The sequence below is a fragment of the Rutilus rutilus genome (genome assembly GCF_951802725.1).
Source record: "Rutilus rutilus genome assembly, chromosome: 7".
In the NCBI taxonomy this organism is placed as follows: domain Eukaryota; kingdom Metazoa; phylum Chordata; class Actinopteri; order Cypriniformes; family Leuciscidae; genus Rutilus; species Rutilus rutilus.
The window spans coordinates 43,574,928-43,647,016 of record NC_140221.1 but is presented as its reverse complement, the minus strand read 5'-3'; the positions used below and the strand labels follow the sequence as shown (position 1 = coordinate 43,647,016).

Genomic DNA, 72,089 nt, shown 5'->3' with positions numbered 1-72,089 from the left:
TTGACCAGTAAAAAAAATAAGATGTTTTTGCCTGCCGTGTCTCGCCTTAAAGCTAAAAAAGTTCAGTCAAGAGTAAGTTATTTTCTCTTTTGTTTGATTCACATTAATGACAGAGAGCAGCAGATTTATTAGGCTGCTGTCACTTTAAGACCAAAACGCACGGATCCATTATACTGATATACATCCAGTTTACACCCAACTGTTCACTTTCACTAGAGACATAACCGGCTGTGTTTACATGAATACTCCACACGATAGGCATTTTGACATAATTGCGTGTGTATTCGACCATTCAAGCGCAATAAGACATGAATTTGCATGGTGAGACTAGTCTTTACGCGCTTATAGTGTGTGTCAGTCAGCGAGAGCACCGCATTGAGCTCTTTTTTTACTGCTTATTGTGCTTAATAACAATTTTTTAACGTCAAGCATGTCCCAAATTCGTGAGCACCTTCTAAAAGAGGCAGCTTTCTGTGCGCGCACTTTGGCGGTGTGCCAGTCAGCACGAGCACCTTTTCAGGATATATTGCGCTTATAACTCTTTTTAACATCAAGCACATCTGGCTCTTTATATGCATTTCATCAGTCTCAGAAAATTCCCAGCTTACAAGTTACCCTTTTTACAAGTTAAGATCTCATAATTATGGTAATTATGATATGGTGTGAACACACCTCTAAAGACTAAAATTATCACAGACTTGAGGGTGGACTTGTAAGCAACCACATTCTGTACATGTAGCAGCACACTAAACATTCACAAAGGATGAATTGTGAAAATATGTACAGGTCACATTTAACTGCAAAAAATTATAGTTTGCAATGCATAAAGAAAAATGTGCATTTAGTTAGTTAGTTTTTATAATACTGTATATGCACGTGTGTATATATATATATTATAATATTTATATACATACACTGTAAAAAATTTGTAACACTCCCAAATCAAAAATTTCAATTGACCGATAACATCTAAATTTTTCAATTGGCCCAAGTGAAAATCTGTACATTTAATTTTAGAATTTACAGAATTTCACTTGGGCCAATTGAAAAATTTAGATGTTATCGGTCAATTGAAATTTTTGATTTGGGAGTGTTACAATTTTTTTACAGTGTATGTATATACAGGTGTAATCGAAATATTCAACCCCCATTGCAAATCAGGTTTATTGGCAAAATGTACAGACTTTCAACTGTTTGCAATGAACAAATGAAACAAAAGTGTTTCAAGTGGTTTCCCCAAATTCAACTGAAAATGCAACTTTTAATGACTTCTGCAGTCTTGAAATTCTTCAACCCCTTCATGGCAAACATCTTTAGTACTTAGTAGAGCACCCATTTGCTGTTATGACCTCCCAGTAAACAATTAAGAAATATGGTTGAAAATAAGTCGGTCCGCCTTGGACTGGTTTATGACGTGATTTCAACTAAGTAGTTTCGGCCGGACTGTTTGACTACGTGTTTTTAACTGATCATCTAAGATACCACATGTTTTCAACTGATAATCTAAGACAGGATAAGTCTGTTATACATGCTAAAATAATGGAGAAAAACAAACTACGAAAACATGTTCATTATTATCACAAATAAATGTAAAGAGTTTTACATATTCCATCAAGACGATTTTGAAAAGTCGTAAATTAGACGTTGAAGATTTACGTCTATTCAACGTCTAATAGACGACTTTTTGCTAGCTGGGCTGCTGCAAACAAGATGTATAACCAGACACCAGCTTCTGGCAGCGTTTCTGAGGAATCTTAGCCCATTCCTCATGAGCAATGGCCTCCAGTTCAGTATTATTCTTGGGTTTGCGTGAAGCAACCGCCTTCTTCAAATCCCACCAGAGATTTTCTGTGGGGTTCAAGTCAGGTGACTGTGATGGCCACTGTAGAATCTTCCATGACTTCTTCTATTCCCTCGAGACATACCGCTGATCCATAGGGCCGAAAAGTTCAAGTTTTGTTTCATCGCTACACAGAACAGAATCCCCAAACTTCTGTCGCTTATTTATATGATTTTGAGCCCTTTTCTTATACTTTTTGAGTCAGTAGTGGTGTACGTCTTGGAGTTCTGGCATGGAAACCGCATGCGTTTATAACACGCCTTACTGTGCAGCTGAACCCTCATTGGGGAAACCAATTGAAACATGAGCTATTTCAATTACTTTTGTTTGATTTGTTCACTGCAAACAGCTGAAAGTCTGTAAATTTTGCCAATAAACCTGTTTTGCAATTTCGATTCCAACTGTATATGCGTGTGTGCGTGTCTGTGTGTGTATATATACATATACGCATATATGTACACACATATATGATATAAACAAACTTTTATGTTAGATGCGATTAGGTTTTCATTACTGTAAAATAAAGCTTCTTCAGAAAATGCAAATATCTTGTTTTTCTAGTTCATTCCATCAGGTTTTTATACAGTAATAAAACTGCTCTCTTTCTCTCTAGTCTGATTTTAGTGACATTATACAGGATTTTAAATCACAGAGTATTTACATTTGGGCATTCGGCTTAGTAAATGTATGGCCGGGCAGCCATTGAACAGTCATTGTTTTGGCTTTTACAGATTTGGCTGACCCGACAAGCTTCGACGCACCACATGGGTGTGTGCATGTGTTATGTACTGAGCATTTGATCTAAATGGGCCTCTACTGTGTCATTGATGTTCAGCCTTGTGACTGTGCAAGTTAAAGCAAGAGAGAAACAAACAGCATACATCTGAAAAGCTCTTTAAAGCCAGATGCTATCATATCCATTGCAGTATATCAATATGAAATTAAAATAAGCTATTAATACACGTTTCAGGTCTTTCCAAAAGAAGTGAACATCAAAATGCTTTCCTTTTGAGATGAATATCTTATCCTTTTTAACCCCTCCGCTCCAGCCATCTGACTCCATTCTGGTATGTAACATCCACTTTTCTCAATCCAATCAATTTTCTATGGATAAAATCAAGTTCTGCCAAACATTTTCTATTTTAAATACCACATTTCACACTGAAATAGGTCCGATTAAGTATGTGAAATGGCACGTGAATGGCACGTGAATTAATTTTTAAATTAATTTAAAAAAATTATTAAAAAAAGTACTGTCTTTATTAGTTGTGTAAAGTTGTGTTAGTCCCATAGTCATTCTTTAATGCTGTCTAGAAACAGTTTGCGGCTTTATTTAGAAGGCAGCAAATGCTATTTATACACAGAGAAAGAGTGTGTGTGAGAGAGAGGTGACTGAATGAAGCTTTTGTTCGTTACTCTGCATGGTCACTTTGACCCTTGACTTCAAGTCTGTTTGGAAATAGACCATCAAAGCACTGACCTTACAAACGCTCTCACCTGCCCCCATGTTTCTTAACTGGCCGAACCCCTCAGAGAACAAATGTTAACCTTCCTTAGGTATCTACTTTATTTTTTAAACAAAACAAATCATTTTCTACTTTTGCCTCGTTTTCCAGTGCAAATTTTGAAACATTCTCAAATCAAAAAAAGCAAAACGACTAAGATACTAACCCCCGGTTTAAAAGACAAGGCGGTTTAGTAAAAATGCATGTTTTAACTGAAATAAACTTGCACAGAAATATCTTAAAATATATCAGTGCCATTGTTTCGTCTCAAGATGCACAGCAGTAATGTTGTTTTCTAAGACACGTTTATAAAAGCTACTTGTATGTCCTAATTGAACTAAGGCCTAATCCTGGCTTAATCTAAGCCCTGTCTGTGAAACCAGGCCTAAGTCTTCATTTAAATTTTTTTTTTTTCATAATTAAGTGAGTTTATCTTTATAAATGTATGTTGATTTAACCTCCACAAGGTTAACCTTTAAGAATTTTTTTTATATTTGTAATGGACAAAATAAGATCATTATTTTGAGCAGTTGGATCAGCCTTTTTGAAGATCTTCAAAACTAAACTGAATCCTTCTTAAACTATTATTTTCATAAGCATATACAGGTTTGCTGACTATAAAATCGATTTACAAATACATTTATAACTGCAGAAACAGATTGAATTGCTTCAGCTCCCCGAGTGACATAACAAAGGGTGAGACATAACAAATCAATCTGTCGCCCCTCTGAGCTTGACCAGACCACATTCGGCCCGTCCCCTTCCCCTGCATCATGTGCTTATCTCAGGCTCATGTTGTTCTGGGTTTAGCTGGCAGAGTTGCCCGTGTCTGGTCACTGTGCCTGGTCAGTGCCTGGTGGCGCCGCAGTGATTATTATTACAGTACCTGTAATTAAACTGGACACCAGCAGGGGGAGCACCAGCATCTGCAGCATTCTCATCAGCAGCTCTCCGGGAAAGGAGAAGTACTTCACCTCTCGATATGACATTTTATACGGCCGCAATCCAAATCCCAGAATTGTACCTGTGAGAGAAACAAACATGCAGCTTTAATGGGTCTGTAAAAAATAAATAAAAAAATTACATAAACGTTTAAGCTGGAGTGTTTAATATACTGAGAGAGAATAAAATAGTGTGTTGCACTATTCCACTGCTTTATATTCCAATCCTAATGGGATCCAACAAAAATAGATTTTCAGTTTATCCAGTTGGATCATATTGGTTCCAAATTATGATAGAAATTCCATTTAAGTGTTCCTTATTGGAATTCTTTAAAGTCACCATGAAACCAAAATGGACAATTCTTATTTTTTATGGAATAGTATCAATGCACATATATATATATATATTTTTAATTCACATGCCTCATAATCTTTAATCAAAATATCTTCCTCTCCCTCTTGCAGCGTCATCGCTTCTCTTCTCTGATGATGCGTTTACTGGCACGAGGGCGGGGCAACCTGTCACTCACATGAGATCCACCAATAGCAAACCACACCATCCAATCAAATTCCACATGGACAATACCAAGTCTTGCCCTACATTTGTTCTTGTTTGAGAAGCTATTTCACTCAGATATACAATATGTCACAATAGCGGTAGTTTAATAGTATTCTTTGAAATTATTATTTTAGTATCATGACATGGGTGAGGTTCAGTGTTCTGTTATGACATCAAATGTGTAAGAATACAAAAAAAATATAGGTTTACGAAAATCGAATATATAAGATGAAGATATAAGATATAACATACTGTATAAGATGTCGAATATATGATGAATTAACATAATACTTTTGCTAAATATTCCTGAATTACATTATATGTTCCCTGAAATATTAAACTATGTCTTTTAATTAATCAGCAAATATCACGCCATTTTGAGATTATTAATAGCAGTTCCTGATTGGCTGATTAACAGATTTGTTTATTCCACCTGGTGTAATTTTCAAAACCTACAGAGGCATATTTTCGGTAAAAAATTTTATATATACTCATTTATATACACATTTTTCCTTTCATATTTAATATTTAGTAATCCATATTTAGTATTTTAAAAATATTTTGAAAAAAATATAGGTTTACCAAAATCATTACATTATATGTTCCCTGAAATATTAAGCTATGTTTTTTAAGCCAATTAATCAGCAAATGTCACGCCATTTTGAGATTATTAATAGCAGTTCCTTTATTAATAGTTATTCCACCTAGTGTAATTTTCAAAACCTAAAGATATAAGATAAACATATTTTCTGTAAAAAAAATGATATACACTCATATATATATATATATACACACATTTTTACTTTCATATTTAATATTTAGTAATCCATATTTAGTATTTTTATTTAATTTGTGCTTTTACATTGTTTTATTTATTTTATTAAACTATAATATTGTGTGTTACCCCACATTATATTAAATATTTACTTTTAGATTTAAAGTTCCCCTGTGGTGAAAATCAAGTTTTTAATGTAGTTTATATGTCTATTTGGTGTTTTTAATATGCTTTAAGACAAACCATGTGCAAATTCATAAGTCAACACCATTGCTGAATATTTTCTCCTTAAAACTGCAGTGAACCAAAGACAGTCTCAAAAACACGGTTTGAAGTCACTGGTGGTGTTTCTGACATCACAAACTACCTTGCGACCAATCAGGTCAACGTCTGATCGTCAACCAGTGGATCTCTGAGCTGGTGTGAGTGAGTGGAGGCGGGGCTTATTTGCATATTCACCGCATATACTAAATGAGGCAAGGGTGTAGAGTTACATTCAAGCTATTTTAAGGCATAAAGATTTTTTTTCCCAAGGAAAAACGTTGTAATATGTAATTCTGGTGATCAAAAATTAGTTTTAAGGAATAAAATCATTGACTACAGGGGGACTTTAATTGCATTTTTATTTATTTATTTATTCAATTATGATATTGTATTTTAAGATCCCTTTCAGAGTAGGAGGCACAACTGATCACAAGACCAAACATCATCTCACCAACGATGACGGCCACGACTGTGAGGATGACGAAGGCATTCCGCATGAAGAAGCCTTTGACGTCATTGGTGGTGATGTTCTGCACGGAGTTGCGGGCCCGCAGCGAGCGCTCATTGATGCCGTCCCGCAGCTGCTGGACTCTGCTGCGCTGCAGACGCGTCTCCCCGTTACTCTGAGTCATGCCTGGAGGGGGCGCCACACCGGACACACCAGATACCGCTGAACGTTTGACAAGAAACACTCCGCTGTGGGCAGTAACTGCGGAGGACAACATATGGGTAACATCATTAATGCAATACCAATCATCGTAATACAGTAGTCAACTTTGGAGTGGATAAAAAAAAAGTTAATCAAAGACAAGAACGAGTATTGTTTAAAACTCATGTATAACTTTGATGAAAGGTTTTAATCCACTTTAAACGTTGACTACTGTAATAATGATAATAGAGGTAAGTTACTATTGTTTTACGAAGAAAACGTGAGTGGCACTTGCACGTATAAAAATCGCCACCGCAATGCTTTGATGTTGTGAGGGGTTCATTACATTGTTACAGATCAAACAAAATGAAAAGATTGTGAAAGATCTCTAAGAAACGTAATAGCACTCTTCTCCTAAACAGACCCCAGCAAGCAATAGCCGTCATTTCACCGTCTAGGTTAACTGTAGAGCCGATATAGTCCGGCTATGAGTAACCCATTTCTAGACAAAATAACCTTGAATTTGGTTACATGCCGTTTTTCCCAAAATAACAGGCGAGTTGTATGATATTCCATCATGTAAGCAAAGTCAACAGTGATAACAAGTGATTTCATTTCTTTGACATGTTATCTAATTGATAACTATAGTCTATTCTTGGGCTATGGTTTAACCGTCTATAACATTTTCACTGACAGCCCAAATTTTGCCTTGTTTCAGACCAGACGTCATGCAGGGCTGTGTTTGGATAGCTATTAGACGTCTTTTAAACGCAAAATTTCTTGCTGGGACCACAAGATTTAAGGAATCAACAGTGAAAAAAAGAGTTACAGGTACATGCCAAATTATAATAATTAGGGTTAGTGGTTTGTTCAAGTATGAGCAACTTGTCTAAAATTAAAACCCTAAATATAATCTTAATTTGTTGTAAGTTTTTAACTTTTGGATTAGGACTTTAGCTTGTTTTACCATTTGCATGCACACAGTCACACTACAAAAATGTCGGTTTAGTTTGTCTGTCAATAAATTATTCTGAATGATGTCTCTGAAACGCAGCCATGCATCTGCGCTCAAAATGAGCAACTGATCCTTGATACCGAGAACTGCATGCAATCTTTCCACGTGTGCTAGGAATACAGCCAGACCAAACACTGCTGCTGCTCCCCCTTTCACACACTTGGGCTCACATGGTCTGAGAAAACCCACACCCTCATTCAGAAGAATAACAGACTCGCATACTCACGTCAAAATAAAGGGATTCAGTCCAACCCTTCCTGTGACGAAGATCCTCTACGCTGAGAGACTGGAGAGAAGTGTGTACTTAGAAAGAAAAGTGCAAGAGTTTAGAAGAAAAGAACTGCAAGCATGGAGGGTGTGAGTGAGAAGGACAGGGGAGAACCAATAACAGAGTGGAGGGAAGATGAGAAGGGGCGGAGCCTGTTGAAGAGGAGGAACTGCCAGCTCAGTTGTGGGAGGGTCTTTGGAAAGGCCTCTAGATGAAGAGATGGAGGGAAAAGCATGTGTGTGTTTGTTTCCACATGCAGCTGGCATCAAAGACCACTCTGACTCAGAAGTCAAATTAAGTGGAAAATACTTGTTGGACTAATTTCAAAATGTGATATTTTCTCCACTAAAGGAGATTATTCGAAAAAAGCAAAAGCAAAAAGTCAGATTTTCTAGCTCAAGATGCTTTTTGGATTATTCTCATATCATGCTGATCAGGTTTAGTATGCTGATCTAAAAACATGATCATCAGGTTTTGTATGAACTTGTGGAGTTCATGTTGGGTCTAGTCAAAACTGTCGTTGAAGTCGATGTTAAAATGCTGGTCACATCCTATTTTACTCCATACTTCAAAAAAAAAAAAATGTAGGAGTGACTTAGGGGTACACAAAAAAAAAAAAAGGTTCTTTACACGTAGTATCCGTACCGTATCGTCCTGAAGAACCCTTTATATGCTGAAATGGTTCTTTGTGTTAGAATTTAGGGTTCTTTATTCCCACCTTTTTGTTTTTCAAATCTGTAACTGTCAAAGCCACTGTCAACATACTCTCAACAGGTAAATGATTTCTTTCTTAAAATGTCTATAAATTATAACTTTAAAAATTGTAACAATCATTTCCTAACAATCATGTATTTTTCTATGTGTGAGCAGATCTATACAGTTAAAGGATATTCATCTTCTCTTCTCCACAAAGTGAGTAACAGAGATATGGAATTTATTATTCATATTGTTTTTTAATTATGACTTCATGCCTAAACATACCCAGTCACAAAAAAAGCTACACCATGACTTTAAATCACTTTTTACATGGCAAAGGGCTCATACTGTCCATTTTTTGGCTAATTTTGGCCTTCATGAACATAGGCTAATTGTTTTTACATAATCAAGTGGAAGAGACACAATGTAACTCTAAACTCAATTGTGTATTTCAGATGCTGTCCCGTATCATAACCTCGTCATCTGCAGAGAGACACTGCCACTCAGAATACACACATAATGAAGGACGTAAAGACATCATATAGGGGATTGTGAAGATATGTCACTGGAACATCGTGTTCAATGTCAATTGTTATTTATTGATGTATTCAGATAACCTCTGTTGTAAGAACAGTGTAGTTGTTGCTACAATCTGCCATGTCAATAAAAAATAAAAGTACCTAACTGACACAACATGCTGTTTTTTTTTTTATGTAAAACCCAAATAGAGGCAACAAGATACACTCAACTAAAGGATTATTAGGAACACCATACTAATACTGTGTTTGACCCCCTTTCACCTTCAGAACTGCCTTAATTCTACGTGGCATTGATTCAACAAGGTGCTGAAAGCATTCTTTAGAAATGTTGGCCCATATTGATAGGATAGCATCTTGCAGTTGATGGAGATTTGTGGGATGCACATCCAGGGCACGAAGCTCCCGTTCCACCACATCCCAAAGATGCTCTATTGGGTTGAGATCTGGTGACTGTGGGGGCCATTTTAGTACAGTGAACTCATTGTCATGTTCAAGAAACCAATTTGAAATGATTCGAGCTTTGTGACATGGTGCATTATCCTGCTGGAAGTAGCCATCAGAGGATGGGTACATGGTGGTCATAAAGGGATGGACATGGTCAGAAACAATGCTCAGGTAGGCCGTGGCATTTAAACGATGCCCAATTGGCACTAAGGGGCCTAAAGTGTGCCAAGAAAACATCCCCCACACCATTACACCACCACCACCAGCCTGCACAGTGGTAACAAGGCATCATTCTGTTTACGCCAAATTATGACTCTACCATCTGAATGTCTCAACAGAAATCGAGACTCATCAGACCAGGCAACATTTTTCCAGTCTTCAACTGTCCAATTTTGGTGAGCTCGTGCAAAGAGATGAGTGGTACCCGGTGGGGTCTTCTGCTGTTGTAGCCCATCCGCCTCAAGGTTGAGCGTGTTGTGGCTTCACAAATGCTTTGCTGCATACCTCGGTTGTAACGAGTGGTTATTTCAGTCAAAGTTGCTCTTCTATCAGCTTGAATCAGTCGGCCCATTCTCCTCTGACCTCTAGCATCAACAAGGCATTTTCGCCCACAGGACTGCCGCATACTGGATGTTTTTCCCTTTTCACACCATTCTTTGTAAACCCTAGAAATGGTTGTGCGTGAAAATCCCAGTAACTGAGCAGATTGTGAAATACTCAGACCGGCCCGTCTGGCACCAACAACCATGCCACGCTCAAAATTGCTTAAATCACCTTTCTTTCCCATTCTGACATTCAGTTTGGAGTTCAGGAGATTGTCTTGACCAGGACCACACCCCTAAATGCATTGAAGCAACTGCCATGTGATTGGTTGATTAGATAATTGCATTAATGAGAAATTGAACAGGTGTTCCTAATAATCCTTTAGGTGAGTGTATAAGACCAGGCAGATAGAGGGCTAAAAAAAAACAATATTAATAAATAATTTATAAAAGATAATAGTAATAATAGTAATATTAACAATATGAAGATGCTAATATACTAATATTAATGAAAATAAATATAATTGAAAAGGTTATTTATAACACCATTAAGGTCCTATATAGAACTTTCAAAGCATGGTTCTTTATGGAACCTTATAAAAGGTGGTTCTATTTAGCACCTAAAAGGGTTCTGTTATTGTTACAAGCCGAAGAACCCTAATTTGGTACTGTTTAGAACCATTTTTCTAATATGTAGGCGATATGACCAAAATCTTATTTCACGGTATGAGAAATTTAATTTCACGATAACCATGTATTTCTCAATACAGCTATTTTAATTTTATTTTTATATTAAAAATAAGAACAATGAAGCAAATTACCAACTACAAATACAATAGAGCAGAGATACAAATTGAATTAAAGCTGCAAGCAGCATTTAGCGGGGTTCAAGCATTTAGGGTCTTTAAGCACATAAGGCAGTTTAGTGAGTTGTCTGAGTTTTTGTTTAGGATTTACAGGCTTTTGAGTGTTTTTTGCCATACCCATTTTCTAAATGATCCTGTTATGGCTACCCAATGGGTAAAGTTAAAGTTTTTATATAATTAATAATCTAGAGCTTCCAGAGAATTGTACTGCACTGGTATATTTCCGATCGGGCGAAAAACCTAGGACTAGTTCGCAAAAGTAGGTTTTTAACATAATCGCAAGTATTTAATGAACAAATTGATTGACAGCAGTAGTTCTTGAGGCAAAGTTGTTCAGTATGAGGAGATCTATCAAATGATATGCATCACGTGATTACATAGCCGTAAAACCTGTTAGCGTCAACTAGTGGCTGATTTTTCAAAATTCTTACAGACCTCTAGGGCCACGAGTCGAACATGCCCACCGAGTTTCGTTCTGATCGGCCTCCGTTAAGAGCAAACTAACAGCTTTGAATTAAAATGGTGAGGTATCCTGTTGTAAACATCAACCATGCCTGTTGACAGTTCTCTTTTGTGGGAAGGGAATGAAAAGTTCTCAAATCCGCAGCACAGCCTCAGACATAACATTTATATCCATGATCTGCCATTTTCACTATTGTCCTTGCTTGCTTCTTCACAATACCTGCAGATCTTCTGATGATTCGGCTGTGCAGGTCCACATTAACACTGCCTGGCCTAGAACATGGACTGGAAAATGCAAATTTGGGGGGTATAAATATTAATGATCCTGACTCCAACGTCACAGTCGGTGTTATGGTGGGATTCACTCATTTTTCAGCGGTCTTTTGCAAACAGGAGATTTACACAAGAAGGAGGAAACAATGGTGTTTGAGGCTCACGGTATGTCAGTTCCATGTCCAGAACTCTTATCATTCAACTATGCCAAGATAAATACAGTTTTCAATTGTATGGCACCTTTAAAATAGATGATTAGTAATATAATGCTTACTTGGAGTCTGAAATGGCTTTAACAAAAGAAGAAAAATATTCTTAGATTTCTGTTCATTCTAATCATGTACAAATAAAGTAGCACAGTAAGATTACATTTATTTGAATGCATTAGTGAGTGTGTGATTGTGCTGTGTGTGCAGCGTGTCAATACTAAAAGTGAAGGTGTAGTTGATATCTTTGGTGATAATATCTGTAGTAATCATAAAAAAACAATTAAGAAATAAAGAATTAAAATTACAAATAATATTCTATTAAGATATGAGTTACAATAACATGATTTGCAATAGTAATAATATCAATAATATATGCACAATACACACAGATTAGACTATCAGGTCTGTGTTTTACAAAAACATTAGTATTGCAGCCAATGTGAGTCTGTGGGATTTATAAACAGACAAAATATGATTTGAAATGTTATTTTAATGATTTTATTAAGTTTAAACAATATTTCAAATGGAAAAAAAAATTAAAAATAATATTTTAGTGAGCAGAATGAACCAATGAGTGTTCTTCTTCTGGTGGTTAAAATGTAAATGAAAACAATAATACTTAAACAATAATACTTAATACACTAACCATGCTTGAACACACACATGCACACACATTTTGTTGTAGATGGAGATATTTAAAATAAAAGATAGGTAACAAAATGATAATTGCAAATCTCCTCTGTATAACACCATTTTCAGATTTCAAATTAATCACTGAGAGGCAGAATTGTTCAAACTGAGAGCTCAGTAAAAATGAAGTGATAAACTTTGACAAAACATGACTGTGTTATAATAGGTGATTTTCATGCAAGTAATTTGATATAGTCCAAAAACTAATGCAAAATCACAGATGAAAATATTTTATTAAGTAGAATGTCCTGCAGAGGGCAGTAGAAGACCACTAATTGACTCACTTTCATTTGAAAGACTTTTTTATCCACCAGTAAAACAAAGCAGTTTCTTCATGTTCTTTCCATTAAGCATGCTTACACAGACAGACACACACACAAACACAAACACATCCACACACACACAAAGACAAATATGTTTTCAATGTTTTTAGGATGTGATATTGTGAAAATATCTTCATCTCCTCATCTTGAACAACTTTGCCTCAAGAATCACTAATGTCAATCAAACCGTTCATAATCATAATAAAAAAATAAAATATATACAAATATCATAATAAAAAAAAAACATCATAATAAAAAAGATTGCTTCTTAAAGCATTTGTTTATTTCCCAATACTGAAGCGAATTAAAAGATCATGCGTAATCCTGCTGCTCCCTCTAGTGGACAACAGTGGTATTATAGCTTACATTTTACAGTTGAAGTGTTTGAATGAATGGGAATTTGTTTTTTTACTTATATCTCAGGAACCAAATGGCGAACAATTCTGAAACTCAGAGCATAGATAGTGCTTGAGGAGCCCTGTTGAATGAGACCATCAAGGTGTTTTTGGGCGATTGGGGCTGGGAGTTATGACTGTTATAAGGCACATCTGTTCGGGCTATTATCTCTGGAATGCCCAGGGCAGATAACACCACATTTGAATCGAAGCTAGCCAAGGACGTGCCCTTTCCAACGAGCTCTTACACAATGTTCGGGGTGGTCTGGGTCGGGAGTAATGGGCGTTCAAAATCGGGGGTCCCGCGGGCTGGCGATGCGCGGGGGGCGCGCTCCCGAGGCCCGCGACGACCCGTTTCGATCAAGAGCCCGGCGAGGTCCTCACCATCAAAATTTGAGCGCGCAACGACTTTCCGTTTTCGAGTTATGAATGAATTTGTATTCGGGGGCGTGGCTTAAATGCCGTTATACTTTCGTTTCATTTCATTCACTTACTTTCGTCCATTTCCATATCTCAGTGTAACACAATTGTCAATAGTAATACTCAATAGATGAGTTTTGACAAAATGTGATTGTAAATGTTAAAATAATGATTTTATAAAGTCTAAATATGAATTGTATAACAATATTAGGGAGTAGTATGATGAAATGACAGCAGGGGGCAGTAAAATACCACTTATTGGCTTAATATGTCTTTATATTCATATAAAATCACCTTTTGAAGAAGTTAAACTTTTTTTCTGATAATTATTGATCTAGAGAGTTCAGAGAATTGTGCTGCACTGGTTTTGAACATTATGATATGAACATTATACGATAATAGATAGAAGACACCATTTACAGCAAATACAGGCAATTTACCATAGGAAATATATGGTTTTAAAGCGTTTTAACAGTTATAGCGCCAACTATGGTCCGATCTCCATAAAATTTTCCATGCTTCTTTAGCAGGTTATGACACATATGCTCATCAATTTTTGTGAAGTTCTGAGTTTTCGTTTAGGATTTATAGTTATAACTATATAGTTATAGTTTAGCAGTTTTCTGCACTAAAGCAAACCAGTTTTTCCATGTTAACTCAATCATGCATGCTTACACACACACACACACACACACACACACGAAGACAAATGTTGTTGTTGTTTTTTCAATGCTATTGGGATATGTCATTATGAAAATATATTTGAATGGTCTATAAACATTTCACGAAGTCTTTGTTAGCTATTAATCAGAAGATTCAGAATTTATTCAGAAACCTAAGACTACACAAACACATTATGTTTTAGATACAGACATTTGAAATATATGATGTGATAAAACTGTCAATACTAATACTTTAACGGACGGATTTTGACTAAATGTAATTGTAAATGTTAAAATAGTGATTTTATAAATTTTAAACAGCAGGGGGCAGTAAAATACAACTTATTGGCTTAATATGCCATTATATTCATATAATTTTCACCTTTTTAACTGTTATAGAGGCAAATTTTGTCCGATCGGTCTGAAAATTTTCATGCATGTTCAGAGTGATATTTCACTGGCTTTTTAAGAAGGTCTGAGTCATTCATTAAAGAGATATAGGCTTTCGGGGACACTTGGTAAAGGCTACATTTTGAAGTGAACCTATTATATCTATCCAAATGAAGTAGTTCAACTTTTTCTGACAATTATTGACCTAGTGAGTCCAGAGAATTGTATTGCACTAGTTTTGAACATTATGATATGAGAACTATATGATCAGAGATGGAAAAGACCATTTACCACCAATACAGACAGTTTACCATAGGAAATATATGGTTTTAAAGCTTTTTAACAGTTATAGTGCCACCTTTGGTCCAATCTCCATAAAATGTTGCATGCTTGTTAATGATGTCATGTCACATATGCTCACCAACTTTTGTGAAGTTTTGAGTTTTCATTTAGGATTTATAGGCTTTTTAGTGTATTTTGCCACGCCCATTTTATAAATGACCCTATTACAGCCATACAAATGCAAAAGTTCAACTTTTTTTTGATAATTATTGATCTAGAGAGTCCAGAGAATTGTCCTAGACTGGTCTGGTTCCGATCGGGCGAAAAACCAGGGACTAGTTCGCAAAAGTAGGTTTTTAACATATTCATGAATATTTAATGAACGGTTTGATTGACAGCAATGGTTCTAGAGGCAAAGTTGTTCAGGATGAGCAGATCTATCAAATGATATGCATTTTGTGACGATAAGTGTAACACCACGTGATTACAGAGCCATAAAACTCGTTAGCGCCAACTAGTGGCCGATTTCATTCAAAATTCTTACAGACCTTTAGGGCCATGAGTCGAACATGCCCATCGAGTTTCGTTCCGATCGGCCTCCGTTAACCTTGTCTAATAGGTGCTCAAACTTCATTGGCTGATGGCGGCCATGTTTTTTGAGATACACTAATGTCCTCATAGATATACATGGCACCTTGGACCAAGACACTGCATACCAATTTTCAAGTCAATCGGACTAACGGTCAGGTGGTTATAGCCCATTTTATGTTTTTTTCATGTTATAGCGCCACCATGTGGCCAATCGCCGCGATTTTTTTACTGTGACCTCAGATTGACCTCTTACACATGTGTACCGAGTTTGGTGAAGATACCTCATTTACTTCTGGAGTTATAGCCATTTTAGTAAAATAGGCTCCGCCTTCTTCAAACGTTTTGGCGCCCCTTAGCGACCGTGAATCGAAATTTCAACTTTTTTTCGATAATTATTGATATTCAGACTACTGTGAACATTTCTGCACTGGTTTGGTTCCGATCGGGCGAAAAACCAGGGACTAGTTCGCAAAAGTAGGTTTTGGACAAAATCCAAAATGGCGGAAAAATTTGCATACCGGAAATAAAATACCTCCTATATTTCTTGTTCGGCTTGAGCCAAGGATTCCAATGATGTATGACACTTGAAGCTGAGACAAATGGTTATTGAGATATGAGCAAAATAGTGATTTTTTTTTGTTTTTTGCGCTATAGCGCCACCTATTGGCCAATCGGGCTCATACTTTGATAACCTCTCCTCGATTTTTGTACTACCTTGTGGCCAAGTTTCAAGTCTCTAGCTCTTACGGTTTGGGCTGCACGATGCGTTTTAGCGGAGAAGAATAATAATAATAATTAAAGCTGCAAGCAGCATTTATCGGGGTTCAAGCATTTAAGGCCTTTAAGCACATAAGCATTTAAGACATTAAGATTTATTTAGAAAGCTTTTAACCACTGAAATAATAGATGGAAAAGTCCATTTACAGCCAATACAGGCAAGCTTTTTAACAGTTATAGCGCCACCTATAGTCCGATCTCCATGATATTTTGCATGCTTGTTAATGATGTTGTGGCACATATGCTCACCAATTTTCGTGAAGTTCTGAGTTTTCGTTTAGGATTTATAGGCTTTTGAGTGCATTTTGCCACGCCCATTTTCTTTATGACCCAATATACCCGTGCGAAAAATGCAAAAGTTCAACTTTTTTTTGATAATTATTGATCTAGAGAGTCCATAGAATTGTCCTAGACTCGTTTGGTTCTGATCGGGCGAAAAACCTAGGACTAGTTCGCAAAAGTAGGTTTTTAACATAATTACAAATATTTAATGAACGGTTTAATTGACAGCAATGGTTCTTGAGGCAAAGTTGTTCAACAAGAGGAGATCTATCAAATGGTATGCATTTTGTGACAATAAGTGTAACACCACGTGATTACAGAGCCATAAAACTCGTTAGCGCCAACTAGTGGCCGATTTCTTTTAAAATTCGTACAGACCTCTAGGGCCATGAGTCAAACATGCCCACCGAGTTTCGTTCCGATCGACCTCCGTTAACCTTGTCTAATAGGTGCTCAAACTTCATTGGCCGATGGCGGCCATGTTTTTTGAGATACGCCAATGTCCTCATAGACATACATGACACCTTGGACCAAGACACTGCATACCAATTTTCAAGTCAATCAGACTAACGGTCAGGTGGTTATAGCCTGTTTTATGTTTTTTTCATGTTATAGCGCCACCTAGTGTTCAATCGTCGCGACTTTGTTACCGTGACCCCAAATTGAACTCATACAGATATGTACCAAGTTTGGTGAAGATATCTAATTTACTTCTCGAGTTATAGCCGTTTTAGTAAAATAGGCTCTTTCCACAAAAATCAATTAGCGCCCCCTAGAAACCATGAATCGAAATTTCAATTTTTTTTCGATAATTATTGGTAACCAGACTCCAGAGAACATTTCTGCACTGGTTTGGTTCCAATCGGACAAAAAACCAGGGACTAGTTCGCAAAAGTAGGTTTTTGACAAAATTAAAAATTGCGGAAAAATTTGCATACCGGAAATGAAATCGGAGATATACATTTTGTTTGCCATGAGGTCTTGATTACATGGATATAAGACACTTGAGTCTACGACATACAGTCTAGGAGTTATGAGCAGTTTCGCGCTTTTGGTCGCTGTAGCGCCACCTATGGGCCGATTTGGCTAAGTCCGTGTATCTGAGTAGCGAGCAATACTACTACCATTTGACCAAGTATCACGTCTCTAGGCCTTACGGTTTTGGCTGCACGATGCGTTTTAGGGAAGAATAATAATAATAATTAAAGCTGCAAGCAGCATTTATCGGGGTTCAAGCAGTTAAGGCCTTTAAGCACAAAAGCATCAAAAGTGATTAAGTTTTATTTAGCAAGCATGTAACTACTGACATAATAGATGGAAAAGACCATTTACAGGAAATACCATAGGAAATATATGGTTTTAAAGCTTTTTAGCAGTTATAGCGCCACCTATCGTCCGATCTCCGTGAAAATTGGCATGCTTGTTAATGATGTTATGTCACATATGCTCACCAATTTTTGTGAAGTTCTGAGTTTTCATTTAGGATTTATAGGCTTTTTAATGTTTTTTTGCCACGCCCATTTTCTAAATGACCCTATTACAACCATCTACATGCAAAAGTTCAACTTTTTTTTTGATAATTATTGATCTAGAGTGTCCAGAGAATTGTCCTAGACTGGTCTGGTTTCGATCGGGCGAAAAACCTAGGACTAGTTTGCAAAAGTAGGTTTATAACATAATTACGAATATTTAATAACCGGTTTAATTGACAGCATTAGTTCTTGAGGCAAAGTTGTTCAGCATGAGCAGATCTATCAGATGATATGCATTTTGTGACGATAAGTGTAACACCACGTGATTACAGAGCCATAAAACTCGTTAGCGCCAACTAGTGGCCGATTTCTTTCAAAACTCTTACAGACCTCTAGGGCCATGAGTCGAACATGCCCATCGAGTTTCGTTCCGATCGGCCTCCGTTAACCTTGTCTAATAGGTGCTCAAATTTCATTGGTTGATGGCGGCCATGTTTTTCGAGATACGCCAATGTCCTCATAGACATACATGGCACCTTGGACCAAGACACTGCATACCAATTTTCAAGTCAATCGGACTAACGGTCACGTGGTCATAGCCGTTTTCATGTTTTTTTCATGTTATAGCGCCACCTAGTGATCAATCGTCGCGATTTTTTTACTGTGACCCCAGATTGAACTCATACACATGTGCACCAAGTTTGGTGAAGATATCTAATTTCATTCTCGAGTTATAGCCATTTTAGTAAAATAGGCTCCTCCCACAACATTAATTTATCACCCCCTGGCGATCAGGAATCGAAATTTCGACTTTTTTTCGATAATTATTGATATTCAGACTCCAGAGAACATTTCTGCACTGTTTTGGATCCAATTGGACAAAAAACCTAGGACTAGTTCGCAAAAGTAGGTTTTTAACTAAATTCAAAATGGCGGACAATTTGCATACAGGAAATGAAATCGGAGATATACGTTTTGACCTTCAGGTTTCCAGCTTTCCAGTGATATAAGACACTTGAGTCTACGTCATACGGTCTAGGAGTTATGAGCAGTTTCGCGCTTTTGGTTGCTATAGCGCCACCTATGGGCCAATTGGGGTCATATTCTCTGAACCTCTCCTCGATTTTTGTACTACCATCTGGCAAAGTTTCAAAGCTCCAGCTCTTACGGTTTGGGCTGCACGATGAGTTTTACGGCAGAAGAAAAATAATAATAATAATAATAATAATAATAATAATAATAATAATAAAAATCAGTACAATTACAATAGGGTTTCAGCACTTCGTGCTTGAACCCCTAATAATAAAAATCAGCACAATTACAATAGGGTTTCAGCATTTCATGCTTGAACCCCTAATTAAAGCTGCAAGCAGCATTTATCGGGGTTCAAGCATTTAAGGCCTTTAAGCACATAAGCATTTAAGACATTGAGTTTTATTTGGAAAGCTTTTAACCACTGAAATAATAGATGGAAAAGACCATTTACAGCCAAAACAGGCAATTTACCATAGGAAATATATGGTTTTCAAAGCTTTTTAACAGTTATAGCGCCACCTATCGTCCGATCTTCATGAAATTTTACGTGCTTGTTTAGAATGTTATGGCACATATGCTCACCAATTTTTGTGAAGTTCTGAGTTTTCGTTTAGGATTTATAGGCTTTTGAGTGCATTTTGCCACGCCCATTTTCTTTATGACCCAATGTACCAATGCGAAAAATGCTAAAGTTCAGCTTTTTTTTGATAATTATTTATCTAGAGAGTCCATAGAATTGTCCTAGACTTGTTTGGTTCCGATCGGGCGAAAAACCTAGGACTAGTTCGCAAAAGTAGGTTTTTAACATAATTACGAATATTTAATGAACAGTTTGATTGACAGCAATGGTTCTTGAGGCAAAGTTGTTCAGCATGAGCAGATCTATCAAATGATATGCATTTTGTGACAATAGGTGTAACACCACGTGATTACAGAGCCATTAAACTCGTTAGCGCCAACTAGTGGCCGATTTCTTTCAAAATTCTTACAGACCTCTAGGGGCTTGAGCCGAACATGCCCACTGAGTTTCGTTCTGATTGGCCTCCGTTAACCTTGTCTAATAGGTGCTCAAACTTCATTGGCCGATGGCGGCCATGTTTTTCGAGATACACCAATGTCCTCATAGACATACATGGCACCTTGGACCAAGACACTGCATACCAATTTTCAAGTCAATCGGACAAACGGTCAGGTGGTCATAGCCTGTTTTATGTTTTTTTAATGTTATAGCGCCACCATGTGGCTAATCACCGCGATTTCTTTGCTGTGACCTTAGATTGACCTCTTACACATGTGTACCAAGTTTGGTGAAGATAACTCATTTACTTCTGGAGTTATAGCCATTTTAGTAAAACTAGCTCCGCCTCCTTCGAACGTTTTGGCGCCCCTTAGCGACCGTGAATCAAAATTTAAACTTTTTTTTAATAATTATTTATATTCAGACTCCAGAGAACATTTCTGCACTTGTTTGGTTCCGATCGGACAAAAAACCTAGGACTAGTTCGCAAAAGTAGGTTTTGGACAAAATCCAAAATGGCGGAAAATTTGCATACCGGAAAGGAAATCCTTGAGGCCTTTTTTGTTCGGCTTGAGCCAAGGATTCCAATGATATAAGACACTTGAGTCTGTGACAAAGGGTTGGTGAGATTTAAGCAAAAATGTGCCATTTTTTTGGTTTTTGCACTGTAGCGCCACCTATTGGCCAATCTGGCTCATATTTTGATAACCTCTCCTCGATTTTTGTACTACCATATGGCAAAGTTTCAAGTCTCTAGCACTTACGGTTTGGGCTGCACGATGCGTTTTACGGCAGAAGAAAAATAATAATTAAAGCTGCAAGCAGCATTTATCGGGGTTCAAGCAGTTAAGGCCTTTAAGCACAAAAGCATCAAAAGTGATTAAGTTTTATTTAGCAAGCATGTAACTACTGACATAATAGATGGAAAAGACCATTTACAGGAAATACCATAGGAAATATATGGTTTTAAAGCTTTTTAGCAGTTATAGCGCCACCTATGGTCCGATCTCCATAAAAATTGGCATGCTTGTTAATGATGTTATGTCACATATGCTCACCAATTTTTGTGAAGTTCTGAGTTTTCATTTAGGATTTATAGGCTTTTTAGTGTGTTTTTTTGCCACGCCCCTTTTCTAAATGACCCTATTACAGCCATCTACATGCAAAAGTTCAACTTTTTTTGATAATTATTGATCTAGAGTGTCCAGAGAATTGTCCTAGACTGGTCTGGTTTCGATCGGGCGAAAAACCTAGGACTAGTTTGCAAAAGTAGGTTTTTAACATAATTACGAATATTTAATAAACGGTTTAATTGACAGCATTAGTTCTTGAGGCAAAGTTGTTCAGCATGAGCAGATCTATCAGATGATATGCATTTTGTGACGATAAGTGTAACACCACGTGATTACAGAGCCATAAAACTCGTTAGCGCCAACTAGTGGCCGATTTCTTTCAAAACTCTTACAGACCTCTAGGGCCATGAGTCGAACATGCCCATCGAGTTTCGTTCCGATCGGCCTCCGTTAACCTTGTCTAATAGGTGCTCAAATTTCATTGGTCGATGGCGGCCATGTTTTTCCAGATACGCCAATGTCCTCATAGACATACATGGCACCTTGGACCAAGACACTGCATACCAATTTTCAAGTCAATCGGACTAACGGTCACGTGGTCATAGCCGTTTTCATGTTTTTTTCATGTTATAGCGCCACCTAGTGATAAATCGTCGCGATTTTTTTACTGTGACCCCAGATTGAACTCATACACATGTGCACCAAGTTTGGTGAAGATATCTAATTTCATTCTCGAGTTATAGCCATTTTAGTAAAATAGGCTCCTCCTACAACATTAATTTATCACCCCCTGGCGATCAGGAATCGAAATTTCGACTTTTTTTCGATAATTATTGATCTTCAGACTCCAGAGAACATTTCTGCACTGGTTTGGTTCCATTCGGACAAAAAACCTAGGACTAGTTCGCAAAAGTAGGTTTTTGACAAAATTCAAAATGGCGGACAATTCTCATACCGGAAATGAATTCGGAGATATACGTTTTGACCTTCAGGTGTCCAGCTTTCCAGTGATATAAGACACTTGAGTCTACGTCATACGGTCTAGGAGTTATGAGCAGTTTCGCGCTTTTGGTTGCTATAGCGCCACCTATGGGCCAATTGGGGTCATATTCTCTGAACCTCTCCTCGATTTTTGTACTACCATCTGGCAAAGTTTCAAAGCTCCAGCTCTTACGGTTTGGGCTGCACGATGAGTTTTACGGCAGAAGAAAAATAATAATAATAATAATAATAATAATAATAAAAATCAGTACAATTACAATAGGGTTTCAGCACTTCGTGCTTGAACCCCTAATAATAAAAATCCTTACAATTACAATAGGGTTTCAGCACTTCGTGCTTGAACCCCTAATAATAATAAAAATCAGTACAATTACAATAGGGTTTCTCATCGATTTTTGTGAAGTTTAGGGTTTTCCCTTAGGTTGTATAGGCTTTTGAGTGTTTTTATGTCCCACCCCTTTCCTAAATGACCCTGTTACAGCCAGGCCAATGCAAAAGTTCAACTTTTTTTCAATAGTTATTGATCTAGAGAGTCCAGAGAATTGTCCTAGACTGGTCTGGTTCCGATTGGGTCAAAAACCAGGGACTAGTTGGCCAAAGTAGGTTTTGGACAAATTTGCCCATATAAATTTTTTTTTTGCTCGTAGGGGAATTTGGAGATAGCCATTTTGTCCGTCTGGAGCCAGGGATCACGGTGATGCTAAAATTGAGATTCTAGGACAAACTGTCTAGGAGTTATGAGCAATTTAGTAAATGTGGTCATTATAGCGCCACCTATGGGACAATCTGGGTCATACTTTGATAGGTTCTCCCCAAATTGAGGACTACCATTTGGCCAAGTTTCAAGGTTCCAGCTCTTACGGTTTGGGCTGCAGGATGCGTTTTAGGGGAAAATAATAATAATAATAATAATAATAATTAAAGCTGCAAGCAGCATTTATCGGGGTTCAAGCAGTTAAGGCCTTTAAGCACAAAAGCATCAAAAGTGATTAAGTTTTATTTAGCAAGCATGTAACTACTGACATAATAGATGGAAAAGACCATTTACAGGAAATACCATAGGAAATATATGGTTTTAAAGCTTTTTAGCAGTTATAGCGCCACCTATGGTCCGATCTCCATAAAAATTGGCATGCTTGTTAATGATGTTATGTCACATATGCTCACCAATTTTTGTGAAGTTCTGAGTTTTCATTTAGGATTTATAGGCTTTTTAGTGTTTTTTTGCCACGCCCCTTTTCTAAATGACCCTATTACAGCCATCTACATGCAAAAGTTCAACTTTTTTTTGATAATTATTGATCTAGAGTGTCCAGAGAATTGTCCTAGACTGGTCTGGTTTCGATCGGGCGAAAAACCTAGGACTAGTTTGCAAAAGTAGGTTTATAACATAATTACGAATATTTAATAAACGGTTTAATTGACAGCATTAGTTCTTGAGGCAAAGTTGTTCAGCATGAGCAGATCTATCAGATGATATGCATTTTGTGACGATAAGTGTAACACCACGTGATTACAGAGCCATAAAACTCGTTAGCGCCAACTAGTGGCCTATTTCTTTCAAAACTCTTAGAGACCTCTAGGGCCATGAGTCGAACATGCCCATCGAGTTTCGTTCCGATCGGCCTCCGTTAACCTTGTCTAATAGGTGCTCAAATTTCATTGGTCGATGGCGGCCATGTTTTTCGAGATACGCCAATGTCCTCATAGACATACATGGTACCTTGGACCAAGACACTGCATACCAATTTTCAAGTCAATCGGACTAACGGTCACGTGGTCATAGCCGTTTTCATGTTATTTTCATGTTATAGCGCCACCTAGAGATCAATCGTCGCGATTTTTTTACTGTGACCCCAGATTGAACTCATACACATGTGCACCAAGTTTGGTGAAGATATCTAATTTCCTTCTCGAGTTATAGCCATTTTAGTAAAATAGGCTCCTCCCACAACATTAATTTATCACCCCCTGGCGATCAGGAATCGAAATTTCGACTTTTTTTCGATAATTATTGATAATCAGACTCCAGAGAACATTTCTGCACTGTTTTGGATCCAATTGGACAAAAAACCTAGGACTAGTTCGCAAAAGTAGGTTTTTAACTAAATTCAAAATGGCGGACAATTTGCATACAGGAAATGAAATCGGAGATAAACGTTTTGACCTTCAGGTTTCCAGCTTTCCAGTGATATAAGACACTTGAGTCTACGTCATACGGTCTAGGAGTTATGAGCAGTTTCGCGCTTTTGGTTGCTATAGCGCCACCTATGGGCCAATTGGGGTCATATTCTCTGAACCTCTCCTCGATTTTTGTACTACCATCTGGCAAAGTTTCAAAGCTCCAGCTCTTACGGTTTGGGCTGCACGATGAGTTTTACGGCAGAAGAAAAATAATAATAATAATAATAATAATAATTAAAGCTGCAAGCAGCATTTATCGGGGTTCAAGCATTTAAGGCCTTTAAGCACATAAGCATTTAAGACATTAAGATTTATTTAGAAAGCTTTTAACCACTGAAATAATAGATGGAAAAGTCCATTTACAGCCAATACAGGCAAGCTTTTTAACAGTTATAGCGCCACCTATCGTCCGATCTTCATGAAATTTTACATGCTTGTTTAGAATGTTATGGCACATATGCTCACCAATTCTCGTGAATCTCTGAGTTTTCGTTTAGGATTTATAAGCTTTTGAGTGCATTTTGCCACGCCCATTTTCTTTATGACCCAATATACCCATGCGAAAAATGCTAAAGTTCAACTTTTTTTTGATAATTATTTATCTAGAGAGTCCATAGAATTGTCCTAGACTTGTTTGGTTCCGATCGGGCGAAAAACCTAGGACTAGTTCGCAAAAGTAGGTTTTTAACATAATTATAAATATTTAATGAACGGTTTGATTGACAGCAATAGTTCTTGAGGCAAAGTTGTTCAGCATGAGCAGATCTATCAAATGATATGCATTTTGTGACAATAAGTGTAACACCACGTGATTACAGAGCCATTAAACTCGTTAGCGCCAACTAGTGGCCGATTTCTTTAAAAATTCTTACAGACCTCTAGGGGCTTGAGCCGAACATGCCCACTGAGTTTCGTTCTGATTGGCCTCCGTTAACCTTGTCTAATAGGTGCTCAAACTTCATTGGCCGATGGCGGCCATGTTTTTCGAGATACACCAATGTCCTCATAGACATACATGGCACCTTGGACCAAGACACTGCATACCAATTTTCAAGTCAATCGGACAAACGGTCAGGTGGTTATAGCCTGTTTTATGTTTTTTTAATGTTATAGCGCCACCATGTGGCTAATCACCGCGATTTCTTTACTGTGACCTTAGATTGACCTCTTACACATGTGTACCAAGTTTGGTGAAGATAACTCATTTACTTCTGGAGTTATAGCCATTTTAGTAAAACTAGCTCCGCCTCCTTCGAACGTTTTGGCGCCCCTTAGCGACCGTGAATCGAAATTTAAACTTTTTTTTAATAATTATTTATATTCAGACTCCAGAGAACATTTCTGCACTGGTTTAGTTCCGATCGGACAAAAAACCTAGGACTAGTTCGCAAAAGTAGGTTTTGGACAAAATCCAAAATGGCGGAAAATTTGCATACCGGAAAGGAAATCTTTGAGGCCTTTTTTGTTCGGCTTGAGCCAAGGATTCCAATGATATAAGACACTTGAGTCTGTGACAAAGGGTTGGTGAGATTTAAGCAAAAATATGCCATTTTTTTGGTTTTTGCACTGTAGCGCCACCTATAGGCCAATCTGGCTCATATTCTCTGAACCTCTCCTCGATTTTTGTACTACCATCTGGCAAAGTTTCAAGTCTCTAGCACTTACGGTTTGGGCTGTACGATGCGTTTTAGGGGAAAATAATAATAATAATAATAAAAATCCTTACAATAACAATAGGGTTTCAGCACTTCGTGCTTGAACCCCTAATTAAAGCTGCAAGCAGCATTTATCGGGGTTCAAGCATTTAAGGCCTTTAAGCACATAAGCATTTAAGACATTAAGTTTTATTTAGAAAGCTTTTAACCACTGAAATAATAGATGGAAAAGTCCATTTACAGCCAATACAGGCAATTTACCATAGGAAATATATGGTTTTCAAACCTTTTTAACAGTTATAGCGCCACCTATGGTCCGATCAACATGAAATTTGGCATGCTTGTTTAGAATATTATGGCACATATGCTCACCAATTTTTGTGAAGTTCTGAGTTTTTATTTAGGATTTATAGGCTTTTTAATGTATTTTGACACACCCATTTTATAAATTACCCTATTACAGCCATCCAAATGCAAAAGTTCAACTTTTTTTTGATAATTATTGATCTAGAGAGTCCAGAGAATTGTCCTAGACTGGTCTGGTTCCGATCGGGCAAAAAACCTAGGACTAGTTCGCAAAAGTAGGTTTTTAACATATTAATGAATAATTAATGAACAGTTTGATTGACAGCAATGGTTCTTGAGGCAAAGTTGTTCAGGATGAGGAGATCTATCAAATGATATGCATATTGTGTGGATATTTGTAACACCACGTGATTACAGAGCCGTAAAACTCGTTAGCGCCAACTAGTGGCCGATTTCTTTCAAAATTCTTACAGACCTTTAGGGCCATGAGCCGAACATGCCCATTGAGTTTCGCTCCGATCGGCTTTCGTTAACCTTGTCTAATAGGTGCTCAAACTTCGTTGGCCGATGGCGGCCATGTTTTTTGAGATACGCCAATGTCCTCATACACATACATGGCACCTTGGACCAAGACACTGCATACCAATTTTCAAGTCAATCGGACTAACGGTCAGGTGGTTATAGCCTGTTTTATGTTTTTTTCATTTTATAGCGCCACCATGAGGCCAATCGTCGCGATTTTTTTACTGTGACCCCAGAGTAAGCTCATACACATGTGTACCAAGTTTGGTGAAGATACCTCATTTACATCGGGAGTTATAGCCATTTTAGTAAAATAGGCCCCTCCCACAACGTACGTTTTGGCGCCCCTTAGCAACCGTGAATCGAAATTTCCACTTTTTTTCGATAATTATTGATATTCAGTCTCCAGAGAACATTTCTGCACTAGTTTGGTTCCAATCGGGCAAAAAACCAGGGACTAGTTCGCAAAAGTAGATTTTTGACAAAATTCAAAATGGCGGAAAATCTATCATGGCGGAAATGAAATCGGAGATATACGTTTTGTTCGTCAGGCGTCCAGCTTTCCAATGATATAAGACACTTGAGTCTACGACATACGGTCTAGGAGTTATGAGCAGTTTCGCGCTTTTGGTTGTTATAGCGCCACCTATGGGCCAATCGGGGTCATAATCTCTGAACCTTTCCTCGATTTTTGTACTACCATCTGTCAAAGTTTCAAAGTTCCAGCTCTTACGGTTTGGGCTGCACGATGCGTTTTACGGCGGAATAATAATAATAATAATAATTAAAGCTGCAAGCAGCATTTATCGGGGTTCAAGCAGTTAAGGCCTTTAAGGCATTTAAGCACAAAAGCATCAAAAGTTATTAAGATTTATTTAGCAAGCATGTAACCACTGACATAATAGATGGAAAAGACCATTTACAGCCAATACAGGCAATTTGCCATGGGATATATATGGTTTTAAAGCTTTTTAACAGTTATAGCGCCACCTATGGTCCGATCTCCATAAAATTGTTTACTGTGACCTCAAATTGAACCCATACACATGTGTACTGAGTTTGGTGAAGATATCTCATTTACTTCTTGAGTTATAGCCATTTGAGTAAAATAGGCTCCTCCCACAACGATTTGCCACATTCTAGAATTATTTAATATGATTCTAGCATGATTTACTATCATATGCCATGTTCCAGAATGATTTATTAGGATTCTAGCATGATTTACCTTGATACACCTCATTTCAGTATTATTTACTATGATTTACAATGTTTCTAGCATGATTAACCACATTACTAGCAATTATGTGAAGTGTCAGTGCAAATGAGGTGATGAACACTGACAAAATATTATTGTGTTATAATAGTTAGTTATATACGTGATTTTTAGTGTGTGTCCAAGTATGAATGCAAAAGCACATGTAAAATATTTCATTATTAAGTAGAATGGCCAGCAGAGGGCACTAGAAGACCACTTATTGGCTCACTTTCACTTTAAACCAGTTTTCTGCACTAAAGCAAACCAGTTTTTCCATGTTAACTCAATGCATGCTTACACACACACACACACACACACACACACACACACACACACACACACACACACACACACACACACACACACACAGCATAGTTAACCATGATTTACCATGATATACCACGTTCTAGTATTATTTACCAGGAGATAAACGACAATCTAGTATTATTTACTTTGATTTACCATGTTTCTAGCCTGATTTATCACATTACTAGCAATTATTTGAAGTGTCAGTGCAAATAAAGTGATTAACACTGACAAAATATGATTGTGTTATAATAGTTATTGCTATACAAGTGATTTTTTTAGTGTGTATTCAAGTATGAATGCAAGCACATGTTGAAATATTTCATTAATAAGTAGAATGGCCAGCAGAGGGCAGTAGAAGACCACTTATTGGCTCACTTTCACTTTAAACCAGTTTTCTGCACTAAAGCAAACCAGTTTATCCATGTTAACTCAATGCATGCTTACACACACACACACACACACACACACACACACAGCATAGTTAACCATGATTTACCATGATTTACCACATTACTAGCAATTATTTGAAGTGTCAGTGCAAATAAAGTGATTAACACTGACAAAATATGATTGTGTTATAATAGTTATTGCTATATAAGTGATTTTTAGTGTGTATTCAAGTATAAATGCAAGCACATGTGGAAAAATGTAATTAATAAGTAGAATGGCCAGCAGAGGGCAGTAGAAGACCACTTATTGGCTCACTTTCACTTTAAACCTCATGATTTTGACCAGTTTTCTGCACTAAAGCAAACCAGTGTTTCCATGTTAACTCAATAATGCATACTTGCTACATATGCTACACACAATAATGCTACACACACACACACACACACACACACACACACACACACACACACACACACATACAAATGTTTCAGTGATATTGGTGTCACATTCACCTTCATCACATTCACCTTCTGTCTTCATCACATTCACCATCTGTCGTCATCACCTGCACCTGCTCCTCATCACCCTCCTCATCATCACCTGCTCCTCATCATCATAACCGTCACCTGTTGTCCTTGTCTTGATCTGTGTATTTAAGTTCCCCTCTCATCCATTATCATTGTCGGTTATTGTTTGTGCACTAGCACTCTGTTATGTTTGTTTTCATGTTGGAAAATAAAACCTTTGTTATATTTGTACACACACACACACACACACACACACACACACACACACACACACACACACACACACACACACACACACACACACACACACACACACACACACCATCATTTATCATGATTTACCATGGCTGATACCAATACCAATATGAGAAAATGACTATTTTAAACAGCAGGGGGCAGTAAAATACCACTTATTGGCTTAACATGCCATTAATTCATATCATTTTCACCTTTTTAACTGTTATAGAGGCAAATTTTGTCCGATCTGTCTGAAAATTTTCATGCTTGTTCAGGGTGATATTTCACACGTTCTGACTTGTTTTTAAGAAGGTCTGAGCATTGATTAAAGAGATATAGGCTTTCGGGGACACTTGGTAAAGGCCAGATTTTGAAGTGAACCTATTATAGCTATCCAAATGAAGTAGTTCAACTTTTTCTGACAATTATTGATCTAGTGAGTCCAGAGAATTGTATTGCACTAGTTTTGAACATTATGATATGAAAATTATATGATCAGAGATGGAAAAGACCATTTACAGCCAATACAGGCAGTTTACCATAGGAAATATATGATTTTAAAGCTTTTTAACAGTTATAGCGCCACCTATCGTCCGATCTCCATAGAATTTTTCATGCTTGTTAATGATGTTATGTCACATATGCTGACCAATTTTTGTGAAGTTCTGAGTTTTTATTTAGGATTTATAGGCTTTTTAATGTATTTTGACACGCCCATTTTATAAATGACCCTATTACAGCCATCCAAATGCAAAAGTTCAACTTTTTTTTGATAATTATTGATCTAGAGAGTCCAGAGAATTGTCCTAGACTCGTTTGGTTCCGATCGGGCAAAAAACCAGGGACTAGTTTGCAAAAGTAGGTTTTTAACATATTCGTGAATAATTAATAAACTGTTTGATTGACAGCAATGGTTCTAGAGGCAAAGTTGTTCAGGATAAGCAGATCTATCAAATGATATGCATTTTGTGATGATAAGTGTAACACCACGTGATTACAGAGCCATAAAACTCATTAGCGCCAACTAGTGGCCGATTTCTTTCAAAATTCTTACAGACCTCTAGGGCCATGAGCCGAACATGCCCATTGAGTTTCGTTCCGATCGGCCTCCGTTAACCTTGTCTAATAGGTGCTCAAAATTCATTGGCCGATGGCGGCCATGTTTTTTTAGATACGCCAATGTCCTCATACACGTACATGGCACCTTGGACCAAGACACTGCATACCAATTTTCAAGTCAATCGGACTAACGGTCAGGTGGTTATAGCCTGTTTTATGTTTTTTTCATATTATAGCGCCACCATGAGGCCAATCACCGCGATTTTTTTACTGTGACCTCAACTTGAGCTCTTACATATGTGTACCGAGTTTGGTGAAAATATCTCATTTCGTTCACGAGTTATAGCCATTTTCGTATAATTAGCTCCGCCTCCTGCGAACGTTTTGATACCCCTTAGCAACCGTGGATCGAAATTTTACATTTTTTTCGATAATTATTGATCTTCAGACTCCTGTGAATATTTCTGCACTGGTTTGGTTCCGATCGGGCGAAAAACCAGGGACTAGTTCGCAAAAGTAGGTTTTGGACATAATCCAAAATGGCGGGAAAATTTGCATACCGGAAATGAAATCCTTGAGGCCTTTTTTGTTCGGCTTGACCCAAGGATTCCAAAGATATAAGACACTTGAGTCTGTGACAAAGGGTTGATGAGATTTAAGCAAAAATATGCCATTTTTTTGTTTTTTGCACTGTAGCGCCACCTATTGGCCAATCTAGCTCATATTCTCTGAACCTCTCCTCGATTTTTGTACTACCTTCTGGCCAAGTTTCAAGTCTCTAGCACTTACGGTTTAGGCTGCACGATGCGTTTTACGGCAGAATAATAATAATAATAATAAAAATCAGCACAATTACAATAGGGTTTCAGCATTTCATGCTTGAACCCCTAATAATAAAAATCAGCACAATTACAATAGGGTTTCAGCACTTCGTGCTTGAACCCCTAATAATAATAATAATAATAAAAATCAGTACAATTACAATAGGGTTTCAGCACTTCGTGCTTGAACCCCTAATAATAAAAATCCTTACAATTACAATAGGGTTTCAGCACTTCGTGCTTGAACCCCTAATAAACTTTGTGTTTCAACTAAGTTTATTTACATGCTAACATTCAACACAGAATATTACCAACATTGAATAATTAGGTGTATGACTAAAACACTGCATAGTCTTCACTTTATGAATCAAATATGAACTGATTCTTATTTAAAGCGGCGCTATGCAGTTTTGCCAATTTCTTCGCTGTTTTCTCGCTTTTTGCTCACGGGTTTCTCTATAGAGCTCCCCCTACAGCTTTGGAATAGATATTTGACAACAATAGATATTTGATATTTGGGGGGGGGGGGTTGTGTATATGTCAATTTTTTTTATTATTGGTAAGTTAATCTATTTTATATAGTCTATTGTTAATTCTACAGTAGCCTATTGAAGGATGCAATCATTTAAATTAGTTAAGTTGTTTATTTGCTTCACATAGGCACTATATTTCTATTATTAAATATATCTCTTATTAAAATAATGCTTATGTGTCTGACTGTACACCTTAACCGTAATAAAAAAATCAGTAACACTTTACAATAAGGTTCATTAGTTAACTACATTAATTAACATTAACTAATAATGAACTGCACTTATACAGCATTTGTTCATCTTTGATGTTAATTTCCACATTTACTAATACTTTATTAAAATCTTGTTAATATTAGTTAATGCACTGTGAACTAACATGAACAAACAATGAACAGCTTTATTTCTATTAACTAACATTAACAAAGATGAATAAATACTGTAACAAATGTATTACTCATTGTTAGTTCATGTTAAATAAACCTTATTGTAAAGTTTTACCAACCAATCATACCATAACATGATTCATTTACATTTTTAACCTTATTTCTTAACAAATAGGCAGCATATGAAATCTAATGTAATCAACCAGAAAATTATTGAGGTGATTAAAAAACTGTCATTACACTATCTGCCTCAGGAGATGATTGAGGTATGAAGATGTATCTGTATCTGTAGCAGCCTCCGCCATTCTTTCAAATCGACACTCTGAGTGCCAACCCGCCCTCCTCTGACTCTGATTGGCCGTGACCCTGAAACAAACCAATCAATCCAACGATGGCAGCAGCGGCAGCGAGTATTACCCAATCAGGGGCAGAATAGGACGAGTCTTCACAGAATGCCGGTCGGATGATTTGCATGAGAGATGCTGCACTGAAGACAACTCCGAAAATACGGGACAAACCCCGTCCCGTATTGATTCAAAACGGGACACGTTATTTTATTCTCAAATACGGGACGATTCCGTATTTTAAGGGACGGGTGGCAACCCTACTTCTCCCTCCTGCCATGTGCATTTGTTTTCAAAGAAGCCGGCGAATGCACGGACCCATGTCCACTGAGGTGTGTATGATACACAGAAGGCTAGCATATAAATGTCTATAGTGTATGTGTGCAGTGCCGTAAAGCAATTCGTTACATCGCGAGACCTGATATCACGCGATACTTCCTGACGCTGAGGCCCACCGGCCCAAAGTTGCAAGGGTTGTTTTTCCGCTCAAAGGCGCTAGGGGGGTGCGAGAAGACCACCATTCAACCCGAAAAAAGTCATATAACCATTCCAATGACTCCGAAGCTGTTCAGTTAAGGTAAAAAAACCTGCATAGTTCACCTTTAAGATACAAAAGTGATTCAGTCAAGAGCAGTGAGCGTCTTTTGTTGTTTGATTAACATTAATGAGACAGACAGCAGTCCCTTTAAGACTGAATGCACAGATCCAATTTACTGACACACATCCGGGTTTCACCTAACTGTTTACGTTGATTCAAGACATAACCGACTGTGTTTACGTGAATACTCCACACGATGGACATTTTGGCATTATTATGCATCTATCTGACCATCCAAGCGCAATAAGACTTGAAAGAGAACTGAATTCACGATCGCATGCTGTCTGCTTTCTGTGCTCATGCTTCTGGTGTATGTCAGTCAGCGCAAGCACATGGAGTTCTTATTGCGCTTAAAGGGATGGTTGATTACGATTTCACTTTTTAAACTTCAGTTAGTGTGTAATGTTGCTGTTTGAGCATAAACAACATCTGCAAAGTTCACACGCTCATAGTTCAAAGCAAAGGGAGATATTTTCTTTTAGGCCTACAGAAATCGCTTTTCAAGGACTACAACAAACGGCTGGTAGGGACTACACAAGCTTCTTCCCGGGTTAGAAGAAGCTTGTAACCCCCCCCCCCCCAGACAGAATATGCTAATCAATGACTAGAAGATAGTTAACTCCACATCAGCTATATAAATTCATGAACTAACCATTGAGAAATGTCCTGTTGCTTCTACATGTTGTTACTTCTTGAGTCTCTTCATCTTTGTCCGACTTCGGTTTGAACATAAAAGGATAAAGGTTTTTGAAGTTTTCAGTGTGTGTCTGCGTGAGGTAATCGGAGCCGCTAACACACATACAAGCTCTTGAAGCTCCGCCCTCTGTGACGGGAGCAGCAGGTCATTTGCATTTAAAGGGACACACACAAAAAAGGTGTTTTTTTGCTCACCCTCAAAAAGTGACCATTTAAAAATGCTATAAAAAAATATCTGTGGGGTATTTTGAGCTAAAACTTCACATACACACTCTGGGGACATCAAAGACATATTTTACATCTTGTGAAAAGGGCATTAGGACCCCTTTAATAACTTTTTAAACATCATACACATTCTGAATTTGTGATAGCATGCTGGCTAAGGGCTGGTTAACACAGAGTGCATTTTTGCTGTTAAAAACGCAAGACCAGAGCCGGCCCTCCCTACATTTGAACTAAGCGACTGCTTAGGGCCCCGCCGCCACTAGGGGGCCCCCAAACTATGGTCCGACCATTGACCCTGACCGTGACCTGTAACTCGACGCACGTTCATTTCACATGTTAACGCAGCGATAGAGTTACTCACGGGACACTCCACTTATTCGCAATCACAAAAGTTTATTATTTGCATTTGCTTTAAAGCCTTGCCGGTTAAATATTTAATTCGAGTGCTACGCGCACTAAAAACCTGTCAAACAGCGCCCGATTACTGGACTTTATCTAAATTGCGTCTGATTGTGCAAATACTGTCAAATACACACAGGGTTTGCATAGTTGGTTATGTCTAAAGTGAAAGTAATCAGATGCGTCTGTCACTTTGTTAGAAGCGGGACAAATAGTATACATAGTATACATGGATAGTTAAAGGGACAGTTCACCCAAAAATGAAAATTCTGCCATTATTTACTCACTCTCCATGTATCAATTTCTTTCTTCTGCTGAACACAAAATAGGATATTTTGAAGAATGTGTGTAACCAAACAGATGCTGGTCCCCATTGACTTTCATATAGTAAAAAAAAAATAATACTATGGAAATCAATGGGGTCCATCAACTTTGGTTTGGTTACACACATTCGTCAAAATATATTCTTTTGTGTTCAGCAGAAGAAAGAAATTGATACATGGAGAGTGAGTAAATAATGACAGAATTTTATTATTTCATTCATTATTGTTATCTTCACTCTCAGAAAAAAAGGTACAAAAGCTGTCACTGTGGCGGTACCTTTACAAAAGGTACGCCTTTGTACCTGAAGAGTGCATGTAAGTCCCTCAAAGGTACATATTGGTACCAAACGTGTACATATTAGTACCTAAATGGTACATATTAGGACCTAAATGGTACATATTAGAACCCTTTTGAAGGGCACTGTCCCAGTGACAGCTTTTGTACCTTTTTTTCTGAGAGTGTTGTTACAGGTCCACATGATCTGTCAATTTTATGTCTTATTTAAGTATTTAATTTAATATTGTCCGTTTTGTAATTACATTATTTTATTATAGACACTGTTTATCTAAAGTTATTTAGTTAATTGTTCTGCACATTTGCACATATTTTTTTTATTATTTAAGTAAAAGCATTGTTTGCTGGTTTATTTAGTACACCGCATTGAGTATACCACTTAGTACTGTAAGACTTTGAATATTATTTAGACCTGGCCACTCTTGTGGGTTTGCTACTGTTACAATTTGAAACCGTATAAGGGTAAAAACATGCCAGGCAGACATTGATGTGAGCAACACAGCTACAACTAATAAAACTGATAATGGGTGTGTTTTGTAGTCTGCGAATAATCAAGCACTGAAAATAGTCAGGCATATTAGTGGCACCATGGGCCCTCAAATAAAATTCTGCTTCTGCTTTTTAATTAAAACATTTTATTCATTCATTTATTCAAGTAAATCATCTTTATTGCAGTAATGAAACAGTGAAAGTAATGAAACAGTGAAAGTAGTGAAACAGTGGCCTTCATGAACAAACATTAAATATATGTTTAATTTGAAAACGTTTACAAAAAGAAAGTTTTTTAATGAACGTTTATTTATTTAATACATGTTTATTGCTGTAATGAATAACAGTGTGAGCAAACATTAAATATAAAAAAATTGTAAAAAGTAAAAAAAAAAATTATCCAAAAATGTATTTATTTAACATGCTTATGTGTTCATGTGGCCTGTATGAGTAAACATTAAATATTTTTGTAAAGTTTATCAAATAAGTTTTGCTTATTTAATTTAAGGTTTTAATACGATCCATCTTTAAGTTTCCTGCGAGGATTTATTGCGTTTCTGAAAGCTTTCTTTAGCTTTGCTCCACCAGTCGGGCTGATTAGATGATATGTGACTTTCTGTGGTTTGGTTTTTGGCACCCAGGGTCACCAGAGTGAAATCTGGGCCGCTGATCAGAATCACAACTCTCTCCCGCCTCTGTTTGCACTGTCTCTCTCTTTTCCAGGAAGTCAACAGTGTTTCATCATATGTTTGATGAAAAGGGAACCTATAACAGAAAAACTGTCTATGAATAGACACTCTGAGCGCACAAAAGACTCAAGTATTCTTTTTAATTGAACAATAGCTAATGTGACAATTAAAAATAATTGTGTGTGTGTGTGTGTGTGTGTGTGTGTGTGTGTGTGTGTGTGTGTGTGTGTGTGTGTGTGTGTGTGTGTATATCTGAATTCCTTGTCATTGTTGCCACATTTTTTGGTCCCCACGAGATAAAAATCATATCGTATAAAAATCATTATGTCTATGGAAAGTCCCCATAAAGCATGAAAACCCATCTGTGTGTGTGTGTGTATTCCCCTGTGTGTCACCAAGTACTTACTGAACTTTCAACACTTTTTCAGCAGCTTCTGCCTCGCCTGAAACAAGGAACAAGCAGAATAAACCTGAACACTGTCTGCTAAAAGCCCTGGGGATCATTACAAAGAGAATATTGGGCAACCCTGAGCAACAATATTAGTTATTTCACAATTACGTTCAACAACAACCCTGATGATTTTGATGGTGGTATCAGGTGATTCTACTTTGCATATAATAGAAATAAAGATTTAGACCATTTTAGTCAAATGTAAGACTGCTGTAATGTAAGACTCATGTTAAAATACTTTCTCTTATCCTGGCTCGCTCAATGTGCAGAGGAAAAAATAAGTTGGTTGTTGGATGATTTCCCTGATAAGTGTCATTTCCGTGGATCTTTAGTTTTTTTTTACATTAAACAGACGCTTTTATCCAAAGCTGTTGATTTTAGCTACATTTAAACAAATGCATTAAGTTGAACTTTTTAGTTCAACTTAATGCATTTGTTTAAATGTAGCTAAAATCAATTGTGTGCAACCACTTACCATAAAAAAATTGATTAAATTCAACAAATAATTTTTCAGTGTTGTGTTATAATATCTTGTGCAATATTTATATAAACTTTTGTATGTAAAGTTTACAGATAACAGTCATAAATGTTCAGATTGTTATTTCAACTTATTTGTTCAAGTATCTGACACAAATGGTCGTTTAAAAAAAAACGTATTCGTCAAAAAAACAAAAAAAAGGTCAGATATTCAGTAAAAACAAAACAAAAAAACAATAACAGCAAATTTGTGACGCTGAGGTAAAGGCAGCTATAGGTGGAGGGGTGAATGCGGGGTTAGGAAGTCATTTTGATAGAGTATGCCATTGTAAAGTGTTTGAGGGACCCATTCAATCACACAGCGGGTCAGGGGCATTTTGGGAAATGACAAAAGAGGGATGTCTGAATTAGGAGCGAGTAACTGGCCCTTAGGTTTGGAGTTTCCATGGCAACACTGTTTGGGAACGACTGGGAAACATCTGCTTGTGTCTGCTCTTTTTTCAGGTTTTGTTGAATGTAGACAAGAAGAACAAATTAATAGTTTCCTATCAGAATTTTCAGAATCTCTGTGTCAGCAGAAGATTTGTATTTGTTTTTATAGATTTTTCCCTGCAGGTGAATCAATAAAGGGAGGCAGACTTTGACTGTTGTAGGACAGGCGATATATGGGAAGTGTGACATCATTGAAGAGTGTGTGTTTATCTTTAAAGCGCAACACATAACTTCAGACGAACGCCAACTAATTTTCAAGTTGATGCATGTTGTGCATCGGCCCAGGAGTCGTGCATTTCACAACTAATTTTCTAGTGTAATTGATGCATGTTGTGCATCGGCCCAGGAGTCGTGCATTTCATCACCACTGTGATCTGACTGATTCCTCTGGCAGTCTCAAATCGTTTTCAGTCTCAAAAACGAAAAATAACACACTTTTTTTTTTTAAATATAAAAAAAAATATATATATATATATACTCACCTAAAGGATTATTAGGAACACCATACTAATACTGTGTTTGACCCCCTTTCGCCTTCAGAACTGCCTTAATTCTACGTGGCATTGATTCAACAAGGTGCTGAAAGCATTCTTTAGAAATGTTGGCCCATATTGATAGGATAGCATCTTGCAGTTGATGGAGATTTGTGGGATGCACATCCAGGGCACGAAGCTCCCGTTCCACCACATCCCAAAGATGCTCTATTAGGTTGAGATCTGGTGACTGTGGGGGCCATTTTAGTACAGTGAACTCATTGTCATGTTCAAGAAACCAATTTGAAATGATTCGAGCTTTGTGACATGGTGCATTATCCTGCTGGAAGTAGCCATCAGAGGATGGGTGCATGGTGGTCATAAAGGGATGGACATGGTCAGAAACAATGCTCAGGTAGGCCGTGGCATTTAAACGATGCCCAATTGGCACTAAGGGGCCTAAAGTGTGCCAAGAAAACATCCCCCACACCATTACACCACCACCACCAGCCTGCACAGTGGTAACAAGGCATGATGGATCCATGTTCTCATTCTGTTTACGCCAAATTATGACTCTACCATCTGAATGTCTCAACAGAAATCGAGACTCATCAGACCAGGCAACATTTTTCCAGTCTTCAACTGTCCAATTTTGGTGAGCTCGTGCAAATTGTAGCCTCTTTTTCCTATTTGTAGTGGAGATGAGTGGTACCCGGTGGGGTCTTCTGCTGTTGTAGCCCATCCGCCTCAAGGTTGTGCGTGTTTTGGCTTCACAAATGCTTTGCTGCATACCTCGGTTGTAACGAGTGGTTATTTCAGTCAAAGTTGCTCTTCTATCAGCTTGAATCAGTCGGCCCATTCTCCTCTGACCTCTAGCATCAACAAGGCATTTTCGCCCACAGGACTGCCGCATATATATATATATTACTATCATATTTTTAAATAAACAACCACAATAAAACAATAAAAAATATATATATATACTTTAATAAAATATTAAAACATAGTTTTTATATAAAAAAATCTTTAATTACAAATTTTTTAAATATTTTAAAATATATCAAACATTAAACAAATATTATATTAAATTATTATCATATTTTTATATAATTAAATATTTTATGTTGGCATTCATGAACCACCACAAATAAAAAAATTTGAAAAGAATTTTATAATATAATATGTATTATATTCAATAGTATACATCCTTTTCATTATATTTTTAAGAATTATATATAATAAGTATAGTTTTACATTTTTGTATCGTTCGCCAGGTGAAAATCATAAATCGGATGTCTTATCAATAAGGTCTGTATATCACAAACAGTGTTGGACGAAGTACATGCTTAGAGGTTTGCTCGAACTCCCAGGCAACATTACATCCCTTTCTTCGTTCTCTGTCCATCCCTTCCAAGTAGACCTTTATAACCCGTCTACCTCTCTGTGGCATTACAGCATCCATCTCAGGCCGGTGAGACAGGGTGGGGGTTCCCAGGGGAGAGGGCTGTATTTGGGGCAGGTGATGCGATCCGTTCTCTTCTCTACCCTCCAGAGAACAGAGACAGTGGGAACGCGGGGAGTTGTGGGCCGGCTTTGTGAGGCTGTGGCATTGTGCAATGGGGTTCCCAGGATCAAACTTCAATCGTAACCTCCCCATGCTGCTGCACTGTTGTTATGCAGCACTCGCAGGACAAGGAGGCCTAAGTACATTCTCTCTGAATAGAAGGAGGGAAACCAAGGGCCGGACTGACCGAAACACGCTAATGCACTATAACTGAATTAAATAAACACGGCTGATCCCAGGTCTGAATGCTAGGGTATGCCGTCTATATGATCTCTTAATGAGTCTGGGACTTGTTTGCTCAGTCTGTCAGATATCTGGTGCTCATGCATCCGTATCTACTTGTGCATGAAAAAAATTGACACACAACTCGTTATTATGACTCTTATCAAAATTTTTTGATTACAAGTCATCAAAATAATGAAATAACAATGGAATTATGAAACGTATGTGGTGAACATAAAATGTCACTGCAACTGGACATTTTCTTGAATAAATGTGATCCTGGGATGCTTTTATAAACTATTCAAGGAGCAACATGATTGACACTTGTTGGCTGCTTTCTGGAACAAATCATCAATTTCTAACATTTATTGTTATTATTTAAAGTTATAGTTTTCAAACGAATTTCATATAAACACAGAGTTTATGTTTGTCTACAAAGCTAATCCCAAACATTTGTAAGATCACGAGGAACATAAATTCAGTCAAGTGCGTCCAAACTTTGGCCAACCAGATTATAGTGATGATATGCACATTTAAAGTTATATTATGTAACTCGTGGACTTTTGGTTGCGCTCTGCAGAACTGAATATGGTTCTTTCTCATAACAAAAAAAAAAGAGAGATTTCTCTTGTTTAGCTGTGGCTTTCTTACTAGTAACAATCACATTCATGATATCAGAAATGAACATTGTTACTAGTGGAAATGTAATTCCTGATATAAAAAATTGCCATTGTTACTAGTAGAAATCTAATTCCTGATATCAGTAACTATCATTTTAACTAGTGAAAATTGAATTGTTGATATCAAGAATTCATATCCTGGAAATGAATGAAAGTTCAAACGGCTTGCCATAGCTGTTTAGCTATATCTCTTAAGCCTGTAAATGTTTGATAAGCAGTATAATTTTATCCTACTGCTTATCAAACATTTACAGGCTTAAGACATATAGCTAAACAGTTTAGATGGAAAGGATCTCAAGCTGACTAGCTGAAGACATTACTGTATCTTTACCCCGTTAATAGACACGGTACGTCCTTGAAAATAAATTCCAGCACAGCGTTACAACAACCATAATGAAATGATCTTCACAATAGATAATGCTTTACAGTGAACTCTGCTAGAGAGCTACATATGGTAATTTATCTGTTCAATTAAACACCTTACTCACCTGTTGAGTAATAAAAACGGCATCATCTCTGCGCCACTTTTACAACGTTTCAAATTCGTCAGTTCTCCCGTCTCCGAAAAGCCAAGCCAATGTTGATTCTTGTTTTATTACGAGCTCTGTCTCGTTCTCCTTTTGCCAGCAGACTCTCCTCTGTTCGGCGTTTGTTTAAAACAGATGCACATAATCATTTGTAAGACAAAAACACATTTTGGAAGAAAAATGTATCATTTATTGACTCATTATTTAAAATAGTATTAATTTTGAATAAAAAAAGTAATCTAATAATCTTACAGCTGACACCTAAGTCAGAGTTTTCTGGGTGTGTTTCACTATAGCTTGACTTTTTGTTCTTAAAGTCACTGATTTCTTCCCTTTTCTTAGCCTTTACTTTCAGTTTTGTTTACTCTCATTTGTGTAAGTTTCATTTATCCCTAAACTCCATTCTGTGGTGTTTGTGGAAAAAGGGATAGTTCACCCAAAAATGAAAATCCTGACATCATTGACTCACCCTCAAGTTGTTTTAAACCTGTATAAGTTACAAAAAGTACTAAGTAGAAATGAATAAAAACTCAAACTGAAATGAAAATAAACGAAACCTAAATAGTAATATTCAATAAAATACTAAAAAGCGAAATTACGTTTAAATTGGAAATAAGAAATTCAAATATAATTCACAATATTAGCCTAATATTAATAAAAAATGAGGAATGTTGCCTTTGCAACTAACTGTTGAAGCACTAACTGGAAATAAATCAAAGCTAAAAACGGACTAAAACTAAAGTTAATTCAAAGTATTATTAAAAGCTACAATAATATAAATAAAACAATTAGTACTGCACTGCACAATTTGCATGCAAATTCATTTAGAACAGCTGGACATGTTTAATAATGTCTAAAACAGTTGAAAATAACTGAGGTAAAGCAGTCGTCTGGCTGGGTTTGTGGTGGTTATTGTGTGGTTTGTTCTACACTTTGTGATCGGTCTGGCTGGAGCCAAGGGAAGAATCAGGATCAGTTTGCCACAGCTTTTGTGCGCTGCATGTTTTAGGTTTCTCTCTAACAAGAGTGCAATAGCGGATGCCTTCACTTTTAAATGATGTGGTTTGACGTATTTAATAAGCCAAGATGAACAATAGCAGTTTATAATGGAGAGAATATAAAAGGCTGCTGGTGTAACAATAGCACTTTATGGATCTTCTCAGGCATCTGATTTCTTTGTCATTCATCAGAGTACAGCATGAGACGGCCTGAAATCCAGCCGTGGGAAAGATAAAACTAATTACATGGTGAATGGTTTCTAAGCCACTGTAGAGTTTGAACATGAAACAAATTACTTTTAAAATAAAAACAGACGTGCACGACAACTACATTTAATTGTGCACGTTCAATTTGGACAAAAGCAAAACGCTAAAAGGCGCCCCCTGGTGGACAAAGCAGGCGATCGCGTCCAAACTTTAGTGATGAAAAATGCACTCGATATTTAGCACAAATATCGCCGCCTAGTGGACAAACAGTTAACCAGCAGAAAAATATCTAGACTGAATTTTTGCATAGTTTTGGTCTAAATGCTTTTGCTTAAATGCTTTAAATCAATTGAAAATTAGCCAACAAATATTCATCATACGTTTTCATCCTAGTGATTAAAAAGCATTACATTTAAAAAGCATTATACACTCTTATAAAGAATATATTCTCCACACCACTTCATCAGGTCAATTCTGGAATGCTTTTATATATAGAGAGAGCCTATAAAAGAGCCTATATACTCATACATATACATATATATATATAAGAAATTAAAGACATTTATAAATCTAAATAATAATAATAATAAAAAATCTATTCTATTAAAACATTGTGTTTGTTTATGAGTGGCAATATAATTAAATAGAATTTGAATTGAAAAAATGATTATATATATATATATATATATATATATATATATATACATACATTTATAAATACAAATTAATTTTATTAAAACATTGTGGTAGTTCATTATTGCCAATATTTTATTTATATATTTATTCATTTCAGTTCATTATTGCCAATATTTTATTTATTTTTTGTATATAATTTATATATATTATAAATATTAAATATTGGCAGTAACATGTATACAGGACCCATTTTTTTATAAGGGAAAATAAACGGGAAAATAGATAAAAATGGAAGAAAAAAAATGATTGCTGATAATATGATGACTTTGCCATATACAGCGTAATCCAGTGAGCTTAAAGGGTTTAAGATCAGAGGCTCAGATGGCTTTAACATCCACACACCTGTTAACTGTGGCGATCCGACTCTCTCCTTCCCGCTTGTGTGTGTGTGGCAGTGCATGGACGTACTGAACTTCCAGGATGAGCATGAGCGTTCAGGCCTGGCTCCAGTCTGCTGATGTGCTGGTCTCTCTGCTGCTCGACTCTCTGGGGAACACGGACTATATGGAGGACTGGGATCTGTGTCTGAGATTACTGGAGAATCTGAGTTTGGATCTGATCGGTCAGGTGCAGTGTTTGCTGGAGGACCGAGTGGTGTGTGCTCAGTTCCTGGGCTCGCTGTGGGCAGACGATCTCTCGGCCTGGGCTTTTCTCAACATCTAGACTTTCATGCTACTTCTACAAAGCAATGGAGAACAATGTTCCAGACTCAGAGGATTTCAATGCAGCAACGCTTTCTGACGGACTCTTCTCTGATTTCATCATATTCTGCTCAACTTCATTCACAAATAGGGCCTAAAAGTCGAAAGAAAAAAAAAGGTACAAAAGCTGTCACTGGGACAATGCCCTTCAAAGGGGTATACCATTTAGGTGCTAATATGTACACTTTTGGAACTAATATGTACACTTTTGGTACCAATATGTACCTTTGAGGGACTAATATGTACACTTTTGGTACCAATATGTACCTTTGAGGGACTAATATGCACTCTTTAGGTACAAAGGTGTACCTTTTGAAACGGTACCGCCACAGTGACAGCTTTTGTACCTTTTTTTCTGCAAGTGCAAGAAAAGTTTGCACTTGGTTCATATAGACTCTTTATTGGCATCTGACAATCAACTCTATATAGCCTAATTTCTTTTATTAATGGTGACATTTAATTTCTTCTAACACTGTAATGGTTGTATATTCCATATAAAAACAGTATTATGAAAATGAACTGAGGGACCTTTAATCTTGTGTTTATGTTGTTACTAAAACAAAAATTTACTTCACAAAATTGTAAACAAAACGAATTCAGTAGATTTTAAACAGTAATATGAAATACAAATAAACTGAATGGTCTTTAATCACCATGTGTTTTATGTTACTAAAACTAAAGCTTATGTTAGGCTACTAAAACTATATACACTTCACAGAATATTTTTTTTTACCAATGGGGCTAAATCAATGTAAACACAGCATGAATATAAATAAACATAGGGACATTTAATCTTTTCCATGTTATTAAAACTAAAATTTACATCACAAAATTAGGTTGCACTTTATTTCAAGGTGTCACTGTTACAGTGTAATTATATATTTATGTACTGAGTAATATTAAGTAACTATGTACTTACTATAGGGTTAGGGTAGGATTAGGATTTGGTTGAGGGTTAGTTGCATGTAATTATGCATAATTTACAGTTATTACTATGGTAAGTACACGTAACATGTAGCAAAGGATAGGCTACTGTAAAATAAAGTGTTACCCAAAATTATTCATAAAATGTAATTTAATGTAAACACAAAATATGAAATATAAAAATTCGGAGGAATCTTTAATTGCCCAGTGTTTTCATGTTGCTAAAATCTAAAATTTATTTTACAAAATTGTATATAAGCCTGTGAAAAACTCCATTTCCCACAATGCATCACGAGAACCGGAAGCGCATCACTGCTCAGTTACGTGACACGTCGAGAGGTTCTTCTGTACACAAATGTCACGGACAGCTTAATTTCTATCACGAGATGTGATCATTCACTCAACGGACCTTCTTCAGATATCGTCCTCACAGTCTGGTTAACTCGTAAGTTTCTGTCCATGTCTTTCTAATGTTTTATTGGCGGTCAGAGAATGAGTTGTAACGGAAAAGTCCTCCGATAGCTGTGACAGAACACAAGCTTTTTGACTCTGTACTATTAATTACGCAATGATTGACGTGTCATGAAATACATTTAGCGACCGGTAATTTTAGGTATTCAACCTTAACGAAATCATTTCAAACACGATATTACAACGGTAGTAAATTCAATAGTTTAGCACCAGTTTTACTTGGGTTTCTGATACTTTCTATTTTTTTCACCTTTATTTTCTTTCTATTAGTGTTTAGTTAATAATTTAGTGTAAACATTGATTATTTAATTAAAAGAATTAAACGCCTTTGAATTATTATTTTTATTGTTTACATCATTTTAATAATCCACGTTTACTGTTAATCGATTTAACAGTAATATGTTTTTGTTCCATTGCTTAAATGTGTGTGTGTGTGTGTGTATATATATATCATTTAAGTAATGGAAACATTAAATGTACATTATAAAACGACAAATTATTTGAAATGATTGATTTTTATTTTATAATTTTAATTAATTTTCTATTTTATTTTAGCATATTTCACTCATATTTTATTTGCTAAAAAGAAAAAGCATTTATTTGTGTAACTATATATGTATATATATAGTATATACATATGCATTATTATACATTTTAAAGTGCAATATATTTTTTTATACTTTTTATTTGGGGGTAAAAATATTTCCTGGGAATTTCTTTGCAAGATTCACCCTGTTTGTCATTGGCTTTGATTACAATGTTACTAATGTCAATATTAGATGTTCGTTATGAATCTTGATAAAGTTGCTCTATCCAAACAGTGCTTGTGTTGATGGCGAGTCTTGTGCCAGTCTGACGGGTTACATGTGAGAGAGAGAGAGAGAGAGAGAGAGAGAGAGAGAGATCAGTCGGGATGAGTGGCGTGGCGCTCGCGCTGGAGGTGGTGGTGGTGTTCTTCCTCGCGCTCTTCTTGCTGCACCGCTATGGAGACTTTCACAAGCAGCATCGGATGGTCCTGTTCGCCACCCTCCTCGCCTGGTTCCTGTGCTTCCTCATCGTCTTCATCCTCCCGCTGGACGTCAGCACGGTGAGACCTCCTGGAAGCAGTTACAGACCATACTACAGTAGTCAACATATGAAGTGGATCAAAACCTTTCAACAAAGTTATACATGAATTACAACAATAACCGTTCTTGTCTTAGGACAACTTCAAAATGTTGACTACGGTAGTTAGGAGTGTTGTGGTTTAGTAGTTGGAAACTGAAAGGTTGCAGCCAGGTCCATAAACAAGAAGTGTTCTCAGTATGGATAAAGTGTGAGCTAAATGCAGTCATGGGAAATTCAGAAATGTTTAAAAAAAAAAGCTTTTTTGTGCAATCTTTATGAAATTATAGTTAAAATGATTATGCAATATAACTGGACATTTAATGGAAAGTATAGAACATTTTGTAAACTCTCTTTACAACTCTGTAAATGACAAATTCATAATGAGTAGAGTTAGACTTGTGACTGATGTTTACATTTATAATTAAGGCATTTAACATATGCTGTTATCTAGAGCCATTTACAAAACATGCTTTATTGTATGCATGACTGATATGATCAACAGATGGCATGCATGCAATACAGGACATTTCCTGCGGGGAAAAGAAGCACTAGCAAAACACAAATAAAACCTAAATCTGTTGTATTCTCAACGCTTGTTTCCTTGTGCATCTGCAGACCATATATAACCAGTGTGAGATTGATAGTGTCCACCTGATGCCGAGCCACATGCAACGTGATAATTCCTCCAACACTTCGGTATTTCCGACACAGAGGTAAAGAGGCTTGCTTTGGTCTAATGAACAGCTCTAGGAAGAAATAAAGCCTTGAAATGTGTTTAAACACTGTTAGATAGTGCTAAGACTTTTATGTTTAGTTAACACGCTGAATATGGTTATACATTAACTTTATCCACATCACCTCACCCTCTCCTGATTATAGGGTCGCGAAGTCTTGCCATAAGCCGTGGAGTTACATCCCAGATGGGATTCTTCCCGTGTTTTGGAGGGTGGTGTACTGGACGTCACAGTTCCTGACATGGTGCGAGAGAAATTATGTCATTCCTGTGTTTCTTCACAATAAAGTGCAACAGTAGGGTACTGGAAATAAACATCTTTTCAAGACAGGTCTACTATGAGATCTGATATTGTTAAATGTTTTTAGCTGCAATGCAATATTTTCACTCAATTAAAAAAAATAAGTTTAAACCCTCTGGTACTGTTCGGTCATCTTTGACCAAAAGAAAATGTTTTTATTTTTATTTGTTTACTTCATCGGAATGGTTTGAAACGTGGTAAATGTTTTGCCGCTTGTTATGTGAACACAAAATCATGGACATGATTCAAAAAGGTTAATGGTCCTGAAAAAAAGTCACACTTGTTCGTGGTCAAAAACGGCCGCATTAGAAATGAACGGGGAAGTGTTTGGTACTGCACCCAAACTAAAACTTACTGAAAGCAATTTTTTTGCAAACTCAACCTCAAATTTGATTTAGATTTATGCTTTTGTTTTTCTGACAGTTTTAGAGTACAACATGTTTTGGAAAATATATATTAAATAAAAAAAATTCAAATGGTATTTTTCATAAGGATAAATGTAAAATTGTATAACTTTTTTCAAGTTAATTTTTTTTCACTTCAGCATTTATTTGCCAATTGTCTTCTTTAAAAAGAGACCAAATTAAAGTCTGAGCTCCAAAGCATTAAAGATTTATGAGAGTTTAAGTTGGAAATTTAATTTTCAGATCCATGCTCAAAAAGTGAATAAATGGATTATAACCATTACATAAATATAATTTAGTACCGTAAAATCCCCTAAAAATACAAAATATTAAATAAAAAACATTATTGAACTAAAATATAGTACAATCATTTCATAAAAAAAAAAAAACCTGTAATTTTTGACAGATACGAGAACAGTACCAGAAATGGACATTACATCAAATAACCTCAGCAGTAAAATCCCACTCTTGAAGCATTGCAAATTATGCAGTTGAATATACAACTTAATGTAATACTTGTATATATTTAAATATTCTGCATTAAACATTTTATTTTTTTAATGACTACAGTCATTAATTTGGTATTATACTAATATATATATATATATATATATATATATATATATATACACAATGCTTTAAGGTATGAGTACTTAATACCCACAACAACACAAATGGGGAAAATACTTCTGGAACCAAGGCAGCTGAAAAAATTGGGTTGCGGTCCATATAACACTATTGACAGACCAGTAGCATTAGTGACGTTAAATCATTTCTATTTTATGGCACTTTTTTGTAATGACAAATTCAATGACAGATTTTGCTCTTACAAAAGTATAAAGGATTTTAAAAAATTTGTTCCCGTGTGCGCAGGCTCTTGATTCCCTTCATGCAGTCGTATGCACGTTCAGGAGGTTTCTCCATCTCAGGGAAAATAAAAACAGCCCTGATAGAAAACGCCATTTATTATGGCACATACCTGCTTATCTTCTGCTCCCTGCTCATCTACGTCGCCGTCACTCCGAAGTGGCACCTCTCCTGGTTAGTGTTACGCCCTCTTCTTTCCCCTTCAGCCAATCACAATACTCCTTTCATTTGTTGAAAGCTAGCTGACATATTTAACCTATATTTTTGTAAAGGTCTGACTTGCGGACGATTGGCATTACCGCCGCCAACACCTGGGGGCTGTTCCTGCTGGTGTTGTTGCTGGGATACGGCCTGGTGGAAATCCCGCGCTCCTATTGGAGGGCATCGTGCCACGGACAGCTGCTGGCAAAGACGTACTTTAAAGCAGCGAAACTGATGACGGAAAAAGCAGACGCCGAAGAAAACCTGGAAGATGTTATGGAGGTGAGGGATTGTCATTTCTTTGATCAAAGTTCATTATCTTATCAAAACATAAATGCACACTTAAATGTCCACTCTTTTGCAGGATGTCAGAACGGTTAATGAAACTATCAAATACAACCATCCTCTACGCAAATGCATTGACACTATTCTGAGAAAGGTAAGTTTCATGTAATCTTCATCCTACTGATTGTGCATATGTATATGTGGTGGTTCCCAAATGACAGACTATACACTATGCACTCAAACAAGTGGTGAATGAATTTTATATAGATTATTTTATCATTCAGCATCTGAGTCTGATGCCCCTCCCCCTCCGCTACGTAATTAAAGCTGTGACAGTTGAGTGCATGAAGTGTCCAACATTACACACTTAGTTTTTTTTGTTAATTAAGTGCTTCGTTGGGTATTTAAAGTGCACTTTGCACTATTAAACTCTACTCACACTATTTATATTACAAAACATCATAGAATTGTGTGCAAGTATGTGAATTGTGATGCACCTATGGAGTATTAATACCCTCACATCTTTCTCAGTGTCCTGTAGAATACCAGGAAAAGATGGGCAGAAACATGGACGATTATGAGGACTTTGATGACAAAGGAAACCCTTATCCTAGTAAAAATAGTTTAGTCAAACTACATAAAAAGGTAATAAAAAAACACTGCAGCTATATAGAATATTAATATAAAGCCAATTCACTGACATTTATTTTTTATAAATATTATTTAAAAGTTTTTCAAAATTCACTTTTAATATTTAAAATGTTATTTCATTTTAATATTAAATGTTTTGTACATTTAAAATGTATAATTGTATTATTTATAAGTATAATTATAAATATATTAAATGTAAATATTATATAAATATAAAATGAAATATTTTGTATTATATTAAAATGTATATTATGATTGAGACTTCTGCATTGTATTGATATCTCCCGTCAGGTGATCTATGCTGTTCAGAGGCATAACCGCACACAAGTCCAGTGGCAGATTCTATTGGACGAGGCTTTTCACTTAGAGGACGTGGCCAAAAATGAGACGAGCTTGACCCACCAGTTCATTCACAGCTTCCCCTCTGCAGAACCGCCTGGATGGATCAGCAAGTACCTGTACACGCCCAGCGTGGGTGAGGAAACCTGTGAACACATTCTCTCTCTTTTGTAGTCGAAAATACCTTTCTGCTCTAACTACAATAACACCTTTATGAGAGAAACACAGATCTGCAATTCAACAGAGTAAAGGCTCATTCACAATGAGCACGCCAACAAACAAAACTTTAAAACAATGCATTCCTGACAAACAATGCAGCAGGACATGCTTTTGAGTCTCTCTTATGATTTTAGAAGTCCTCAGAAGGACTTCTGAGCTGTACTAGGTTACTTTTAGTGTTACAATGCTTTGTGAATTACTCTTAGATGAAAAATGTACCAGTCCTAATATTAGGAGCAACAAAGATGGTCTATAGCCCTATTCGGACGGGATTAACTTTACAAGGGTAGATGGAGTAATGTAAATTTACCACAGGACGTCTGTAATATTAATGGCCAATTCGCACGGGATAAGATATCTCAGTAAAACTAGCAGAAGTGGGAGAGTAACTCGATTTGCGCATCGCCGTCACCCTCCTGCCGTCATGTGCGTATTACGTTGTTTCCTGATATCACGTGCGCAAATACATAACCTATATTTATATAAAACAGTTAGGTCCGGTCGAACGATGTATTAAGTAACTTCAGATTGGATTGTGTTGGTAACAGGCACTTAGCTACCGCTAAAAGATGTTTTGTGCCTCTAACAAGTGCTTTCGATCGTCTTTCTGATCAGAATGGTGTGTGTGAAACACTTGAGTTTTGCCACAGACTTGTCCCAGCGTCTCGAACGCAACTGAATGCTTTTTCAAGCGTCTCCATACTTGAAAAACTGTGGAAAACTACTTTTAAACAGGAAATTACGAAATATTTACGTACATATTTACAGCGGGTCTATTCAAAGGGATTAGTATTACCTGAGGTAATTTTTCCGGACCTTTTTACTTAAGGTAGAAGTCGTCATAATCTTTACTGACATTGTCCGTAATGATTACTGAGATGCACATTCGGACGGGACTAAAATCACAGAGAAGCTCTGGTGATTATTACTTTACCCCACCTCTCCATGTTAAACTAACCCCGTCCGAATAGGGCTTAAAATATACATCTTATTACCTGTATCACCGTTTAATTGATGCCTACAACTGTGTTTGCTCATCTGTTTCATCAACGCAAGCTTTACCTATGTGGTTTCTGACGCTCGATATTTTAGGATTTTTCATAAAACAAGACTGTTCCACAAACATTGCAATCTTGCTAAACTTGTTTTTGTGGAACAGTCTGGTTTTATGAAAAATCCTATAGAGCGTCAGAAAACCACCCAGGTAAAGCTTGCGTTGATAATACAGATGAGCAAATTTTTTTATAAAACCAGACTTCCACAAAAACAAGTTTAGCCAGATTGCAATGTTTGTGGAACAGGTTTTTTTTTGCCAAATGCCAATGGAAATATTAATAGTTTTCTTATCAAATGTCAATCCACTTTGAAAAGACTCTCTATAGTATGTATGTTTGGAATGGTTGGTTCATTTCAGCACACATACGACTGTTGTCCACCTACCCGTGACCAGCACAAAGAGAAATTCTCTTTGCTAAGTTGTTCTCAAAGGCTCGGACCCCTCCGTCAATGGAGGTCTATGGGACTTTTGCCTGTTTTGTAATCCAAGTCTGATCGCTTACAGAACAGAACACCTTTCATCAACAAGCCGCACAATTTGAGATGTCAGAGCGCACACATTGCACAGTAAAGTTTTATTTTTAGGGTTAAGGATTGGTTCAAATCGCTAACCTTAAGTAATGAATGCTATCATAAGCTATGATATTGAGTCAAAGGAGCAGTTTGTATAGGCAATAACCTCATGCATCTCTCTCTCTGTCCTGTAGAGTGGTACTGGGAGTGTGTGTTCCGGCGCTGGTGTTATCGCGTGCTGGCTGTGCTTTTATGCCTGTTCTCTGCAGCCGTGGTCTGGTCTGAATGCACCTTCTTCAGCACACAGCCCGTTCTGTCTCTCTTCGCTGTCTTCATCCAGCTCGCAGAGAGAGACTACAACTATGTTTACATAGAGGTGAGGAACACAAGCACAATTACACATCTGCATACGGCCAATCAGAAAGCTGCGTACTTCCGCCAACACGGCTGATAAATGTGCAAAATTAATTTTTTGCCACATGCATGAAAACGTATTTTGCATTATTTTTATTACAAATATGTTTGAGCCCATGACTGTAATTATTTAGTTTTTCACTGTAAACAACCGCTTCTTGGGGCTTATTGCTTTATTTTCTTTTATGTACGATTCCAAGTGAAAAAAAAAGCATATTTGGTTTACACTGTAAGTGACTTGAACAAAACAAGAATCAAATCATTAATCACAATTATTTGTATGACAATTAATCGTCAGCACAAAATTCATGATCGTGACAGGCAGGGCTGGGTATTGACACAAATTTCACAATTCGATTCGATTTCGATTCACAAGCTTGCAATTCGATTAGATTTCGATTCGATTCAATATTGATTATTTTGGATGTCAGGTATAATACATGGCAAATTTTCTCAAGGAAAACAAATCTCTTAACTAATGCTGTAAAATATGGGAGTCAGTTGTAGCATACTAGGCTTCATTAGCCTACTATTTCGCGATATAACTGGTATCATTAAGGTGGAAGAGAAGATCATGTGCTTCTCTTGAGCTGAGCTGCACCAGAGCGATCTCACGCCACAGCGCCAAAACGGTATTTATGTTTTTGAATTTCGTAAGAAAATGGACGTAATTTGAAATCTGAGACTTTGTTTCATATCAAAAGTAACAAAGCACAAAGATTATTGCGATTTATTGAATGGGATGCGCATTCATTCATCAACTGAAAACAGGATGACTAATCGATTCTTGGGATTTAAGAAACGATAGCGGTTCGTAAAAATGAGAATCGATTAAAATCGAGAAATCAATATTTTTTAGCCAGCCCTAGTGACAGGTCTACGTGGTGCTTTGCAGGTAATCATTTTTGTACTTAAAGTCAAAATAAAATGGTGTTTGCAAACCATTTTTACTTGCATAATGTCACATTAATATGTAAACCAACATGACTTGGGAATTATTGGTGAAAAGTGGTTGGTGAGGTTAAAAAAAACTACAACCTGTACATTGTTATTTTGTGTTTGTCCTCTAGATGGCGTGTTTTGTCACCATATTCTTCTTGTGTTACTGCGTGTACTCCACTGTGTTCCGGATCCGAGTCTTTAACTATTATTACCTGGCCCCTCACCACCAGACGGACGCCTACAGCCTGCAGTTCAGCGGCATGTACGAAACACCACGTGACTGTTACAAAAACCATCTCGGGTTGTTTTGATCTGTTGCTGTATCAGTACTCAGCATTTCATTCTGATTGATGCGCAGGTTGTTTTGTCGTTTGACGCCTCCGCTGTGTCTGAACTTTCTGGGTGTGATTCACATGGACTCCACCATCTCCCATCAGAAGAGACAGCAGACAGCATACAATTCAGTGAGTCACACACCACTCTCATGCTAAAATACGATCACACGTCATTATAACTGGCATGTGAGACTTTAATTGGCTGGATTATATTACTATAATAATAATAATAATAATAATGATATTTTCATTATTTTATTCAAAGTATATCTTCATGACATGATAGATTTATTTAAATGTATGCATGTAACAATACTTGGTAATAAACAACAATATTTACTTTATTTTATATAACTTTAATTTACCGGTACTAAAAATGCAATGACCACTTTTATGAGGCAAGGCAAGGCAAGGCAAGTTTATTTATATAGCACATTTCATACACAATGGCAATTCAAAGTGCTTTACATAGAAGAAATTAAAATAATAAAAAGAAATAAGAATAATTAAAACAGTTTAGAAGAATACAAAATAAAATACAGTACAAACAGTCGGACGAACATTGGCACAGTGCTCATTCAGTAAATGCATAGTTAAACAGATGTGTTTTGAGTCTGGATTTGAATGTGACTACAGTAGGAGCACATCTGATCTCCTCTGGAAGCTGGTTCCAGCTGTGGCTGGCATAATAGCTAAAAGCGGACTCGCCATGCTTAGAGTGAACCCTTGGTATTTCAAGCTGATATGATCCTAATGATCTGAGTGATCTGTTGGGTTTATATTCAGTGAGCATATCTGCAATGTATTTAGGTCCTAGGCCATTGAATGATTTATATACCAGTAATAATACTTTAAAATCAATCCTAAATTTAACTGGGAGCCAGTGTAAAGACCTGAGGACTGGTGTGATATGTTCATATTTTCTGGTTCTGCTCAGAATCCTGGCGGCAGCGTTCTGTATGAGCTGCAACTGTCTTATGGTCTTTTTGGGAAGGCCAGTGAGGAGTCCATTACAGTAATCCACCCTGCTGGTGATGAAAGCATGAACAAGTTTCTCTAAGTCTTGTCTGGAAACAAAGCATCTTATTCTTGCTATATTTTTCAGATGATAGTATGCTGATTTAGTTATTGCTTTGACATGACTACTGAAACTAAGGTCTGACTCTAGTGTCACACCAAGATTCCTGACTTGATGTTTAGTTGTTTGACCCCTAGAGTGAAGGTATGCGTTCACCTTGAGAACTTCATCTTTGTTTCCAAACGCAATGACTTCAGTTTTGTCTTTGTTTAACTGAAGAAAGTTTTGACACATCCAACTGTTAACTTCATCAATGCATTGGCACAGGGAGTCAATGGGGCTGTAATCGTTAGCCGATAGGGCTAAGTAGAGCTGTGTGTCGTCTGCATAGCTGTGGTAAGCAATTTGGTTCTTTCTCATTATTTGGCTCATTGGGAGCATATACAGGTTGAACATGAGTGGTGCAAGAATTGAGCCTTGAGGGACTCCGCATGTCATGGATGTCCACTCAGACTTATGGTCTCCTATACTCACATAATAACCTCTCCCATCTAAGTATGACCTGAACCATTTTAGGACTATCCCAGAAAGCCCCACCCAGTTTTCCAGCCTGTCCAGAAGTATGTTGTGATCGACAGTGTCAAATGCAGCACTGAGGTCGAGTAGTACCAGCACTGATAATTTGCCTGAGTCAGTATTTAAGCGAATATCGTTTATTATCTTTATGAGCGCTGTCTCTGTGCTGTGGTGCGGTCGGAAACCAGATTGAAAATTGTCAAAGTATCCATTCGAGCATAAGAATTTGTTCAGCTGATTGAAGACAACTTTTTCAATGATCTTACCTATGAAAGGAAGATTTGAGATCGGTCTATAGTTGCTTAATATGGTCTTATCCAGATTGCTCTTTTTCAGGAGGGGCTTGACAACTGCAGTTTTCAGGGAGTTTGGAAAACTCCCAGAGAGAAGTGAAGCATTTACCACTTCTAGAAGATCTGCTTCTAAACTGTTTAACACACTTTTGAAAAACGATGTGGGAAGTGTGTCAAGAGCGCAGGTTGATGTTTTAAGGTGCTGTACGGTTTCTTCCAAAATTTTGCCATCAATTTCTTTGAAATCAGACATAGTAACTACTTTCTCAGGTGGTTTGATCTGTCTGACCCCAGTGCAACTCAAGGATGTGCTGATCACCTTTCTGATATTATTGATTTTCTCAGAGAAGAAAGAAGCAAACTCACTGCACTTGCTGTCTGAGAGCATTTCACTGGGAATCTGGCTTGGGGGGTTTGTCAGTCTCTCTACAGTAGCAAAAAGAGTGCGTGTGTTGTTTAAATTGCTGTTTATAATATTTGAGAAGAAAGTCTGTCTAGCTTTGCCTAGCTCCATATTGAAAGCATGAAGGCTGTCTTTGTAGATGTTATAATGGACTACAAGTTTTGTCTTCCGCCACATGCGCTCTGCTTTTCTGCATTGTCTTTTCATATTTTGCACTGCTGTTGAGTTTCTCCAAGGTGCCTTTTGTCTGCCACTCTTCTTCCTGACTTTAACAGGAGCAATATCATCAATTACACCTTTAACTTTTGAGTTAAAAGAATCAAGGAGAAAATCAACAGAGTCTGCAGATATGCTTGGTGTTAAGGATATAGCCTTCATAAATAGGACACTAGTGTTCTCATTTAAGCATCTCTTCTTGACAGACACAGATCTAGCTTCAGTGGCAGGAGAGATCAATATATCAAAGAAAATACAGAAATGATCAGACAGTGCTACATCCTTAATAACAATCGATGAAATGTTTAGACCCTTACTGATAAGTAAATCTAAAGTGTGTCCACGATTGTGTGTGGGTCCATGTACATGCTGAGTCAGATCAAAAGTTTTTAAAACAGTTTTGATTTCTTTTGCCATATTGTTTTCTCCATTATCTATATGGATGTTAAAATCTCCAGTAATGGCAAAACAGTCAAACTCTGAGGTAATTGTTGATAACAGTTCTGTAAAGTCCTCAGCAAAGGCTGGAGAGTATTTTGGAGGCCTGTAAATAATGAAAAGTAAAATGCGTGGAGCACCTTTTAACACAATACCCAGATATTCGAAAGACAAGTAATTCCCAAATGATATTTGCTTACATTGATAGATATCTTTAAAAAGAGCAGCTAGACCCCCACCTCTCTTAACAGCTCTGCAGACACTCATAAAAGTAAAGTTAGGAGGGGCTGCTTCATTGAGGATTGTTGCACTGCAGCTGTCTTCTAGCCAGGTTTCATTTAGAAGCATAAAATCCAGGTTGTTTGTGGTTATTAAGTCGTTGACTAGAAGTGATTTATTTTTAAGTGAGCGAATGTTTAAAAGAGCTAACTTAACAGACTTACTTTTCCCCACAGCAATATTAGTTTGACGTGTAATAGGCACCAGATTAGTTGGGTTTGCTGTACGGCTATTGAAGGCCTTAGACTTTCTATCATGTAATAGAACAGCAATAGAGAAAGATACAGGCACACTGGGTTCCCGCTTGTTTTGTAAACATTTGAGAAAGTTACTGTTATCAAAACGGGGACCCAAAACACATCACTGAGAGCTGGTATCAGTTGTTTTTGGTTCACCTCGAGCAGAAGGAGGAGGGTGTGGGCCCTGGCGTTGTGGCAGAGGCCGAAGAGCTCTCACAGGAGGAGGGGGAGGGGGAGGGCGAGCTGGGCCCGCAGGCTTTGGTGGTAGTGGTGCCTGTCTTTTTTTAGTTGGTATCTGGGGGCTTGCAGCAAAAGAGTGGGATAGTCTGGTTCCAGCATGCACCAGTTCTTCCATTTTCTGTGAGAAGCACAGTAGTGGCGTTGCAGGAGAGAGGGAGAAAGTGTCTGGTGAAAGGGGCTGTTGCTCTGGTGTTATAGGAGGCTGTAATATGCTGTCCTGGCTTCCCTGGCTGTTTTCCAGGAAGTCGTCCTTGGGTGCTGAATCTTCAAGCAGTTCTGATATGGCTGTCTGTGGTGAGCTCTGTGTGCAGGGCTCAGCTGAGATTGTGTCTGTGAGCAGAGGTTGTTGTGGCGGAGTGGTGTTATCATGTCCATTTTGCTGCTGAAGAGAAGTCCCGTGGTCATTCATACTGTGTCCAGGTGTGTGTGTGCCATTCAGATTGAGTGGATTGGCACAAACCGCAGAAGGATGATTTAGGGAGAAGTAGATATTGTCCTTTAACACTCTTGAACCAAGTTTGTTTGGGTGATGGCCGTCCCGATGAAACAGTTGTCGTTGACTCCAGAAAAGATTGAAATTGTCAATGAAGTTCACTGCTTTTATATTGCAGGTTTTTTGCAGCCATGTATTAAGCCCAAGCAACCGTGAAAACCTGTTTGTTCCTCTTGCTGGGAGTGGTCCACTGATGAATGTTTGAACTTTCAGTCTTTTAAGTGTTTCAAAAAGTTCATTGAAATCCTTCTTAAGGAGTTCTGACTGCTCTTTATGAATATCATTCTTCCCCACATGTATGATGAGTCGATTTGCAGTCTTATGTTTCATCAGAATGTTCTGAAGTTCCCTGTTTATATCAGAAGTTGTTGCTTGTGGAAGGCAGCACGTAGTTGTATCCCTGTTGCTAATGTTTCTGATTATGGAGTCCCCCACTATCAGAGTCCTGGACTCGGCTGCGCTCTGAGCTGAGTGCCGCTGTCTGCTCAACCTTGAGCGCCAGTTAGCATCAGTGTTAGCTACTGGCCTATTCAGTCTGTGTTCGATCACATTCATCACATTTGTGGATTCCTCATTTACATTCATTAGCACTTCAAATCTGTTCTCAAGATGTATAGGCGGTGGTAGGAGGCCAGTGTTTGCAATCCTTGTCAGAGCTGTATCTGGGGTAGAGGATGCTACTGCGGTAATATGTGATGCTCGTGACAATCTGATGTCTCGAGTGCCTTTGGGTTTAGCTCCCTGTTTGTGCCATCGATTAGTATGTCGATCGGCTTGTTTCTCTACCTGTCGAGGAGTACTAGTTTCATGGGACTCACCGGCTGTATGCTGAGGGTGTCCATGACGAAGCTCTGTTGTGTGCTCCGTCTGGTTTGGTGGTCCCGTAAGTAACTTTGTTTCAAGAACTGCTATCCTTTGTAAAAGTCTGTGGCAGTTAGTGCAGCAAGTAGATTCCAGAAGAGGCATTTTCTCTTATCCTTGTAGGCAGTTGTGTTTTCCTTTCCCGGTATGTAAGCTGGTCGGGTAAAAGAATTCTCAGTTTTTGTAGTAATCCAAACTTTGTCGTATGAGCACTGTGCTGATTTGCTGAAGTTAAAATTAGGTGATAAAAGGAAATAAATATAGAAAAAATAGGAGATAAAATGTAAAAGCGATAGAGCAAAGCGCGGAGCAGTAAGCAAGAGCGTCCGAACAGTAGCTGAGCAGGAAGTTCATGAGCACTTTTTATTGATGATGGGCTGAATTTGAGTTTTGAACTGGAATTTTCAAACCACTATTTTTACTACTGACTTTTAAGTCAGAGACACTATTAAAATATCTTTGTCTTGCGAGTCCAATGTCTATAATGAAAACTAATGGCATACATTACATAAAGCATATTAAATCACAGCATTCATTTGCGATTAACTTGAGAATAATAATAATGAATATTGTTTTTCTCGTGTATTTAAATGCTGTCGCTGCAAACAATTTATTGAAAAGACAAAAGATGAAGGCGCCATATTGAATGTTTTGCAAATAATCCCATTTATGGTTATACACCATGTATGACCATATGATTATTTGCTAAAAATGCAATATGGTGACATCATTAGCACATTTATTGATGTTGCAAACAAAATGACTCAAATGACTATTTTTGCTACTGTGCTTTAAATCAGAGACACCATTAAAATATCTTTGTCTAATATGTCTATAGGAAAACTAATTGGCCATATAAAAAGCGTATTAAAATTACAGCATTAATGATGTTGCTTAATTTTATGTCATATTTTATATCATGTACACTCAGTAAATCACCCAGCCGTATTGATACTTATTGCCACATCACTTCAAAATCTCTCTCTCTCTCTCTCTCTATGACTATGATAGATAATGGGATCCATGCAGGTCCTGTCATTCATCGCTAATGGATTTTATATTTATTATCCTATGCTCATCGTTTTGCTCTGCATTGCAACTTACTTCAGGTAAGATGTAACTGCAACAAATATTTGGCTTTGAAATATTACAGAGACTGTTGTTGTTGGAAGGCTGTTAGCTCTTTGTTTTTCCTCTTGTTCATTCTAGTCTGGGCACACGCTGTCTGAACTTGCTGGGCTTCCAGCAGTTTATGGGTGATAATGATCTGACCTCTGACCTGGTGGACGAGGGGAGAGAACTCATCCGGAGAGGTACAGTACCATAGACCAAATTCAAAACTGGTCCAAATCTATGTTAGTCCAAACCTAATTGATAATTGATAGAATAGTTTTAGCAGATATACACAAATTACATTTATTTTTATTTTTGTATTATTATTTGATGTAATCGCAACAGTCAAAGAAGGACTGGATTATATTGCTAGATTCTATATATCAATATTTTATTCAAAGTATATTTATATCAGATTATAATTAATCAGATTTTTTTCAATCAAAAATCAAATTGGACTTTTTCAATCTGAATAGAATTAAAATTGTATGCTTTTAAAATGTACAGTCTTAGACCTATTGCAATTAGAACAAATTCTAATATATATATATATATATATATATATACACACACACACACACACACACATTACCGTTCAAAAGGTCAGTAAGTTTTTTTTTGCAAAAAATAAATTAATACTTTTATTCAGCAAGGATGCATTAAATTGATCAAAAGTGACAATAAAGACATTAATAATGTTATACGTCCAAAAATAATTTTTCAAATAAATGCTGTTCTTTTGTACGTTCTATTCATCACAGAATCCTTTAAAAAAATTAAATCACGGTTTCCACAAAAATATTAATCAGCACGATTTCTGAAGGATCATGTGACACTGAAGACTGGATTAATGATGCTGAAAATTCAGCTTTGATCACAGGAAAAAATTGTGAGGAATAAATATTAAAATAGAAAAGTTATTTTGAAAAGTAATATTTCAAAATTTCCTGTTTTTACTGGATTATTGAACGAATGTGCAACCTCTGTGAACATGAAACTTCTTTCCAAAACATTACAAATCTTGCCGACCACAAACTTTTGAAAAATTGTGTTTATAAATACAAAATAACGATAATGTATTTATATTTGAAAATTATATAAAATATACAAAAATTGTCAAATATAAAAAGTTGATGTTATAATTTCATTGTTTTTAAAACACTCTAAACATTGCTCTTGTTTTCAGAAAAAAGAAAACGTCAGAGAACAGAGGACGGCGAGACCAGACGGAGAGTGAGTTTATTTCTGCCTAAACTGCCTCACATTTAATGCTGAGGATAGATTATAGTACTGTAATACTGTACCTGTCTGAACCCCGTTCATCACGTCTCTTGTCTGTCAGGAATGGAGGGAACGCTACAGTGATCAGAGGGAGAGATATGGCGGGAGGAGCAGAAGTGCGTACTCAGAGCTGAAGGAGACGGACGGCTCCAGCTCAGACACTGGCAGAGGTGAGGACAGATTCACACTGTTAGTCTTACTGATAATACTCTAGCTTTCAGTTCTTGGTCAGATGTGATGAAGAGCATTGGGTTTGTGTGTGTGTGTGTGTGCGCAGCTCAGTCTCGTAGAGATCGAAACGACAAGGCTGAATTACTACAAGACGCTGAACCGTTGGACTTCACTGGAGAAGAACAGCTGGAAACGGATAACAGGAGGTCTGTATTAATACATTATATCTCATAACATACTTTCGGTCATGGAAACTAATAGCATAAGCTTGAGAATATTGTTTTTCTTATGCATTTTTATGCTGTCGCTCAGAACACTTTTTTTAAAGACTAAATGTTATATTTAGTTATATATTTAAGGATTATTGAATATTTATTTTGTTCTTTATTCATACAACACTTCTTACCCATGTAAAAGAGAAAGTAAATCTTTATATATATATAAATAAATAAATACATATATGTACTTATGTTGAATATTAAATACAATAATTATTTAATATTACATACATTGTGTGATGATATTGTGTAAACGTTCAGGGATTTTGATTTGATTTACATTACTCACTGATGCTTTTACAGAAAGTAATTTGAAAATGATGAACATCACAAGCTATTTATCATAAGAGCCAATGGTATTTGCCGCACACAATGACACATTTCAAGTGTAAGATATAAGAAGAAACTACTGGGACATTAGGCATTTTGAAGGTTTTCATTGAAGAACATGTAGTTCTCGTTGTTAATGGATGTCATCATCTCTCTGTAGGTACACCGCTGGAGGACATTACCTCGCGACCTCTGCGTCTCGTAGCCGCATCTTTGATGATGTATGAGAACGAGGAGAACAATAAAGGGAAACTGTTTGCACTTTTTAATCTTCACACTCTTCCTGAAGTGTCCAGTGAGGGACTGCAGCTTTAACGCTTCTGTGTCTCTTTGTACTGAATGTGTTTTCTGTGTGTTTGTGTGTGTGTGTGTGTGTGTGTGTGTGTGTGTGTGTGTGTGTGTGTGTGTGTGTTACCTCCCTTTACTTCCAGATGAAGCCAAAATAGCAAACCCCACATACTGTACACAACTGTAGTGCACTGAAGGTACAGCATCTTCACAGCAGTGACGGTTGGTGTTCATGCAGAGGAACATTATTATTGTGTGGCTGAAAAAGGGAAGAAAAAGTGTCACGTTAGTTCTCTATAGAATCACAAGATTCTATTCAAAGAGTTTATTTAAGGTTCATTACACTTCATACTCTGAACTTTCACCCTCAGGATGACCAGTAAATCACCAACAGGAAACACTTCTGTCTTTTGTTTGAGTATTTTGATTAACCGTTCATTATTTAACAGATCACACTTTAAAGTTACAGAAGAAAATATGAAGAATACGTCTCATTTTGGTTATTCAGCTCGTGTTTTGTACTGTAAACTTCAAATCTCTTTGATCAAAAAGTGAATGCATATAACTTGAATGCTGTTTTACTTTTTCAATTATGTTCTATTTATTATAAATGTCTCTGAATTAATATTAAATTACTGCTCAGAGCTACTGAAATTTTGAAGGACAATTTGTGCTTTTTTTTTTTTTTGGACTACACATCTGTATAGCAGCTGTTTTATTTTCTTTCTTTTATTTGTTCTTGTTTTTTTTGAATTCCCTCAATACCTCCAATAAATATTCCTGATATTTTAATTACCTTTCTGTACAATTTTCTATAACTGAATGAGAAAAGTCGTCTTGATATTTTAGTGCTGCTCAATGGCAGATTTGAGTGCTTTTAAAGAACAACAAAAATGGCAATCTATGGTCTCATCACGCAGCTCGCACACATAATTCAGAGTTAGAGCTAAAAAGGATTGAGTTTTTTTTATGCCATTTCTGGTTTTGTGCTGTCTCTGACATTCAAAATCTCAAGTGCTTTAAGTAGGCATTCACACAACACTAGCAAAGTCCCTTTACCACCACAGGGCTCTAAAATAATCAGATATGAAGTAATATATGGGTATTTATCTAAATTATTTTTTAGTCAACTGGATGTTTCTCTACATGATGTTCTATTATGAGCTGAACAAAACATAATTAATAAAATTAAAGTGGACTATTTATTTATTGCCATGCCAGTGATTAACACAAACATATTTCTACATAAGTTTATATGTGAAGCATTTTGAGTTAAATAAAAATAAAATAGCTCCAATTCTGCTGGATACCAGATATATAGGGATACAAGGAAATTAAATTATATATAATATAATATAATTATAAAATAGAGACATGAATGAAGGTAAAATACTAATTAAAAGCAACTTCGACAAACACTGGCAAAATAATCGGGGGTATAGATAAAGGTAGAGAATAAACAATATATTAAAAAATGTAGAAACAGAAGATAATTTTTTTGTGAATCTGGTCTAGACTAGAGATCAATGAAGCCATGATTTTACCAAAGACTGTACATTATTTTATCATTTACTCACTCCAGTATAATGGTGATCACTCCAGGTGGCGGTATGCAGCTTTTGCAATGGTCACCCGCCAGAAGACAAAGAAGAATTTTTTATATTTTCAGAGCCCGTCTACGAAGAGCCTGCCCACTCCCTATTATGGCCTATTGTACCGAATTTTGGTTGTAGTTCCACCAGAGTTCCACTGGGGGCGTTCGCCCATGAGTGCAAAATGAATGGGAGTCTATGGAGCTAGACAGCTAAATTTGTCTCTTTCACCCGATTGCCGTTGAGAAATCTCAGATTTGATTGTAGGTTTTGCAAGTTCAACATGGGTTAACTATAGGTCGAAAGTTGAATGAACGAGTACTTATGTCCTTTCGATTTCTCACAGGTTGAGTTGTTGTTGCCCATAACACGCTAGCATTCTGCTAATGAACGCTGATTGGTCAGTGAAGGACTGATTACGACCAGAGATACCGCTTGATGGCATCGTGGCATCCGAAGCGGGACCAGAAACAAACAAAACAAAAACTCTTCTAGCACGTGTATTTACCTGTGTCAGCTGTGTTGTCGATGCCTCGAGAGAAAAGAAAGTGCAGAGCGCGAAAGCACCAGAGTGACTGAAGGATTGCCGTAAATCAGTATCTCTGGTCGTACGATGTGTATGACGTCATTGACACTTTAAAAGACTTTTTAAAGCAAATAAGTGACTCTAAAAAAATCTAACACCCAGCAATGTGTAATTTCTTTGCATCTCCTTTAGAATACAATATTCAAATGACTAGACAAAAAATTATATCCTGAGAAAAGTGGATTTTGATGGGTATACTGCCATAGACCTCCATTCATTCTGCACTCGTCCTGTGAGCGCCCTCATATGGAATCAAAGTGGAACTGCAACCATTTCAGAAGCCGGAAGTGTACTGAGAGTGAAACTTCTCGCCTTATTAGACATTCTCTGATATTTTGCAAGTGCTGCATCATGAGATCAGATTACACGTCCACATAAAGGAAAACAGACGACACGAACTTTCTCCTGCTTCATTTAAGCTAATTTTAACTCACATAAGGTAACTTTTTCAAACAAAATATCATATTCAACTAAATATAATTACTACAACTTTTAAACATACATTCTAGCATGAATGATTTCGGTTATACTTTTAAAGGGATAGTTCACCCAAAAATGAAAATGCTGTCATCATTTACTCACCCTCATGTTGTTCCAAACCTATGACTTTCTTTCTTCTGCTGAACACAAAAGAAGATATTTTGAAGAAAGTTGGTAACCAAACTTGCATTTTAGTGTGTATCTATGACTCTAAAGCGCGATGATACCAAACTAAACAGTAACTAAACAGAAACGTGTTACAATGTTTCCTACAATCAGAAACAACCTAGAGTGATGACACTCACTGTGCTCATGCTCAGTTAGTTTCCCTCCATTCTTGCCGAAAAGGGAACCACATTTGAAATTTCCTGTTGGAGTTATCTACAAAAGGTTGTTTTTGAGGTAAAAAATTACTTTTCTTTCTGATGTACTTTTTTGGATGCTGTTATAAGATCAAATGTCTATGAATTCAAACAAGTATTAGTAGAATCACTGTTTTGTAAGCTAAAAATAGAAATGGCTAACAAGTGTCAAACTACCAGTCAAGCTAGCTCACATGAGATGAAAACATGGTTGGTGATTCTGGGACGGTTGTAACGCCCCGTAACAACTGTCCCAGTATCACCAACCAAGGTCATTTATATTTTAAAAACTTAAGCTTAAAAAAAACGGCATAGTTTCCCTTTAATGTGCAAATTAAAAGTAAAATGTGCACTGTGCATTGCAAATTAAATGTAAAATGTCATCAAATCACATTTTAAGGTAAGTATCTTTTTTAATATTATCTAATTATCACAATAACATGACTGATAAATAATATTTTCCATTTTGAGTATATGATTGAATCATCATGTATATTTTAGAAATGTTGTTGTAACAGTGGAGAGACAAATAAATTTTGCAACCTGTACTATATTTCATAAAACCACTTAAATACATTGTTTCAGCAGTTGACAGATTGAAGTTTATAATATAACAAATGGGTTATTCCAGTATAAATGTGTTTTGATGTATTGCTAAAAATGGCAAAAAGTGTTACAACTGTCCCTGGTCTCCCCTACACCTATTTAGCAAAATACTCTCTGATAGCTCTTTTTTTCTAGCCAACAAACATGCTATTGCCTATATTATGGTCATTAAATGGCTTTCCTGAGGTAAATGTTGTGTGACAATTGTTCTCCAGCTGTTTTACCCCTTTCCGCGGTTTGAAAAACTTTTGTCTATTATGTATGAGGAATGTACATTTCGGTAAGCTGAACTGTATCTTTCAACACTGTTCATTCGTGTTTATTTACTATTAAAGCAGCACTAGGTAACTTTTCAACCTTCATAATATATTTCCAAGACTCTTGTGATGGTACATCGACTTACAATAGGTTGAATGACATGTCTGCCATAGCCTGACGGGGTCTGTATCGTTTTTAATCGTACTTTTAAACTTCGGGGTTCGGGTAGTGACCCCGCGCACACAAAAGAACTACAAAATTCGACTGCTTTACGGCATAGGCTACCTCACTTCCCCCAACACGTCCTCACATGCTGTTGGACTTGTAAGTATATTGCTTATATTGTATATCACTCGGACAAGCTTTCACTCGTTGGTGTGAGCTAAAAAGCACCTGGCGTTCTTGTTGATGGATTAGTAACTTAGACATCTTCGGAGGCTAGCTGTGCTTGTTCGATGTCCGACGATTTGTAACGCGTTGTGTTTATTCCCCAATCGAACTCGTGTAACTGTCTGTCACACGTTCTACCGTCCACAGCATTACTTGATAGACAAAAATAGGACAATAATGAGCATCAAATAGAAACAACCAGCTTACGGGGTGTTCGAGGCACACATACAATACAGACTGCCGACAGTTAAACAGGGCGCGCGCAGCTCTTAAAGGGGCCACACCTTATTTCCACTCGTTACAGCTTCCATCCGACTGAACAGGGACCGGTATAGAGCTGGTAAGTCCCGCCCCTTCCGTAAAACCCCGCTGGACCTCAAAGTTGAAAAACCGTCAATGCAAGTGAATGGGAGAAAATAATTATTTTCTGGTCCCGTTTGAATTGTGCCATGAATGTGAACATATGTTGTCTGTGAATTTTTTTTATAACTTTTCATGTTACGAGTTTGACAGTATATGGTATGATTCTTCAGCTAGCAGTTGTGGAAAAGACATAACGAGAAAGACTACATGTCGCCTATGTGACGTCACCCCATAAAGTTGACTTACCCGTGGTTTTCGCCAACCTCAACGATTTTGTCCTCTCCCTGAAAGAAGGCGGTGAAGTGCACCAAAGACACAGCCATGTTTAGCGGGATCCGTGAGCTAGTCTGTGTGCTAGTGGTGTTGACGTTTCAAACGCGTCGAGAGTTGTAGTCCACAAAGTGCTCTCACACAAAGTCTAACCGTATCAAACTTCTACCCGCTAAATTGTATCATTCTTTACACGAAACGTTATATAAAAAATTCACAGACAACATATGTTCACATTCATGGCACAATTCAAACGGGACCAGAAAATAATTATTTTCTCCCATTCACTTGCATTGACGGTTTTTCAACTTTGAGGTCCAGTGGGGTTAGCGAAGGGGGCGGGACTTACCAGCTCTATACAGGGGGGAGGGGATCAGGCCGTGAGTGAAGAGACTGCTCTGCGTGAGTGGTATTTACGACAGTAACGTTAAATACAAGTAGTCCACAGCGACTCTAGGGGTCGTTGTTTGACCAAAACGGAAATCTTACCTAGTGGGGCTTTAACGTTAGCTAGTAGAGATCTGGGATCTCTAGGGATCTGTCACATCACATTTACAAGCGCCAAAACTGTATTTATAGTGAGTGAGTAACTTAAGAAGGGCGGAACTGGGGAGAGGTGATGTTGCATTTGGCTCAAAGCAAATCCACCTAGGCTATATCCATGTGAGTGTGTTAACGTTATCCTCACCCAGCGCCACTTCACAGCTAACGTTTGCTGCTGTAGCGGCGTTCAACGCTTTGTTTGGACGCTGTTGTTCCTGTCTGTATCCCCAACAGTAACGTTAGCCGTAAAAAAGTTTGTAATCTTTGGCAGTGTTGCCAAATACTTATCGCCTTCTTTTCGCTTTTTTCTTTTATTTGAGCCGCTTGGGTAACTTCGTTTCATTTTCGCGTTTAGACCTTAGACTCATCTTGCTCATTTCGTGTAGCCTACTTCCTCTTCCTCCTGTCACTGCGTGTTTATCTTTCGCGCCGCGCACAATTAAGGACTAGTCCATTTCATTGTGAAAGTAGACGGGGTGTAGGCTATGTAGGGACAGATAACCATGAACTGGACATTTTACTACTTCAACGTTTCAACGTATTTCTTAAGAATATTAATAAAATTTACCATGCTTTTGAAGCGTTCATGAGGATAAGGGGCTTTTTTTTTTTTTTTTTTTTTTTTTTGAGATTGGTTGGGGCCCCCCCTACTACGACCGCTGGTAGGGGGCCCCAAGCAGCCGCCTACCTAGACGCCCTATCGACCGCTACTGCCTACTGGCCATCTTAGACCGGTCGGTCACCCGCTCCACTCATATCAGTGTAATGTGTGTGGCAGGTGCATGCAATGAGCTGTCAGCGCATTTAATCAATCATACCTCACTGAATACCTCAGTACCTGATTTTCACGCGGGGTTTTTTGCTGCAAAGGTCATTCTATGATAGAGGACATGGTTCGGTGTATTTTAATATTCATAAAGGCTTAACAGTAATATAATATTCTGATAGAAGATATAAAGTGACCAGACGTCCAAAAACAAAATATGTGATGTAGGATATAAGGTAGGCTATTTTATAAATCACACACTATGAATATGATAAAGAAGCAGATACAGATAGTTGCAGTAAAGTAAGATATTTTAATAAGTTGAAGAAACGTGTGTGTATTACATTGCTTCCTGATATCACGTGCGCAAACACAAATAACCTATATATATATATATATATATATATATATATATATATATATATATATATATATATATATATATATATATATATATATATATATAACAGTTCTGTCCGGTCGAACAATGTATGAATTAACTTAAGACTGGATTGTGTTGGTAATAGGCACTTACCTAACGCTAAAATATGTTTTGTGCCTCTAACAAGTGCTTTCGAACTTCTTTCTGATCTAAATGGTAGGCTATGTGGAAAACACTTGGGGGAGATTTGCGCAGTGTCTAGAACGCAACTGAATGCCTTTTCAAGCGTCTCAATACTTGAAAAACCACAGGAAACTACTTTAAAATTCGAAATTACTTGATTTACAGTGGGTCTATTCGCACGTCTATTAATATAAACGTTACCTGAGGTAATTTTCCCGGACCTTTTTACAGAAGGTAAAAGTCGCCGTAATCTTTACTGTCATTGTCCGTAATTATTACTGAGATGGCACATTCGGACGGGACCAAAATAACCGAGAAGCTCTTGTAATTATTACTTTACCCCACCTCTCCATGCCGGGTGAACACCGGCTGGTGCAGTAAACATAGCCTAGCTAACGTTAGCTGGCTACGATTTCAGTACAGTAATATCAAAGATCCTTGCTCCTTCTCAATTATATTGTATTCACAAAATACAACCAATAGTACGGTAATGTTAAAAGTAATCCCCCGGGCCCTATTTGCGATGGTCCGCCGATTAGAACAGGAAAATGCTCCACGGTGCTCTGGCATCTTAACTGCTGCCACGCAACGAAACTAGGAGTAGGCTACTACCAGTTCTCAGTGCCCAGCGGCCAATAGGGCATCTAGTCTCTATATAATATCTATGGTTAAGACCGCCACTGTGTACAATATAATCTTCAATTTGCCTAATGTTTTCAAAACCAGTGCAAACAGTAGGAAACAATCCAAATGTATTTTTTGTCACAATCTCCTCGCGTTTTATAATTCAGCAAATAATCCCGTTGTGTCAAAATATTTAAGACATTTTTCACACAACTGGATTGTAAGCAAATTTTTATTTACCAATTATGTAGACTGCACTATACATACTTTAGTAATGCAGTATTATATATTCTTTGTAAGATTTCTTTGAGAACTCATAATTTGTCCTCTTTACAGAAACACAATGAATTGCCAACATCACTCTCAACCAACACCAGCGAAGAAAATGAAGAACAGCATTCCGAATTATTTTCCGGTGACATATATCTGATTAATAAATATTGACTTTCAAATTTCTAAGCTTGGCTATTGGCATTTTTTATGGGGATCATATTGAAATGTTTAGCCTTAATTTTAAATGATTATGGTGAAGATTGTGGAATGTCTATTTCAGAAAAAGCTCGCTGACAGCAACAGTGAAGCCAAAGGGCCGTCACAAACTGGTGAAAATGTGCAGGTAAGCCCATGATATTTTAATAATAATGATTCAGGTTTAAGAAACAAAGTTTTAGGTAATTGCTCATGTCTCAGCTAATGAAGACGTCAAGGTCAAGTAAATAAGCAAGTGCAAAAGAACCATAGATTTTTCTTTTATTTCAAAATTAAAAACAACTTTTTAAAAACCCATGTCTTTAATCATCAGTTCAGAGTCACTGAGTTGTCAAGCTCATAAAATAGCACTATGAAAGTAGTCTTTGTTGTGCACTATTTTCCCAGTCTTCTGGATGTCATGTGTAAGGAAATCAAACAGATCAAAAAATGCCGTTATTCAACTAAAGTTTTTCCTCCATATTTGTTTCTGCATATTTTCAAAGAAAACAAATACCAAATTTTGGTCAGTTCCTCGCACAAAGCTACTCTATGGCTTTAGAAGGCTTGCAATATATAGAAAGTTTAATGTACTACTTTTTTTTTTCCCACTCTGAGATTTCATATTTTAAAGTGTTGCATGTTAAAGAAACTAACAGTCTTATATACTTTGAGTGCACTTTTGATTAATTTTGTGTGGCAATATAAAATTCTGTGTAATTTTGGTAATGTCCTGAATTGTATTAGATTCAAATGTTTTCAATTAATAATACTAATATGCTGTTTTAATTTTTCTTATGCCATTGTTCTAGAAAAGAATAAATACTACGAGCAAGAAAAATGGAAACAATGGCCGTGATCCTCTAAAGGTTTGTTGCATACATACAAATCTGTATCATTGGATGAGGATTATTTAAGGGTCTTGTGAAAAAGTGTGTGGAATTACTCTAGCTAAAGCATTTTGGAAAGACAAAGCTTCTTGATAGCTGCTTTAAAATCCATATCTTTAGAGTGACAATTTATTGCATTGCTTATGATTTACAATATAATGGTAAACCCATGTTCACTAGTGGACTAATATTAACAATACTGTTGTGTTGACATTCACTTAGGAAAGGAAGAACGATTTTTTCAAGGATAAAGTTAAAGAGGGTCCATCAAAAAGCCATATGCAGCAGGTTTGTGAATCTTAATGGTAATTGGTGCTTATCAATTCAAATGCCTTTACCTGTATTGCATTTCTTGTCCTTCAGATCACTGTCGAATCATTGGCTGATCTTCTACCTGAAGAATAATACACCTAAATTAAAGAATTCAAAAAATGAAAGTGCACATTATGAACTGTTGTGATCAGTGGCTTGTGTATCCAAATTAAATCTGGAAAACTGTATGGAGACTCATCCTGTCACGGTGTGGGTTTGTGTCTTGTTCTTGTCTGTCATGTGTTCCCCTGTCTTTTCATGTTTAGCTGTCTCCCGTTATGTTGATTAGTCTTCCCAGTTCTCTGATTAGCCATGTTATCTTGTTTAGCTTGTTTGCCTTTGTATTTAAGCCCTGTGTCTAGTTCAGTCTTGGTGAGTTCTTGATGTTGTTATGTTGCCTGTTCTGTCCCGGAGTCTTAGTCCAAGTTTATTCTTAGTCTTCGTCTTTGACACTGCTGCATCTGGATCCTGCTTCCTGCTCTGCATCATAACAGAAGAACTCACCACAAAATGGATCCAGCAGTTGTTAGCAACCAGGCCCTGAGGAAATTCCTTTCTTCGATGTTCCAAGATGGCCAGCCTATTGAGAGGTATGCGAGGGACTTTTTGTCTTGCTGTCATCTGGGAGCGTTAGATGACACCCAGCTCATGGACCTGTTTTGGAGCGGGCTGGATGATGACGTTGCTCAATTGATGCCGGAGGACTATACCGGCTGGACCCTAGAAGGGTATGTCGACCTGGCCCTCTC

General features: G+C 37.1%; 2 protein-coding genes and 1 pseudogene across 3 annotated transcripts in view; 2 read left to right on the top strand and 1 right to left on the bottom strand.

The window, feature by feature from the left end:
• The window catches only part of slc1a3a (solute carrier family 1 member 3a), an 18,492-nt gene extending 10,550 nt beyond the window's left edge, over positions 1 to 7,942 (bottom strand). The window contains exons 1-3 of the mRNA XM_084415058.1: positions 7,775 to 7,942; positions 6,336 to 6,593; positions 4,232 to 4,369 (exon numbers count right to left, since the gene is read on the bottom strand). Of these exons, the coding sequence (XP_084271184.1) occupies positions 4,232 to 4,369; positions 6,336 to 6,516 (319 nt within the window). The 5' untranslated portion in view covers positions 6,517 to 6,593; positions 7,775 to 7,942. The remainder of the gene's footprint in view (positions 1 to 4,231; positions 4,370 to 6,335; positions 6,594 to 7,774) is intronic.
• A 38,352-nt stretch (positions 7,943 to 46,294) lies between these two features.
• lmbrd2a (LMBR1 domain containing 2a) lies at positions 46,295 to 62,207 on the top strand (the record flags this gene model as incomplete). Its single annotated transcript, XM_084415481.1, has 17 exons — positions 46,295 to 46,468; positions 47,104 to 47,201; positions 47,368 to 47,466; positions 48,800 to 48,967; positions 49,066 to 49,276; positions 49,359 to 49,433; positions 49,811 to 49,924; positions 50,222 to 50,405; positions 52,252 to 52,433; positions 53,542 to 53,675; positions 53,772 to 53,877; positions 59,816 to 59,913; positions 60,014 to 60,117; positions 61,104 to 61,150; positions 61,260 to 61,368; positions 61,476 to 61,575; positions 62,138 to 62,207. 17 exons carry the CDS (start codon positions 46,295 to 46,297, stop codon positions 62,202 to 62,204), a joined length of 2,070 nt encoding a protein of 689 aa, XP_084271607.1. The 3' UTR covers positions 62,205 to 62,207.
• A 4,235-nt stretch (positions 62,208 to 66,442) lies between these two features.
• The window catches only part of LOC311293966 (serine protease FAM111A-like), a 9,351-nt pseudogene continuing 3,704 nt past the window's right edge, over positions 66,443 to 72,089 (top strand). Inside the window, exons 1-5 of the transcript XR_014630292.1 lie at positions 66,443 to 66,473; positions 70,007 to 70,085; positions 70,224 to 70,286; positions 70,951 to 71,007; positions 71,251 to 71,316. The product of XR_014630292.1 is annotated as a serine protease FAM111A-like (transcript). The remainder of the gene's footprint in view (positions 66,474 to 70,006; positions 70,086 to 70,223; positions 70,287 to 70,950; positions 71,008 to 71,250; positions 71,317 to 72,089) is intronic.